The following is a 61,022-nucleotide window of genomic DNA, read 5'->3' as shown; positions in this document are numbered from 1 at the left end:
AATGACATCAAAATCTGCATGGATACAAATTTATTTAATCTTTTTAATCCATATAATTTTTTTGCCCAATCCAGTATCAATAACAATTGGTACCAAATTATACAGAATATATGAGTGGAATTATTTTTGTAGTGAAGCAATCTGCAGAGAAGTATGGAACAATTCAGTCTAAAATGGAGAATACGCAATGATTTGAAGAAAAAGCTCCTTTACTATTCCCACAGAGCCTTTTGTCTTGCCAAATCAATATTTTGACCAGTCAAAATTTAATTTAGCGGACCATATTGAGACCTGAAAGCATCTTAGCTTGGTAAAAGAGTGGTTCATATCCACAGTGTTTCCACTCTTCCCGAAATTCTGGAAATTTCAGGAAATTTTGACTTTTCCAGGAAATGAAAAAATTCCAGGAAATTTAGGGAAATTGAAAAATTACAATTAAACAACAGTTAGGAATGTTCCACAGTTAAAATAAAATCTATGTCATTTCACTAAATTTTGCAGAGTTACTTTGGCACCTAATTATTCCAAAAGTTATCATGGCCTAATGTGCTTTATATTTTGCTATCAAGATTAGTAGTTCACCCATTTGCAAGGTCTCGAGAAATAAACAGTAAAATAATTTTGCTTTTTTAAACATCTATTACTCAGTCATAATCAATCTAAATTTCAAAAAAAAATTACAATATATTTCAAATTACATACTTAAAGAATCCTGTTCATATTGCTATTCCTTAAATTTTAAAAATAAGATGTGAAAGGCAACAGAAACATCTATTAAAAATGAAATTTATATAACAAAATTAGAGAAGTACAACAAATGCTGCACAAATAAAACCCATGTCATTTTCACCAAATTTTGCATGGTGGTATAGAAAGGTATACTTAAAAATTGTGAATACTAAAAATTGAGGGTTCATGTGCACGTTTTCAAAATATCAGCACTATTGTTGGAATATATGTGCTTTCAAAACACAATAAACTCATCAAAAGGCTTATATCTTCATAAAGAAACAAAGGATATTTAAGAAGTTTGTAAAAACCCTTCCCCAGACCTGCATGAAAAATACAAATGTTGTAGAAATTGTGTGAACAGCAAAATAAGAAGTGAAAGGCGCACTTATTATTGTAATAATTTCGCCACCGCTAAGCGTGATATGAAAGCAACTTGGAAAATAGTCAACAATGTCTTAAACAAAAGAGAAACAAAACAGAACAGTATATGAGAAGTTGAAGTTAATGTGGATAATATTTCAGACAGACTCGATATAGCTAATACCTCTAACAATTTTTTTGCACATATTGGACAAACTGTGGAAGATAAACTCAGTACTACGTGCACAGAAACTGAAAATGATACGCATATTAATATTTCACAGTGGTTAAAAGGAAATTATAGATCCTCTGTATTTATCCAACCTGTTGCTACTAATGATGTTATATCAATTATAGATAAGTTAGATCCAAATAAGAGTCCAAGCTGCGACAATATTCATCCAAAAGTTCTTTAGAAATCAGGCTATGCAATTGTTCAACCTTTTTGCAATATTATCAATCTTGCCATTGAGAAGGGCGTCTTTCCTGACTCATTAAAGATTGCCAAGGTGATACCCATTTTTAAGAAAGGAAACAGATTACTTTTAACTAATTATCGTCCAATATCAGTTTTTAGCAAAATATTAAAAAAATAGTTTACAATAATTTGATATCTTTTATTGAACAAAATGACATTTTATATCATTGACAATATAGTTTTAAGCAAGGTTATAGTACTTTCCATGCACTTATTGATTTTACTGAAAAAAATGCTCAATCTTTTGAAAGGAAGAAATTTTTAACTGGTATATTTTTAGACCTTTCTAAGGCATTTGATTGTATTGACCACAGTATTTTAATTAAAAAAATGTATTTTTACGGTATATGGGGTATTACTTTAGAATTATTTACAGATTACCTAAATAATCAAACCGTTTGTAAATATTGATAATTTTAATTCTTCTTCCTTAGACATATTACTGGGTGTTCCTTAAGGATCAGTACTAGGACCCTTATTGTTTCTTTTATAGGTAAATGACTTGCCAAACGTTAGCAATATTTTATCTTTTATCTTATTTGCTGACGATTCAAGCCTTTTTCTTGCCAGTAATGACCCTTCAAACGTAGGATTTTTAATCAATTCTGAACTAAGAAAAGTGCATTCCTGGTTTCTTGCTAATAAATTATTGATAAATCTTGAAAAAACGAATTATATAATTTTTAAAACAAAAAACAGGAAAATTAACGAAGACTTGATTAAATTGCATATCAATAACAAAGAAATAAGGAAACTTCATTAAAATTTCTTGGTGTTAAGATTGATAATAACCTTACGTGGAAAGATCATATTAATGAAATATCATATAAAATGTCATGTGCTGTTGGTGTTATGAGTAAACTAAAGTTCACATTGCCACCTTTTATTCTCACTAATTTATATAATACAATGATCTTGCCTTATATAACCTATTGCAATATAATATGGGGAAGCACCGCATCTTATTTATTACAAAAAATATTTTTGATACAAAAACGTGCAATAAGAATAATCACCAATTCAACATTTCTTGCCCATACAGACCCATTGTTTCGAAAGCTTACAATTTTGAATATATATGATTTACATCGCTATTTTGTTGCTTGTTTTATGTATTCTTATTCTAAAAGGACTTTACCTGATATTTTTAATTATATTTTCACCCTTCATAGTAGTATAAAATATGTATTCAACAAGAAATATCAATGACTTTTATCTGCCAAAATATACATTTAATTTTTCTAGAACTGTTATTGGATACGAAGGACCTGTCATCTGGAATGATTTGCCATCTGAAATTAAAACTTGCCCCTCACTTTTGACTTTTAAACGTAAATATAAATCATATCTTGCCAATTCACCATCAGTTTTCAAATAAAATGGAGCCTTGTGTGTTTTTTTTTCTTTTTATTTCTTTTTATTTTTTTTTAAATGTTTTTCTTTTGTTTGTTTATGTTGATTTTATAACTATTTAATCACCATTAATTTGTTTTATTTTAACCAATGCGCGGAACCAAGGGGGATCGGCCTCGAGAGGTCTTTGGCCTTTGCCAATTCCCTACATCCACCGCATGTTGGTTCTACTCTTTCTATTTGTAATTATATTGATTTGTTTATATATTGATTGTTTCTTATTGTTCATATAATATTGTATGCTGTATATAATTTTTTTAATGGATGTGAATAAAATGAATTGAATTATTTTCAGCTGAATGATTCTTAAAGTAACATATTATGATATGCTGGTAGAGTGCAGATGCTTGGAAAAATCAGCTGATTACTCACCTGTTCACTTATTGTGACATCAATGCACATGGGTAGAACATGCGCAGATAGGGATCCGCACAAACATACTTGGGAACGTCCTTAAAAATAGCAATTTTCAATATTTATGTTATACTTTTTGTTTGCCAAATACTAAGTTCTAAATTTTCTGCTCGCGCATGTATTTTAATAATTTTGTTCCTATTGAAAGAATGGCGTGAATAAAGTGTTAAATTCATTGATTTTGGTCAACTAGACCAAATTTAGGATATCTGTACTATTGTATTTTTTTGTTATTTTATATCAAACTTAAAAATTCCAGGAAATATCTTTGAATTTCGGCAAATTTGAATTTCAGCAAATTTGAATTTCAGTTTCAGGAAATTTGTTTTGGATCTGAGGAAACACTGCATATCCAATCAGGGCCAACCTTACTCCAGATGGTTAAGGGTACAAAACTTTTGGCTGATCTACACACATCTACTTTTTTCCTTTATTATACATCTTACCCACTTCTGCATTATTAATTATGATTTTTCTGGAAAAATCTTATGGGGAAGTACATCCTGATGATGAGTTGAGGTTCATAAAGTCAGAGTGATTTGAAAAAATATTTGCAAAAAGACTCGTAACAGAATGAGAGAGTGAAAGTTTAATTTGTGACTTCATATGCAAGCAGCTCCCTCATGCGGAGCATGATGAAAGGAAATGAGATATAACAAATTCAAAATATGAGGCCTACATTGTTGTTAGAATCAGTTATGTTGATTATCATAGAAATATCAATGGCATATATATATATATATAAGATAAAAATTAGAGTATGTAACCAAAAGACCAAAAAAACGAGTCTAAAAAATTTTGAATTTCCCTGTAGAATAAGAAAAGAATTAAGACTCTAACTTTAAATCAACCAGAGAGCTGTCACCACATGCTGTCATAAACTTGGAAAGAAAACTGTCATAATCACTGAATACAATATTGGGATTTTGTTAGGGACCTGAAACGTTGTCTAGATTAGTATCACCACATCTAATAAAGAAAGCTGAAGTAAGGAATTTATGTGACAAATTGTCAAGAAATTGACAGTTTGGTTTAAAAAAAAGTGGTCAAATGACAAAAACTGAAAGATGGGCATATGAATATATGGCTTTTGATTTAATAAGGTTTTTTTCATAGAGGGTTGCTTTCTGTTATACCAACAACCTCTTCAGGCCTACTATATCTTGCCTATCATCTTAGCATGGAGCATAACCCTGTCTCTCTAGTTTCTTGGTAGCCCTGGCACACCTCCATTTCAATAGCTTAGTCTTTTGAAATTTGCATTGAGACCGACAGGTAAAGGCTGGTTGACTCTTCTCTGTGAAAAACCATATGTCTTCTCTGTTGGTGAAGCAGTCATCATAGTCCACAGTACCTTCCCATTCACAGACACCGGTATCTGGACGGGGCTTACAGAAGGAATATAGGGTCTCACAATCCTCACCACCATAGGTAGTGGAAGGGATAGGATTATAGAAACACCCTTGAGGACTCCATAGTCCGGACTCCTCACCCAATTCAGCCTCAAGACCACCAAAGTACTTGGTAGTACCAGCTCCCTGGATCTAGGTAAAATGAAAATAGGATTTGTTAAATGTTGAAGTATTTCTGGTATTATGATTGAAGATGGGGCACCCTGAACTCCATATAAAATGCACTTTTTTCACAATATGGTAAGTAATTGACTCAGATTTTATCTATACAGAGATATAAAGTGTTTATATTTAAAGATTTCTTCACACGCTTGTGTGTACATATATGTCTAGCACCTTTGTAAGTGCTTTACAGAAAATACTTGGTTTGGGGTTTCACAAAGAATTAAGTGTGACTAAGAGCCATCCTTAAATGCAGATGCGCACACATGCTATCACAGTACCACACCTCCTCTAAAGCCCCTTTTACACCTACAAGGATGCAATATGGATCATCCAGGATTGTCATCTGGGATCATCCATGTACAGTCTGGGATTACCATGTACATAATGCCTATACTCATCCCGTGCCATCCTTGATGTTTCGGCATATCTGGGAGAAAAATTGAACATGTTCAATTTTTCTTCCGCAGTGTAGGGATAGATAATCATTCATGTTCATCCTTGTAGCCACTTTGCACATCATTGTAACTACCAAATGCATCCAGGAGGCTCCTTTAAAGAAACTGGAGGTCCTTATTGATGCCAGCTATATCTGAGATCCAAATACTTCCATTGTTTATGTACTTGAATAATAGTCAGTGTTCATGGCTATGTATTCATACACTTTGGACATTACAATCTTGGTCAATGCTCTAGAAATATCCCAGTAGATAATGTAAATAGCCACAGTGATTGTACATGTAAGGACCCAGTACCACATCAAGCAGATCGATCCCTAGAGCTACCTTGACTATCCTTGTAGACACTGCACTTTTCTGTACATTTACATGTAAATACCCAGTTAAATCTGTTTTCACTTCTGCAATGCTAGAAAAAACATCAATGCGGTACCCCGGATCACCAGGGACTGCAGAGATCCATGGTGATCCGTGTTGCATCATTGAAGGTGTAATAGGAGCTTTAACATGACTTGATCCATGCGGTAAGGTTTTTTTTTTATAACTCATTCAACTGGAATTTAAATGCAACTTCTAAGTCATACTTATATCTTTGTGAAAAACCCCTTGGTGTGAAAAAGGGTACTTAACTGGATCAGACTACCATCAAACTTTTATCAATTATCCTATAACCTTCGGCCCTATCTACGAATCTGCAACTGAAATGAACTCTAAACTTGTACTGAAATAATTATATGAGCAGTTTTATTGCATAAAAGAGCAAAATTGGATAGATGTTCTTACCGTACAGAAATCACATTGGTCCTTATATCTATTCTTGAATCCCCTTCGCTGATCTACTGTTAAGTTATCAAATTTCATGGCAATACCATCACATGAGCTAATAACTAACAGTTCATCTATGACCTTTCCTAAAACAAAACAAAGAATAGAATCAGAGTAATAGGTCATCTTAAGTCTATACTGTTTTACATGACTGGAGTTCCAATGGGTAGCAAATTTATTCAAGCAGCCGTTCATTTTTAAAGAAGAACAAAAAGTATGGGAGGAAGTACCTTTATTTATGCACATTCTTTACCGCACATATAACCAGACCAAGATGCAGCGAAAAGCAATTATCACAATAGCATATTTCCCTTTATATATATATACATATATATATATATATATATGATGTATAGGTACAGAGTCATGCAGGAATCTTTTGTCTACATATTTGCAAGGAATGTTGAGCAAATAGCATGCCAGGACATAGTTTCTGCTGGTGGCTTTGAACCTTGTCCAAAGGAATTTTGTTTGCTGTTACTCCATCTCATTTTTAAACTTGATTTTACAGTGTTTCAAATTCTGTATTACAGAGAAAGCTTAAATCAAAAGTAGTTCATAAAGAACACTTTAAGGCTAATCTAGAACAGATTTAAATTAATATCCATATAAAGTACAAGAAACATTAATTTGTGTCCCTTCATTTTCTGTTCTTAAAGTTCATTGTAATTGTCATTTCATGGATTTCCACCTATCATTGTTGTTAATAATGATAAATATGTGAACAAAAATGCAATGCAAGCCAAAAGACGAGGGAAACCATGGATATTTCTGTAAAATAAGGGTGCGTTTATTCGACACTTTTTTACCCTAGAATCATGATTCAAATCACGATTCTGCAGAATCACGATTGCGTTTAGTCGAAAGTGGAAATAAACGTCTTTCAAATCACAAACATAAAACACAGAAAAAGGGGCGTTTGGAAAGACGTTTCTGTAGAATCACGAACGAAAAAGGGTCGTATAAACGATATCGTGATTGGAATCATGATTCTATGACGTCATTGTGTCGTGCCTCTTCCGGGTTTGACTCAAAGGCGCGCGCTGTGTTTCGTGCAGGTTAATTTACGTGTAGCAGTATTGCCAGTGTACTGTACTAGTACCAGTATATGCCAGTTGTCACGTGCATTTAGGAATTATCATTCTGTGTATTGTACCCCCGGGCTTGTACTGTAGCGTCATTTGTATATTACATTGTGTTCATCAATCATATCTTCAAGTTCCAAAGGCACAAATTGGACTGAGGCGACGAACTCAGGGCTCTGCTTGTGCTTTGGCCTGAAGCAAAAGCATCCCTTACCGGGATTCACAGAAATAAGACGATACGAATCCCTTTCAGCGGCGCTTGCGAGGGAGGGATTTCTACGGAGATGTGGCATCGCCTGTCAAGACAAAATTAACAGAATTCATGCCCAGTACTACGGCTACCGAACACCATTTTTGATGAACCAGCAAGATTTAATACAAGTAAACAAAAACAATACGAGGTACAATACACGGAATTCTGGAAGTAAAAGATTTCATGACGAAAAACTTCCATATGAGATCACTATACCCTGGTTTCCCTTCTCATCAATTCTCTTCTCCAAATACGACAAACCCTAACATGCCCCAAGCAAGCAATTTAAGTTTCAAAACACCTGTTTCTTGACGTCGGTCCGAAGATAACGCAAGAGCCCGGCATATACAGTCACAGTAGGGGGCCACACACGACGGGATGCATGCGCAGCGCTGAGCTCGGTTTCTGCAAATTATGCCGTCATTTTTATTCGCGTACTTTCCTTATTTCGAGGTCGATTTTCTTCGTTCGAAATTGAAAATGGACTAGTATTGGATGTCTGTATGTAATATGCCTTTGAAAACGTGATTAATATCGAATACAATAATTTCATTCCGAAGATCCTTCTACAGGCAGACAAGTCTTACGTAATAGCACAGCTGTTGTTTATCATTTCGTCCTTGGCTCAACGCTCGTTTGGCTGGCCCGTGGTGGTGGAATTGAGACAAGGGGATTACCTGGCCAAGATGGGTTTATCGGGGTTGGAAATGTTGTTTGAGAGTTTCCAAACGCAAAACGGGGTATCAGACCGCAGTTTGCAGTCTGAAGTGAGGTCGACAATCAAACGGGAAATTTTCGTAATGTATTTTTCGGAAGCCGAGTAAACTTTGCACAAACGATCGCGCGTTAGCTCGGGCGGCAGCAAAAATCTAGCAGCCGACTTGAAGTTAGAAACACGCGCGAAAATGTTGACCTATACTTCCTGGGTCAAACTGTGCACTGTGATGCGCACTGGATCGGCCCGAATTCAGGGAGAAACAGCGTTAGAAAGATGGTCGTATAAACGCTGATTCTGTCGGATCGTGATTCATGTTGCTGTTTTGAATCATGATTCAAATCGTGATTCAAATCATGATTCTGGGTTGAGGTCGCATAAACGCAGCCTTAGGAAGGTATTCAGGTGAAGACAGAATACAATGTGCATCTGTGTGTGAAACCACAACATATTCCAATTTCCATGTGTCAGATTGCATTGAATCCAATTTCAATGTTTATGTGATGGATGAGAAGTTCATGAAATTGAAAAACTACAATTGTCTCCAGCCTACTGATATTCCACAGTATATGATTTATTCCTGTCTGGTTCTTTTATGTGTTGTTTAGGTAGGACCAGTAGAGCATGTGTGCGAGTTCATAACAAGCACATTTCAGATATCTAGCTGAGATGTGCATCAACATTATGCATTCAATCACGAAACACTAGATAAGGCATGGAGCTAATAGCTCCATGGATAAGGATTGCAATCCATAGTTAAATTACATCAAAATATCACATGTTGAATTTAGACTCAAATTGCTAAATTTTTAATGTAATTTTTGCTAAAGGCTTAAGGGAACAGATTTTCCATACATTTCTTATTGATTATAGTCTAATGCAATGCCAATGATAATATCCCAACCCCTGCCCCTTGCCCCCTAAAATTGAAGGGTAAAGGGTGATTCATATATTTTGTTTTCTCACACATGAGATTAAATCAGATTATGAGTAAATGTTCAGAGTCAAGGCAAAACCAAATGAGATAACAATGGATTTGACCTCAAAGGCATTATTACCTCCTATGACATATATCTCCTTGAGATCCAGTTGAGGTATGGCACATTCAAAGGTTGGAGAGTAAAAGAAGATATCATCATCATCCTTGGCAAATGTTGACTCCTTAAACGAAGCAAGAACCCTTGCCTGGTAGCGAGCAAACACACTGTAAGCATGCACCACTATCTCATTCTCAGTGTTCACGTAGTCACGGGATGTGACTTTCACCTTCAGGACTAGTTAGTTGAGAGACAATAAAAATGAAAGGATTTGAATCAAATTATGTATTGAGAGCTGAGATCTTGTTAAGTCACTTCAAGTTTCTGGCTTAAAGAAATTGACCAAGACATTTTTGAACCCTCTATATATAAATAATTGTCAAGGAAATAATATTAATCATAACTCTGAATCTTAACTCTCCCCATTTACAGAAAATTGGGAATTCTTAAATTGGAATATAGTACAATAAAGTTGGCCCATGCTCAAAACAAATTTACTATTTGAATCCATACTTAAAGCCATTCACTTTTCTTCTCACTTTGTTGAGGGGATTAATAATTCTAATAAGGCTTGTTTTTGTAATGTTTACCTAGTCAAATCTTTTTAGAAAAGAAGTTGTTTCTTGTTGATTAAGTATTTTGTAAAATAATGAACTTACCTTTAGTCCATTTCTATTTGGTGTTGTTAGTAAATATACTGATACTGATATACAAAGATCCGATTATAACATTTGTATTTCACAATTTACTTCAGGTAAATTGATGATGACTTTTCTATTCTCAAGATCTGAAATCTGAAATTTCATTCTTCGCAATTCAATTGAACTACATCGTAGATGAATAAGTTACCAATTAAGCAATTTAAAGTTTTTCAATCTCCATACCTTTTAGTCACTTGCCCATTTTTTCTGAAGTTTTACTACAATGCTTCCAATGTGTTCCTGCTTCTGGTACAGGGTGTATATACAAAAGAAGTTTCATGATATCATCTTTTGAAAAAAAAAAATCATTTCTTATTTATTCATTAATTCATGCATTGATTTATTATTCTTCTTATAATTTTTTTTATTATTATTTTTTTGGGGGAGGGGGTTGAATACTCACCCGTGTCATCATCACAGAAGCATTGTTGAGGATGCATTATCAGGCAGTTTGAGCTACACTTGACACTTGAAGCCATAGACGGTGTCAAGTAACAACCTATGATAACAGTGACAAGTAGAAGTTCTACCATTTTCATCGCCATGGTGCTATGCATATTGTGGGTAAGAAGAGAGAAAAACATGTTATACTCTGTGCTTTATTCCCCCCAAATATTTCAAAGCGGCATGCATCATTGTCAAGTTTCTGGATAATTGTTATTGAGCCCTGCACGTTTTGAGTTAATGATCTCACTCTGGCACCTGATAGACCCTAAGGGTGTAGAGAAATGCTCTTCAAAACTGTTGCAATGTAATCATTCTGGTAAAGCGAGAGAGAAAAAAAAAACATCAAAGTGTATTTATAAAATGTAATGGGATTGAGTTTTGGGGGGATCTAAGGACTTACAGCACAGGTGTTCTGAAAATAAGATGTCCAACAAATATCCAATTTAAACGAAATAGTTTTTAAGACATGAGATGAATGTCATACTTACAGATGATCACAGCTAAAAAGAAAACCTGTAAAGGCATTTTCCAAAGCTCTAAATCCAACTATGGTATGAAACTATTTGTTACTTTGCAAACTCATGAGTAAGTCAAAAGTATACATTCCTCACATAGTAGTCCAAGAAATGCAAATATGATTCAACCTTTTTTTAATGTTTGAATGATTTACTCTGTAAGCAGTTCACTCCTGCTGAAAATACCCCAGATTTAACATTTTTTATCTCATTTGTGGACTTTGGTCTTTAAAGTCTTGAACTTTGAGATTTATATTTGATAACAACCCTTGATTTGATCGTTATGTCAATCATTTGACAACTTTGTATTAACTTAATTCAATGTGGTTACCTTTGAGATTTGATCATCAAAAAATTTTCAGCTGATCTGAATGCATACAATGAAATGATATCGGGATTTAAGAAATTCAAATATTAAGCAAATTTGCATTTCTTATATTAGAAAATAATATATAGTCTTATATCATCGTTTTTTTTATGAACTCTTAGTTTAATATCTGAAGGAACCCCTTTTACATATTTATGATTACAAATCAAGGCAGTGTTAATTCATTAGAAAGACAAGAATTAATGTGTAACAAGAATGTATATTGTGAAATACAGTCAAGAATGCCAGAAGCATCCACTTGTGATTTTTGTAGATCCAATGGCAATATACCAAGTGTTCCGCATAATATATCAAACATTTAGATATGAAAAGAGGTACCTCGAGAATTTAAAAAAATTGTTCCAATTATTTATTCAGTCAATAGATAATGAACGTAAACATATAATGTTATAATTATAAAGTATAATGCATTACAGGGTTCTGTTTTGTGAGACTTACAAACCCTTGAAAAGCCTAGAATCAGGACATGTCTCCCCTTCATATCTTCCCAACAATTTCAAAGTACTGAACGTAGATGGGTTATTAATTAATGATAGTAAAATTATATGCAACATTTATATTGCGCTTAATACAATGTTTTTAAGCGCTGCATGCTGTTACTTTGGCTTAAAGGGGAAGTTCACCCCGACAAAAAGTTTATTGTAAAAATAGCAGAAAAAATAATAAAAAATACTGCCGAAGGTTTGAGAAAACTTCGTCAAATAATTAAAAAGTAATTAGAATTTCAATTATATGATTTGTGACGTCATATGCAAGCAGCATTTCTACATAGCCAATGGTAAAATATCAATGAAATGTCGTTTTCTCTGAATATTGAAAATGGTTTTCACTGTACCTATTGTATATCAATAGACAAACCATTTCACACCCGATCATGAATAGAAAACAAAATTAAGTCTTCTGGAACCATACAAAACTTGACATTCATGCATTTTATATTACATAACACATGGGGCAGCTGCTCATTTATGACGTCACAAATCCAAAACTTTGAACTCTAATAACTTTCTTACTCTTTAACGGATTTTCCTCAAACCTTCACCAATATTTTTTACTATTTTTTCTGCTATTTTTAAAACAAAGTTTTCTTCAGGGTGAACTTCCCCTTTAAGCTAGGCTATTCAAGGAATTTTTTCCTGCTGGGTTCCCATTTATTACACCTGAGTGGCAAATGTATGACACAAGTGCTGTGGTGGGATTCAATCCCCGGACCTTGTGGTTCAAAGTTTGGAGAAATCCACTGAGTCACAACGACTCTAAAAGAGAATAATTAGTCTTACATTGTCTAAATAGATCTTCAACATCAACATGATACTATTTTTTTACCAAAATTCATTCAACAAAAATATCTGAGATAATGAAAATATGATCTTCGAACTCACCTAAAATGTGTTAACACTGAAGTGATACCAGGCTTCTTAACTCTCCCAGATGAAAGAGGGAAATAGCTTCTACCCACACATCTCCGAAGGCATTTACCAAAGGGGTAAACCTTAACAATCTTTCTACATTCTATGATTTCATTGTGTAAGGATAATTGCTGAGTTAGTTGAATAAGATTTCAGAGGTTTATTCATTGTTAGATGATAGAATAGAGCTGGCTTTCATCTTTCATGGTATGGAAAATGACAGACTTACTAATGTTAATTTGTCTGCCTCTTCAAGGTTGAGCTATCTTATTCAGTAGTTGTGTGCCTGGCTGAATTCTAAAGTTGTATTTTTTTACTTGTTTTCATGCTTGACAAAGTTACTGTTGACTTTGAACAATTAACTCTAAAAGGTGTTTTTTTTTTACTTTTTATCTGTTTCGTGCTTGACAAATTTACTGTATATTTTGAACAATTAAACTAAGATTGGCAGTCTACTTGGTTATTTACATGTAAAAACCACCGCTATTTCACTATAAACATGTTGATATGAACATTCATTTATTGCAAAATATGTAGATAATGTAACTGAATCATTACATAGATTCTTTCTCACTGGAGAGTGATGGTTGGAAGATATTTTAATGGGGATAGATGAAAGCAAAGCTCATTTTAGAATGATGTATGTGATTACACAAATGGATACAGGTGGCCAGGCATCTGATCCCTATCAACTTTAAAAAAATAAGTGTGAATGGTCCAGTTGTCTTTGATTTTGAAGGCCAGTGACTGTCTAAACTATGAATTATTTGAAACAAACACTGGTCTGGGTTTATTGTCTCACCTGCATAGCAGAGTGAGACTATAGGCGCCGCTTTTCCGACGGCGGCGGCGTCAACATCAAATCTTAACCTGAGGTTAAGTTTTTGAAATGACATAACTTAAAAAGTATATGGACCTAGTTCATTAAACTTGGACATAAGATTAATCAAGTATCACCACACATCCTGCCTGAGTTTCATGTCACATGACCAAGGTCAATGGTCATTTAGGGTCAATGAACTTTGGACGATTTGGGGATATCTGTTTAATTACAATAAAAACTTTAAAAGTTTTTGGATCTCATTCATGAAACTTGGACATAAGAGTAATCAAGTATCACTGAACATCCTGTGCACATTTTAGGTCACATGACCAAGGTCAAAGGTCAATGAACTTAGGCCATAATGGGGGTATCTATTGAATTACCATCATAACTTTGCAAGTTTATTGATCTGACTTTTGAAACTTGGACATAAGACTAATCAAGTATCACTGAATATCCTGTGCAAGTTTCAGGTCACATGATCAAGGTCAAAGGTCATGTGAGGTCAATGAACTTTGGCCACATCGGGGGGTATTTGTTGAATTTCCATCCTATCTCTGTAAGCTTATGTATTGGTCTAGTTCATAAAACGTGGAAATAAGAGTAACCAAGTATCACTGAACATCTTGTGTGAGTTATAGTAGTTTTCAAAGTCAGCACTGCTGCTACGTTGAATCGTGTGATGCAGGTGAGACGGCCAGAGGCATTCCACTTGTCTAGTGATTATTAAAGACATTTCTGTAACTCTAAAATCTTCATAGCCCTAAACTTTTCTTGCCTTTTTTTTAGCTCTAGTTTTTCAAAATCCTATGAAAAACAGTATAAAAAATTTCATTTGGATTATCGCTTTTTCTCATCTATCTATATTTGTTTTTCTCTTTTCTATTCTTGATTTATTTAGTTCACTATCCTTTCTCCTTCTAATTGTTTTAACACTCTATTCCCCCCCCCCCCTTTCTCTCTGTCTTTGGTTTAAGTGAGTGATGCTAAGATGGGTTTTGCAGTTGCGTTCCATTGAACTGAGTAATTTCATAAGGATTTTGAAAATTTGTGTATCACTTGCAAGTAATCAATTAGCTAGTTTCCTGACAAACAATGCTTTACCTCACTGAGTATGCCAGTATCATCAATGAGTCCATGGTAACTAATCTCATAATTGCTTTTCAGAGAAATATCCATGGTAACTTATACGTTGTTTTTTTTTCATGAAAATTAATTTTGAAAGATATAAGGGTTTATTAGTTAGAAAAATAATTCTGGAAAAAGGGTGGATTACATGTACTATGACTCATAATCATAAAGTAATTATGTCAGCTGATGGGCTACTAGAGAGTTTTTGCATTTACTTCGGAGCCGTTCTCGACAAAATACCAATTCCTTTAAAAAGCCAGTCAAATCGCTATGAAGAGCTGAGAGGCTTTTGTCGAAAGTTGGTGGATCGGGATAGCAGATCATCAAAAGACTTCACCAGTTGGACAATTGTTAGTAATTATGTCATTGTCTGGAGTCAAGACACTACGCTGCTGTCCCTGGTCCCCCAACTTTCGCAAAAGCCTGTCAGCTCTCCATTGTAATTTGATTTGCATTTTTAAAGGAATTGGTATGTTGTAGAGAGCAGCTACATAGTAAATGTGAAAACTTTATAATATAAGAAAGCTGACCCTAAGAGAGGGAGAGAGAGAGAGTCTTGTTTATAGTAATGCTTCATGGAAGTCACAATGGGACTAAACACTTTATGGTGAAATGTGATTGGTCAGTAGTCACCATAAAATAGCATGGTCCCATGATATAAAAAGAATGTCATTGTAAGCAATGATTGGACAGAAGTTAATGGAGATTACTATGGTTACCTGATGCTAAACAATTCCTGATTGGTCGATGTTACAAGGGATTACTATGGTCATATAAAGTTTATGAATTATTTTGAGCTGAGATTTGGGTATCTAGATGATTCCATCCATCCGATTGTTTTTCAATATTAGATAAAATTTAAACATTAAACCCCCTTCCATTCTCCCTTCTCCCCCCCCCCTCTCTCTCTCTCTCTATCTGTCTTCTCTTTATCCTATACAGTTATTCTATTAGTCCTATTTTTTTCTTGTCAAGGTATCAAAAAACAATGACCCCTCTCCATCCTCCCCTTCTTCCTCTCTCTCTCTCTCCTTCTTCCCCCCTCTCTCTCTCTCTTTGCTATCTTCTTCTCTTTCTCCTAGACATTTCTTCTATTAGTGCTTTATTTTTAACCATATTTAATCACCATTTTTTTTCTTCACATGGTATCACTGAACCCCCACCTCTTTCTCCCTCATCCCCTCTCTACACCCCCCCCCCTCTCTTTCTGTTTGCAATTTCTTTAGGTTTTCATACACATACTATCTTTCTCTTCCATTATCTGTCATTCATTCATTCTCGTTTCCACTCCTCCCACCCCCCCCCTCCCTCTCTCTTGCTCTCACCATCTCCCTTCTCGTTTGATCTATCTTTTGATCTACCTTTCTTTATCAATCCTTCCCTTTTAATGTCACTTAAACATATTTTACTCAAACATTTTATTTCCATATTATAAAGTTTATTTATGGAGAATATTTAATCACAAATTCAATCCCAATAGCATGACATACAAAGGATCACACAGCTGCCGAATGGTGAAGAAAAACACATAATTGTAAATACACAAGTTAAGATACCATAAAAAGTTCACTATGTAGCCACAGCTTTAAGCTGAATCTTGCTCAGCTTTTTCCCCCTAATCCTCCATTTTTTTAATAGACACAATAATAGGAAAAGAAAAAAAGAAATCTTCAAAAAACTCATGCATGAAGCAGACCGTAGATGTGTCTTTTGTTAAGATGCCTAAATGAATCATATTCATGGCAATAAATTATTCAACACTTAAAAAGAGGAACATAAATAATAAATAAGACACTTTTATATGTGAGCAGAAAGACAAATAGAATGTTCATAAAAGCAAGTTTAGTGAGAGGCTACAGATTAGTCTAAACTATTAATCTTTTAAATTATACATACCTCAAACTTGCTATTGTTAAACTAAAAGCCATGGATGGGTACTAGATCATTTTCAATTAACATCACATTTTTAAATAACTTATGAATCAATCTGTTAATAAATGTCAATTTTATTGACAAATATCAATGAATTAAATATGTAATTATGATGTAGCAAGTATAATAACCAATATATCATTGGTTTCTCTACAATAATTTTGGGAGAATTTTCTATTCCTCTATTATTGCAGCATTTAATGAGGTAAAAAAACAAAATATACAAATCAAAAACTCAAAAGACCCTGTTTTGCAGCACTTTTTTGTCCAACAGTGTGTATAATTTTTTACTTTTCCTGAAATTAGATATTATTTGTGTAAGTTAAGTTTGGAGAATTAATACTGATTTAATTAATGTAAATAAACTATTACTCATAATTCTAAACCATTGCCAATATGATGAATACTTTTGAGAATTCAGAGGTAGAAAGTATACTATCAAGAAAAAAATGAATTTATGCCTCTCATGTTTTGATCAGAAAGTCATGAACTCATCATTTTATACAAATACACCCTTTTATTCCCTGTGATAAAGCCTTGGAGACCTTAAATGTAATGAAATAAAATGAAATTGTTTTAAAATTAAATCTTAGAAATATATATTTGATCCCTGAAAAAGGCATGAGAAATAATTAATATATTTGAATATCTCTGCTTTCGCATATTTATATTGCAATTGCTAGAACAATGTTTTTAAATGTAATGAATACATTGTTTTTATCTTCCCCATGCATTTCATACATGCATAACTAATTTTGAGAAAAGAATCCCAAAGAATTGTATTCCTTGAACCAGACAAGAATTGTAAAGAGATGGAATCTATTCTATTTCCCACAAACTTGGTAATTTTTTTGAATACTGTATAAAACATTAATAAAAATCTTATCAGTACTTAGTCAAAAAGGGCTGATAGTGCTGCCATGATCTCGGGTGATTCAGTCGGAGGAACTTCATCAATGGTATTAGGATCAATAGTACGCACACTCTCCCTGACACTATTACAGGGTGGCATCTTCCTTGTGGCTTTTTTGCACTTGTACTTGAGTTTCCTGGGTTTGAGATCCTTGCATTGTTCTGGACATGTCCAGGCAGCCAGACCCATCTCAGAAAACTTCATCAGTTGCCAGTTGTACTCTCTCTGACGGAAGCATTCCTCATAGGCTTCTTCACCTTCCCATCCACAAATACCATTCTTTTGATGGACGCAATAGGCATGTTTGGTCTCGCAGTCTTCGCTGCCGTAAGTGACAGAAGCAAGAGGGTTGAAAAAGCACTGATTTTTGCTCCATAGACCTGAGCTCATTTCATCAATGATCTCATCTCCTCCATAGTAACGTTGGATTGTTGAGCCATACACCTGATAAAGAAAGAATATAATAAATTTATTATAATGATGTTTAAAAAAAGATATGAAACTAAATTTGTAGTTGAGGTTAAGCAAAATGTATTTTTATTTAATTGATATCCATAACTATTTTTTCAAAGACTATTGTGCACTTTCTGCTCAATTGCACCAAATCTAGCAATTCAGAACATTTTGTAGAATCTTTCATCTATTTTTTGTTATTTCACATTAAAAGTAATAAGCTTCACTGAATGAACATTAATTATATTTTGACAGAGTAAATGTTTTTTTTGGGGGGGATGCCTTCTCTCTCTCTCTCTCTCTTTCTATCTCCCTTAATTTTTCAACTTTCTTCCTCTTTCCCTGTAAACTGATCAGAATATTGAAATCATATTGTTCCCATACCTTGCAGCTTGAGCATTGTGTCTGATAGAAACCTCTGACTCCTCTTCTTTGTGATGGGGTAAGGTTAGACCACCTCTCAACGATTCCACATGTTGTAACTTCCATCTTCTCTCCTCTCAGCTTAGCTGTAAATAAATTCATTTGAAAATAGTTTAGACACATTTCATGGTTCAGAAATAAAGCCAATATTTTGAAGGATTTGATTTATAGTTACATTGAATACATTGGAATTATATAAATGTCCATTGTTTCTTTTATTCTACAAAGGTAAATTACATCTATTTTGTTTACAAGATATTGATTTTTCAATGTTATTTTGGTTCTAACTCCGCAAAATCAAAACTTCTGTACTTCAATTAAATAGAAAATGGTGATATGATACAATCCAACTTACCACTTATAAGGTATCTGATGCCCATCTCAAGTCTGTTAATGCTACAAACATTCTTAGGTGAGTAGAGAAATATGGTTGCTCCATCCTTTCCAAAACTATCTTGTCCTTTGAAGACATTCTCCACTTTGACCTTATACTGGACATCATATGCTTCTGATGAATAAAGTACTGGTTGGGAGTTGATGTCCACATATTGCCATGATATGGTTCTCACCTTGTATACTGTTACAAGAGAAAAAAAATATATATATTATTTTGTTAAACACGAGATAAATACTCATGTCTGAAGAAAAAAGGGTGAAGAGGAGAAATTTTCACTAGGTAAAACATACACAACAAAATTTTCACTACAAAGCCTTGATAAAGTATTAATTTGTATATTTTAAGAACTACCTAGATTTAAAGATTATTCTGTTTAGATTTATTGTTTTCCAAACCAGGATGGTGATTTTATATTCTCTTCATGCTATAGAGTTGTCATCTATGAATTTTTGAAATAATTTAATTCCTTTTCTTCAAATAAAAAATTGATAAAAGCCAGCATAACATATGTACTTAGCTAATGTAAGGAATGATATTTAATACACAAAACAATAAATATGTTTGCACTTATTTAAGTGTTATTTAATACACAAAACAATAAATATGGTTGCATTTATTTAAGTGATATTTAATACACAAAACAATCTATATGTTTGCATTTATTTGTTGCTGTTGGTTTGCTCCAATTCAATTTGAAATGTAAAATGAGACACGTTGTACTCACCAAAATCTGCATCACAGAACTTTTGTTGAGGATGTGTAATAGGACAAGAGGCACAGCTAGCATCAGACACCTTTACAAAGGTTGCTACTTCTAACAACATGATGAAAGCACAAAAAAATGATGCTGAAGATAATAAATAACCCATGGTTTTAGAATTGATGAAAATAAACCAAATCCAAAATAGGAAAATTTTGAAGTTATTGCTGAAGTTAACTTGAAGAAAGAATTGCTTATGTCCAAGTAATGTATTGCAGATAGCCTATTGTTGAGAAGTTTGGTCACTGAGTTTGGCTGGTCAGTATCAAGTCCTCTGGTCTCTCAATCTCACTTTAGTGCTGATGTGTTATCTGGTTGGCTGCTGAGAGCTAACTGTTGACCAACGGTAGCTCAGCTATCCTATTTATGCACACCTCCCAGACACACATTCACGCCTCTTTTGCTCTTCTAGTCAATGAACGTACTCCCCTGTCAGAGCTGATACCTCAGGGTCTACACCACCTCACCTGTTGCCAAAGTCTCTTCTGCTGACACTTCCTCCAGAGGGAGGGGTGGTAATTGATGGATATAAATTGTGTGGGTTGCTATAGTTTAGACTAAAACAAGTGCTTCACACTGCCACTGTGCACTCTCATAGTCTTTCTGGTTATGCTTATACAGACTTGGCAGAGCATCATCTCTTTGATTTCTTTTTCATTACAACAGAGTTTTAATGGTTTCCTCGAAATTGATTTCATGATTTAAATCAAATTTCTATTGACAACACATTTACATTTATTTGAATTAAACATCATACTATTCATGTCAGAAGAGAAAAATGAAACTGTGATTAAAATATTAAGGTTTACTTTTGTAGACTACTGCACACCAGCATACCATTGGTCCAAGGGGGGTCTGTCTACTTTCGGTAAGTCACTATTTTGCGTGTTTGTATTCTTCCTGTCACCAAGTCAACTTGCTTTTAGCAAGAAAAATAATTTGACCGGATCAAGAAGTAGGGTCTGTGATTAGCTTTTAAGGAATGCAAGGATTATTTTAGTTCAAATATGTCTGAGTCTATATTTTTATTATTTTTTTCTTCACAGGCCAGCTATGTCTGAAACTTGACCTAGAGTTGGGTCAGTGTTATTGTTGTAAACTTACACTTGTCATCATGTTTACTCCTAGCCTGAAACTATGAATAGTCACAAGCTACCAGTCACTTTCTATCATCAGCAGCATGCAAACTTGAGTCACAATTTTACGTGTGTTTAAACTTTAAAATTTCATTCACAAGAACCTGATAATTGGCTGAGAAGAAGCTCATGTTCATTGACTCAGAACTTATTTTAATTTTTTTTTCATCCAGGTTCCAGAAAATATTTGATATTCAAAATGCTTGCAGTATATTTTTTTGTGAATTTCAATTCACAGAAATATACTTACATATGCTAATATATATATATATATAATAAGCTTATATAGTTAAATGAGATACCCCTGTTTTGTTGTCAGAAAATTGTTTAAGCCTCGGAAGCAAAGATCCTGCCACTATTCCTGTTTTTTAATGTAAAATCCTTATTTTGCACATCTTTCCTTCTTTCCCTGTTTATAGGTCTATACAATTTGTTTTCTCTGCTCTCTTTCTACCCATTTTCTTGTTCACAGTTATTATAATTTATGGGGATTACCAATCTTCATATCCAAGTTTAACCCATAATAATTTCCATAAGTAAAGGCTAGAATTCCAGCTCATTAAGAGCACCTGTGCAGGTAGACAATCCCTTGATGAGATCAGTTGATGATCTTCTTACTCATCTCTTGATATAAAAGTTACTGTACAAACCACAATAGAAAGAAATTTCATCCAACCATCAGAGGTAATAAATCAAAAACACCACAGTGACAAATTCATAATCATGTGAGGATCATCTTCTTTTTTTTTTCTTTTTTTTTTTTTGCTGTGTGAGGGTGTTTTCACAGACATCTTTTTTTTCAGTGTTGATTACAACAAAGTTGGCTGTATTATTGGGGTAGGAGAGAGAAACAGGCAGACAAACATATAGACAGACATACTAGATGAAAACAGATAGTTTGGATTGGCTCTGAATCAGAATGTTTATAGTAAAACATGATCAGGATGTCACACTGTTCCTTTTGTTTCCAACCACTCATGTTGTGTATATCACAGGATCTTATGACCTTCCTGTCTCAACCTTACCCATTAAACTTCTATTATTGAACACTATTTCTAAACTAGAGTGTTCAGACAGCTCTCAGCTTGGCACCATTTTTTTTAATGCATTGGATGATGTCCACTCAAAATCATTTCATAAAAAAAATAACATGTAGGCCTACAATTCCAAGAATTTGATATTATCATGAATTGAATAAATTATTTTAGCAGACATTAAATCATGGAAAAACAGGAAGAAAAAAAATACACTTTCCATTTCTAGAAAGTGTTCATAGTCACTCTTCTATCCACCATTGTTATTGAGCAGATGTGATTGGACAATGCTATAGCATAAACTCCGCCTCTCAGCATTAGTATGACACTCCCACCTTCACAGAAACTACATCCTACTCACTCTACTGTTTCTATATTTGAAATTTCTCTGTCTTGTTCTCTCCCTCGCTCTCTCACCACGGACCTACAAATGCTCACAGTGCAGCCTTTCTCTCTTTCTCCCTTTTCTTCTTTTTTCTTGTAGTACTTTCATTTCATATCTGTTTAGTTATCCCCTTTCTGCAACTCTTGTCTTCTGTCACTTCAATTTCCCCCCCCCCCCCCTTGTCTCACTCTTGCTTTCTTTTTCTGAAATGCATACTCTGACATTTCCATTTCATTTCCCTTTCCTTTCAAAAGCCGATTTCAATTTTAGAAGGACCTCAAGCAAGATGAAGTTTATTGTCTTTTGGTTTTTTGGTTGTCAGTAACAAGACATGTAAACACACATCTAAGATAATGTGATGTTTTTCCCTCAATATGACAAAGAAAAATAATAAGCAAACAAGTTATAATATATTTAATCTTTGCTAACAACAATTTGTAAATAAGGCTAGTTGGACACCATGTATATTTATTTGTCTGACAATAAAAAGGAATATGCAGGGAATGCAGAAGCTGATTACCAAAATATTGATTAAAAATCATGAGTAGAATTCTAGATCATCTCGCAAAACTTTTCTTAATCTCTATAATTTATCAATTGTGTTAAATATTCTTTCCAATGCCAGCATTTTATATCAGCTTTAACTAGATAAAAAATATTTCACTTGTTCAAATATTTTTAGATGAAAAAAGACTCGCTTAGTCCACTGTAGTATTTTAGAACTCATTGGTGTAATGATTTTTTTTTCAGTTTGACCATTGGCATACAGACCAGGGAAGGAGCAAAAAGACAGACTTCTTACCCCATCCTATTCACTCTGGTTAACATTTTAAAAAAGAAAGAAGAGGGGCATAGGAATGCTTGCCCCCCCCCCCCATCTCTTTCTCCTGCTCCCAACCTCTGTATCCATTTTCATAAAAAAAAAAACATGTGGAGCTGTTTTACTTAGTTTTTTCCTCTCCATATGCCCTTCTCTATGTCACTTTTTATATCCTATTTACATGTTTTTCTGATACTTTTTACTTTTCAATTTTCATTATGTTCATTTCATTTCTTAAATTTTATAAACACAATTTTTTGCTAGTTTTAATACATTTGAATGTAAATTAGAACAAACTATTTTTTGTGAACCCCTCCCTGATGAAATTTATTTTCTTATTTCTTTATATATTTGTATGGGGGTTTGCGGTCCCCCCCCCCTTATTTGTCTCTCACACTTTCTACACACTAAAAAAAGAGGTTCAAATTTGCGCCTTTAAAAGTTCAGACCTGGGGCCTGTCTTACAAAGAGTTGCGGTTGGTCTGATCAATCGCAACTATGGAAAGCAAGCAAAGTCAACATAAAATACATGTTTGTTAAAAAAAATTCCAGATAATTATATCCATAAATTAATTGATTTCTTGTCGATTTGGTGTGCTCTACTGTATCATACAAAGGACATTTTGCAAGTTTCCTCTGGAAAAAAATTATAGTTACAATTGATTGGATCAATCATAATTCTTTGTAAGATGGGGGCCCAGATGTCACACTGGGAGCACCTTGCACCTCTTTGAAGGGGGTTGAATCTTTCTTGCACCCCCTATGTCTTAGTGTGTTTTTCTTTTTTATTATCTTGCCTTTCTTAATACATTCCTACCTCCCTCTTGTTTTCACTAGTCTTCACACTTCTCTCTCTTTTTCTTTCTTTCTACCTACCAATCTCCACCTCTCACTCTCTTTTATTTTACCATTATATCTTCCTATTTCTCTGAAATTTCATATATGTTTATCTGCACATTATTAACAAATATGATATTGTCACAAACTGTTTAAAACAATGCCTTGCACATTGAATTGATTTCATTTTAAAACAAAAATGTAAGTTTAATCACCAAGTTCAGTTAAGGTTTCATAAATGAAACCAACATATTACATCCAGCTGCCAGATGGTGAAGTCTTAATGATTACATAAATAGAATACAATGAAAGAAACATTTGAAATAATCATGTTGAATATTCATTTGATTAAGAATAACCAATATCTACATCAGAATCCAGTTGGAAACTTTAAATAAGAGTGAAAGACAAAGTATCGATACTGAATATTGACTCTATAACATGGCTTCACTATGACATACTTTACAAATATATCTGATTAATTGACATCATGTTGCTTTTGTCAAGCAATTATTAAGTGAAATGTTAGATGTTATAGTATTAGTGCTGTATACAGTTTCCGTCCATTTAATCTTAATTTCAAAATGATTCCGTCCTTCATCTATTGTAGTGCTGAACATTCAAATAATATAGTAATACAAGTGTATATTGTTGTGTTGGTACAGAAACGCCCTTATGAAATGCACTTATGTGTGAAAGTGTGGTGTTAGGGTGTTCTTGCACCAACACAACGATATGATGTTCAATATTTTGTCTCGTATGTATCTTTTAGTTTCTTTCTATCTCCCTCTTGAGTAAGATGTGATACAGAAAGGAGTTGTATTATTTTGTATGTATATAGAAAGTAGGAAGTGTGGTATTATGAATATACATTAAATTAATCATGATTAATAGTTTACAAAGTAGATAATTGTAAATCAAAATATTGGATGAAAATACTCATCAGTTTACCTATATCAACATCTTTTAAGTTAATTGTATATATTTTTAAGAGTAAAAGGAGAGAATATATAAATGCTTTACATTCATATTTTTTTATTCTGTACATACAAACATTTGTCATCATTTAGTTTCAGATAATATATCTTTTGAATGCATGGTAGTCAAACCCACATGTCATTCTATAATTTCACAAACCACTAGAATCCATTTTATGTTGTTGTTTTTTGTTTTTTAATCCATGCTTGTCTGTGTACATAGAAGGGAAATTTTGTAAAAAAAATATATATAAGTATATATATATATATCCCTTACACAATGTTAATGTATAAACGACAACTTTTTTTTAATGCAAATATCTAGAGTGATGACATTGAATAACAGTTTATTATACAGACATTAAGTAATGCTGCTTTTGGTAGTCCATTATATCTTGATTATGCACTCCAAAACCATTTTCAGAATGAGATTAGACTAATCCATGGAAAACTTTGATATGTGATTCAGTCCAGAAATATGACACCTGTCTAATCTTCATGAAGCATAGCTGAGAGAACACCTGAAACTGTTGAAGATCTTGATGCAGGAACTTCTTGGATCACATTGGGATTAACAGTCACTGGATTTTCTTGCAGTGAATTCGGTTGGACCGTAGTGCGCTCTTCAGGCATTTCAGGAACTACTGTGCGGACGGCATTAGGAGTAAACTCTCTGACAGTATCCCCAGAGTTGCAGGGAGGCATCTTCCTTGTGGCTTTCTTGCACTTAAATCTGAGTTTCCTGGTTGTAAGGTTCTTGCACTGCTCAGGACAAGTCCAGGCAGCAAGTCCAATCTGACCAAACTTCATCAGTTGCCAGTTGTACTCTCTTTCTTGGAAGCATTTATCGTAGGCATTACCTCCTTCCCAGGTGCATACCCCATTCTCTTGACGCATGCAGTAGGCATACTTAGTCTCACAGTCTTCACTTCCATGAGTCAGAGAAGCAATAGGGTTGAAGAAGCAACGCTGGCGACTCCAAAGACCAGAGCTCATTGGATCCATTGCATCCTTGCCGAAGAGACGCTGAATTGATGTTCCATATACCTGAACAAACAAGAAAATAAGGGAACGACAAGTTAATGCAAGTACATGGACACCCCTTTCCCCAAAATTCAGAATGATTCCTCCAAAAGATTCATATAATGAAGGTGTTTGAACTTATATTGTATCCCTTCTTAGTCTAAGACATACCAGAATCTAAAGTATATCATTAACATTTTTTTCTGTGCCTCAATGCCTTTATTTAGAATGACTAGATGATGATTTGAACCCACAATGATAAAAAGAATTTCAGGAATATTGTTTTATTCAAAGTAGAATGTAGTAGTATGGTATTTTTTTTATTCAAACAAGAACACTGGCAAAACAGTCCAAAGACTGAAAAATCCAGTGTACAGTATATATAAACAAAGGCAAATTACAATATTATAAAGATTAAATATAAGCAAAAAATTACAACCAACCGATAATCATATTACACAATCATAAAAGATATTTTTTTAAATATATAACAAAATATATTCAAAAAATGGAAAAAAATAAAAAGTAACATATTGATCAGTGAAGCATGTACAAACGTCAAAAGCATTGTTGTTGTGAAAAGAATTAGAAAACAAGCCAACTTTGAAATTCCATTGGTTTAAAAATACTCATCCAATTTTGCAAATCTAACATATCTGCAAAAGTCAATGTTCAGCAAGATTTCATTCGTTTTCAGGCAGGTCTTTTTTTAGTGTATACTACTCATTTTCTCAACTACATTAAATATTGATAGGTTATTAATCCTACCTTGCATCCTGAACATTGTGACTGGTAGAAACCTCTCACTCCTCTCCTCTGTGATGGGGAAAGTTTGGTCCACTTCTCAACAATACCACAGGTTGTCACCTCCATCTTGTCTCCTTTCATATTCCCTGAAACAATTTTAAATAGATCAAATGATCATCATTCATTTATATCAAACTTTAAAGTAGTTATAAGTTTTAAGTCAGAAAAGTCCATGTGTTTTCAGGCTATGCCTTGACTTGATATATGTTTACTCTATATTATAGTAAGTAGTCAAGCAAACATTTATTCAAAAGGAGATTAAACTGAAAATATCATAATGCATTAATAGTTTAATAAAGCTAAATGTTCAATATTTTTAATATGATTTATGTTAAATTCTTTAATGAAAAATGAGCTATTGAAATAATTATTTTCAAAATTAACATTATGAATGATCATAAATACATAAGTACTGTGTGTGCTGCATTTCAAAACATACGTCTGCATCTGTTCAAAATTCAATCATTCAAATTCAAAATTAAGCTCTTTCATTGAGGAAATGTTTTCAGATTTCAAATTGGCATTATTTTTTTAAGTGAAATCCATATTTTGAACTTACCACTAATTAGGTATCTGATGCCCATCTCTAGTTTGTCAATGTTGCAAACATTCTTAGGTGAGTAGATGAAAACAGTTTGACCTTCTTTTCCTATCTGATCTTCTCCTTTGAAAACATTCTCAACCTTGACTTTATACTGAACATCATAGGCTTGTGATGCATAGAGTACAGCTTCCTTATTACTGTTCACATACTGCATTGATATCGTTCTCACCTTGAATACTGGAGATAAAGACATGGGAAGAAAATTTCATCATTCAATAGAATTTTTATACCAAAGTGAATATATTTTGTATCTTGACATAGATATTTCTCTCAATAATGATATTAATAATAATGACAATTATAATGATGTTCAGCTTTTGTACAACACTTTATGAATCTGAATGCCCTCTCAAATTTGTTATTGTTGATGCTAGCAGTTATTCTTTTGAATTTAAATATTCTTTTTCTTAACTAAGATAAACCAAATATAATGGGATTATGAAACTCTTAGAATTCTCAGATAGAAAATAATATAAAAGTGAAAAGTACAATAACAGACAACAAAATGTAATATTTAGAAAGAAATTTGACAATTGAGGTATGATTAGTTTATTGTAAGGTAAGAGTAATAAACTTACCAAATGTTGATTGGCAGAACTTTTGTTGTGGATGGGTGATGGGGCAAGATGCACAACTTGCTGAAACCAAGGAGATATTTATTAGCCCCAAGAGCACAATGATAAAGCACACATAAATCCTTGGTGAAGCCAAAACAGCCATAATTTATTCAAAAGTTTTAAAATAAGACAAGTCCAAGTTTTGTAGAAGTGACTTTCTTGAAATAGCTGTGAGATGCTGATGTCAATTTGATCTGGAATCCGCTGGCAAAACTCCTATATAGCCCCTTGAAAAAAAGTTAGATGACTAATGTTACTTGTGAATGAGTTTCACTGTTGAGCTGAAAGCTGGTTGGCTGCCCCTGGCAAACTGTTGACCAACTGCAGACATTTTCCTCTATTTATTCATATTTTCCCCGTCACTGGGTTTGCTGTTCAACCAATAATGCATCCTCCCTGTCTGTGTCTATGCCATAAATTGTTTTACCCGGTTAGATTACACATGGACTAGATGACATTTACATACTTCCTGCAGAGGGAGGAAAGTCAGTTCAGTGAACTTGTAATGTGTGGGTTACATTCTGTGCAGACAGATTCCATGGTCAAGGAGTAATACTACATCACTATCTCTCCACCAAATCTGTCTCCAGATTGTTTAGGATTGCCAAAAATTCATCTTGGGCATCACAGGAATTCCTGAAAATAAACCGCCTTTGATCCAATTACAGGCAGTGTAGGAAGAGGGTATAAAATTGTAATTAATGATTATGATCAGCATTATAACTTATTATGCTGTGTATTCTTCACATGGACATAACATCTGTGTGTGTGTGTGTGCAAGTGGAAGTCTGCATTGCAAGACTAAGATGTTCTGAAAGTCATGAAAGGGTTTGCCCGACAACAAACGGATATGGTTCTGGTAGTATTTGCACCTTTCCTGTGACAGCGATTGACACTGCTTTTAACAAGAAAAACAATTCTAACCAAAAAAAAAAACAAACCAACATAGTTGGAATGTCAATGTCTAGTTTCATCTCTGATCTTTCATCAATTAGGTCTTGATGGAGTGGGGTAAGGGTGCTGGGGGGGTAAGGAGCTGGAGGATATATATGTTTAATAGGAGATGCTCAAAGCCTTGTAAAGATCTTGCATATTGGTTGGACCAAGATATTGTAAATGTAACATTAGTAACATTTTACCTGGTAGAACAATAGTGAGATAAGATGGGCTCATGGTGTTATTTATCATGATTAGAAGACAGCAAAATAGACAATTTAACTTGGGAAACCTTTTGTAAATAACTTTGCTATATGTCTGGAACATATCTAAAAGATATCAGTTATAGACTGTTGTATTTTCAAGGAATTGACAGGAAATATTCCCCGGCCTCACAGTTGTCTAGACACCTTGTAAAGAACAGTTTACTATCCAGTGTTTACCAATTTGCCAAAACATGCTATACCTGCCTTGGTAGTCTATATGTGTTCTCCAAATACTTTTTGGATGCTTTCCAACAGTATGGAAATTGGCCAGCAGAATTTAATTTCGATACTGTGGTTACTTTCTTACGCAGTTCCTTCTTAATTGTAACCCAAGGAAGAAGCTTGAAGTATAGTTTAAAGTATGATGAAATATTCCCCAAGGTTGATTGATCATAACCAATCTTTTATTTTAAGTAAACTAAGCAAATCTTATCAATTCTATATGATTTTTGATCATATTTTGATAAATCTCAAATTTAGAGGACTGTGATTTGTATAGCAAAATTCCTCTGATATATTCAAATATAAAATTAGAATTATAAGACAAATAATAAGGTTTGCTTTTTACAATTTGAAGAATATGTAATGATTTGTTGAGTCCGTAGGCTTTGAATTACTTTGAAAGCCATGGAATGTGATCTGAGAGTATGTACAATTAAATTTTTAGGATAAAATCAGAAACAAGAATATTAAAAAAATAGAAATGCACTACTTGATAAAGATCAGTGAGCTTGGCCTAGGAACAGCCAATCTCAAACCAGATGAGAGCCCATGATTAAGATCTTTGCTGCATTTTTTTCTCAGTGCCTCATGTTTTTATTTTGATAATTTTCATTTTAACAATCAACAAAAACATTGATTAAAGTAAACTTTTTGAACAAAATGTATATAAAAAAAAAGCTTTATTCTAGGGTGAAAGTTTTTTTTTAAGAGCTCATGTTTAAACAATATGAATTGTCATAGAAATGCCTAGTATAATTATTTTTATGGTTGGTGCATAAATAAGTTGTGGTCATAAACATGCCCTGTTGATTTCATTTTTGATGATGATAGCAAGGCTGCAGGAAGGTAAAACACCAACCCTAATCAGGATAAACCATGCTTTGTATTTTATTAGCAAAGATCTGTCCAAATTGTCTCCATGTCTGAAATAACCTCTCATTACCTCAAAAGATTGTCATTCTTGTCTTGGATTACTTACAGCAAGAAAGGAATGTAAATTCAATTCAACATTTTTATAACCATTACTGGACTTTTTATAGCATTGAACTTTGTTGAGATAGCTCTAGTGTCTTTAGGGTCTGACCTTACCCTCTGCCATGGTCATAGGTTAATTGGAATTTATGGTATCTACCTGTGTTCGTGGAGGGGGAGTGCATCCATGGTTGCTAGGGCAACTGGTGTTCTGTTTGGATGCTATACTGAAGTACTTGGTACTGTAAAATCAGTCTGAAAGTGATGCAGCTATGAGGTCATCAAGTTAAATAAACAACACCCCAACCTGAAGCAACCTATAGTTTTCCAAGTAATAATCTTTTGATCATTGGAGGATTGTGATCATTTCTTACCTGTGACAGCAATAATTCATACAGTAAATATATCATTGCACGGACATCTATTTTATATTGAGAATCTATAATTTCCTCAAATATCCCTAAACCTCGACATGTTGCCTGATTTCATACATTTGTTTGCTGATGGGGTATCCTTATCTATTTTTAGTGCCATTTCTGTATAGAAATATCCTGTGTCCACTTTCTGTTCTTTGAAAGCTAAAAGAACAAAAGTTCTTTTGGTTTTTGTGTCCTGTGATTTTCCTTTCTTACCAAGTGATGGAGATGGCTTTACTCCAAGAGCCTGATTTGACACAGATGTTAGTGAAAGGTTAAGGAGCCCTGACCATAAAGCAGGAAGGTTTAATAGACATGTTCAGTTTTGAGCATGTATGTGTTGCCAGATAATGTTATCCAAGTGAGTGACCACCCCCCCCCCCCTCCTAAGGAAAATGACAGAAAGATAGAACGAATGTGGAAGGTCTTTTCTCTTGATTATGGTCATGATAACTCCTTCATATGTTTTACCAAAAGAAATAAACAAGTAAAGAGGCTTCTTGTGTGTGTTTATATTAAAAACCACTAATTGCAATTTGTTTAAGTAATACATTATTTGGTGAGACCTAAATATTCCCATCTATTTTCTTTGACACTTATAAGACTTTTTTGCATGATTGATACCTTATATAAATCCAATTGCAAGAGATTTTGAATTATTTTATGAAGCTTTTATTCCAGGATTGATAAATTAACATATTTTAGACCTCAGTTTCTCGGTGAGTGATTTACTGGAAAGGTAGCTGACTTTGAGGATTAATTGATGATTAATGTGAGGAATATGTGCAATCATTGACCAGCTTAACCTCTAGACAAGAGAGATAAATAAAATGTTTGCTAACATCTTCAAAATCCACATTCCACCTTCAGCTTCAGGGAGCACTAAAATGAAATAAGAAGTCACGTAGTCAGATTGGGATTTCATCTGCTCAAAAGAGTAAAGCTCTGTGTATATAGCACTTCTTGTCTGTCAAGGAGAAAATGATTAATAGACAGAAGTGAAAAGAGGTTATGATAACATTAACATTAAAGTGCTATTGTGATTAAATGAATAATTGTAAATGTAAGCCATTTAATAGGTCATTAGGAAATAAGCCTTTTGGCTTTCTTGGGCTATCCTGTCATGGTATTCTTAAAATTCATTGTAATCACCTGTGATATTCGTGACGAATAAAATCAATCAATCAATCATTGATCTGTAATCAGTCATTATGTATTCTTTCATAAACTGGTGAATAACATTCATTACAATCTTGTTAATCTTAATAGATCTTGCCATGAAACTTATTTTTAATAAAAAAAGAAGGTGTGTTAGTATATTCATGTAGAAAATGATTGGCTTATTTCTAGGACTTAGGAAAGATGTTATTTAGGTCTGTCTAACATAATTCTTGAAAAGCAAATTTGTTTGTGAGGCCACATAGTAAAAGATGTTTACAAAAACTGTTGCTAAATACACAATCAATCCATTCATAATCTGTCTGTTTTTCATGCAGAGAAGAAAAATGAAATTTTTGGATACAATCTTGTTACTCGCTAGGTCAGGTCATACATTCTTGGCATTGTTGTTGAACTTTTATTAAAACTTCCAAACATTGTCTTTAAAAAGTGCATGGCCGTAAAACGAACCTGCTACTTCCCTTCACTTTTATTGTTGCTTTGGGATTATAAATGCTGCCAGTTACCAACTCGGAAAATATTCTTTTCAATAATTGCATCTTGAACTGAAGATCACACATATTTGCAACAAAGAAAGAAGAAATAAGATACATGTATAATCAGTAAGACTTCAGACTTTTGAAGTGAAAGAGAATGCATAGAAATATTTTGCATTCCTAAAATTCCAATAGATTTTACATAAGTTTGATTAGGCATTATTATCATATGAAACTAATCACAATAAAACTCATTGCTGATAAATAGCATTCCTATCAAAGATGAAATAGGTAAGATTAAGAAGATTCTATGATTTTTTTTGTCCAAAGATTAGGACATAAAATCACAAATTTTATGGAAATGAATTACTTATCCCGATTGCTATTCTTACTTTCTCTCTGTAATGAACAAACATCTAGTTAGAACATTTTGTTTTCAAATACCAGTCAAAACTAAGGGAGAAAAAAGTTTTGCTCAATATAGTTAGCAAAAGGAAGTTGAATGAATGGCCATTGGTACAACTATTGATGAAGTATTTTTGACCTTGAAAGTGTTTATTTCTTTACCATGAAACCAAAAGAGTGGGAAAGGGGGTGTCTGATCTGTCTGATTGTTAGTCATGAATGTATGCCGGTGGCTTTCTCTCCGGTCACCTAACTCTGATCAACTGCACCACAGGAAGCCAGTAAGAATCGACCAGTTCCTGACCTCTCCTCTTGATTTTAGACTGGTCTAGAAATACTGGACAACTGCCCAAGATGCTTTTAGATATCAGATGCGATTAATAAACCACAGATATGATAAGATGAATGGTGGACAGAAATCAAATTATTTGTTTTTGGATATTTATTGTCTACTTTCCCTTGTTTTTTTTCCTGCTGATTGACGCATAGTGGTCTAAAAGTACTTCACAGCATACACTCTCCCTGAGGACGTATGCGTGTGAAGGTAGGATAGTGATACGTGCGTTGGTTAATTTTGTTGGATTGATTAGGGAGTAATACGTGGGCTTTGTCTGGGTGGGTCATTGAGGGTTTTCCTTTTACCTTACAGCCAAATATAATACAAGCTTCTTCAAGATTAATAGTGAGCTGTTTTCCAGGAATGTGTTTTTCCAACACATTAAAAAGTAATATTTTAGAGAAATAAATGAGTTTCATTTGGTAAATGATAATGTAGTCTATTGATATTTTAACATGCAAGACTAAAAGAGCCATTTGTAATTGACAGTTAAATAGTAGTCAGTGCCGAAATAAGACACACACACAGTGCAAAAGAAGACAATAACACATCTCCATCTACTCATCAGATATGATTTTTTTATCTTATGAAGTTGTGTTTTTGCTTTATTCTATTTTATAACAAATGTGATGAATCATTATATAGAAAGTCAAGTTTTTTATCTTTGGATTCATTTTTATTGAGTAATGTTTATTTCTTAAGTCTAGGTTTATTTCTATTATCAATTTGCTTGGTTACCAAAAGTTAAGAATACAAGAATTCTCCCAAAATTAGCTGAATTAATCAAATGAACAAAGGATGTTGGTGAGAATTATTTATGTGTGATTTGTAGGTGATTTTATATATACCCGGTCATAAAAAAATACCTGGGTTCTAGTTTTTTTTTGCCAGTGAAAACAAAGTACCAGCAATATCCCAGAAAGAAATATCTTCTCTTAAAAAATTACATGATTTTTTTTACAACTTTTACATTTCTCAAAAATGCAGGAGTTCACATCCTTGGAAAAGCAAATTAATTGTACAGGAATAGGTCTTATTGCTAGCTCCTAATCTCTATCTGGTCCAGGTGGAGGTGAATGCTAAAATATCTTGTGTATTTATAAAACTGAACAAGTTCTTGTGATTTATATAGGGTTTTTTTATTGGGGTAGGTGTGAAAGCACCTAATGTGACAGAGAATGTAGTTCCTTTTGCTGATAAGATAACATACTATAAATTACCAGCCCAGAGGAAGTGGGTCTCACCAATTAAGTCTTGATAAAATGAAAACAAGACACAAATATGAACAATTTATAAACATTGTGGTCAATGTTATGATCATGTTGTCCTGAAGAATGTTTAATTTTGTTCTTTGGTGCCCATGTTATCTTCAGACATTGACATTTGATATGAGATGTATAACTTGTTATAATGATAACAATTAGGACAAATTGTTTATTTGAAGAAAAAAAATGGTTTATCAATATCAGCTTTACTTGTCCAGGATATGGAATCAAATAACTGTAATTATTTTAACTGATTGAACTATTTTTAATCAGTTATTTAAAAAACTTTTTTACAAAGCCATACTACTGTGCATCTGATATGCAATAGCCCATTTGTTTACAGGTGACTAAGAAAAAGAGCTTGCATTTTCTCTTCTTTTTTTTCCTCAGTCATCTGACGTCACAAATATGTAGCCAACTAGTTACACCAGCCTTGAAAGTAATAGGAATAAAATTGCCTAGTTTTTAACTGTTCTTCAGGTCTTTTTTTAATTCTTACTCCACATTTCATAGGTAATGCAGAGGGACCGGAACGAAGACTGAATTATTGAATATCAAACCATATTTGTAGTCAGGCTGGTTTTGGTTTTGTGACGTCACAGCCATACTAGCCGATTTAGATTAGGACGTCTGTAATTCATAAGGCCCAGAGTAACTATTTGGGTGTAAATCTTGCTATTTCCGCCAGAGATTTTCTTAGATTTGGGAAGCAGGTGCCAGGTTCATTGTAGGTTCATGTGCATGTCTAAAGATTCGGGGGACAGGGATTAGGAATGGCCTAGAAATTCTATTTTGAAATTCTAGTTCCTTCTTTCTGGAGTACTGGAGACTAATATTGCAAAAATAAAGGATTTTAATTTGTCTATAAGTAATCCAATAGAACCAGTTTCTTTGCAATCTCAGATCCATCTATCTATCATGTATTCCATTTATCAAAGCATATGCATATTAGAAATTAGAGCAGTAAATGCACATTACTTTAGGAATTATTTGAAACCAAAAAAGGCCTCTTAGCCTATAAGCTTTGGTTCAAAAGAGATTCCATTCTGAGCTGTAGGCCTAAATGAAAATATAGGTGTGTAAACTTTTTGGTTTGAGGGACTGTTAAATATTTTATAAATCTATTCTAATCCTCCAGTAACGTGTGACTGAAATTATATTTGATACTGAATTGAAATGTGAACATAGCCATTGTACATGTTGTAGGGTTCCTGAATTCAAGCAGTTCTTTCATTTTATATACACATAAAATCATGAAAGGTTTCAATAAGAGAATAACGCAATTGTCAAAAACTTAAGTTGGATTGACCTAATAATTATTAAATTTTGTTGCCATCAATCAAGTTGACCTGTGAAGAATAAGTATGACACACTAAGCACTATGTTTTCTTACAGGAATTTTGTCAGAAGGGAGAAGAAATTCCCTGATTGGTTCGTTGCCTGAATACAATATATTCCTTGCTATTCTGTGCTCCTGGTATGCCAATAGAAAGAAAGAATGTCTGCTGTAATTAAACATGGCACCACAACTGGAATAAGAGTATCATATAACGTGTGAAATGATTATAATTAAAATAATTTTTTTCAGAAATGAATTTAAATAGTATCCACAGGCCATCAGGACTGAGGTCAAGTTGAAAATATTTCTCCCTTGCCAAGGAGGTTGAACCTTAAGTTCAGACGGGACACAACCAGTGAAAACACAAGTTTAACACAATAAACAATTCCAGTTTTGAAAAAAAAAGTTCTATAAAGACCGATTATTTGATGTATCAACCAACATCACCAACGGAAAGCTGACCAATAACAGTATCTTAGATTTGATGTAGGAACTACCCAGTTCAATTCTACAGAGTGCTAAATTATCAAACATGTTAGCAGTTGAAGTACCATTTCATGTAATGAATTTCTATCTCATTGACCCTTCACTTTTTTAAGCAATACCCTCACTGCTTTACAATTATCATTTAGTTTTAGAATTTGTCCAGACCGTGCGCTTTTAACAAAAATCCTCACTGCTTTAAACTAAGTTTCATATTCCAAATACATCTTGACCGTAAGTATGAGAAGGAAATTAGAAAGCAATGGTGTGAACTCAGTATTAGAGGGAAGGGGGTCAAGTAAAATAATCTAGTAATGAACATATAAAAAGACCACCTGGAACTTTAAAAATTTGGTAATGAACAGAAACTGTCAGATTTGTGAACAGGGGCCATTTTTCAGTTGTTTAGGATATTTTGAAAAACAGCAGGCATACTCAATCAGATCTTATGTCAGATTGAAAATTGCCAATGGATAATGAGAGGGCATCGAGAAATATGATCCTCCTCAGTAATCGTGAACTTTTTGTGACCTTTTTGAAGATTTTTTAAACAAAATATATTTTTATATAATGGAACTATTTGGAACATATTGTTGAGTTTGTAATTACGTCAGAGTTCTTTACAGTAATAGAAGTCACTTCCAATCTTCCTACATCTTACATCAATTTGTATTGTCTTGCTTCTGCTGCTTCTTGTCCTCAGTATTTTAGTGGACAACAGCAACCTGTTAAGTTGAATAACATTACCATATTTTGTACAAGTAATTTTATTAGAACAATATCAAAGAAAGTAGTAGGAAATAATGTTACATCCATTGCTACAATTTGCTAATTTTTATGTGTCCTAAACTAATTTGCTTTATGACACAATAAGTTTTGATTGCATTTGTGTGCTTTGATTCAGTAGATAAAATGATGTTTATTATGATAGAACCTTTGTATATCTTTCCATTTTATGAATGAAATAAAATGAAAAAGCATTTAACTGAAGAATTGAGTAATGCATCTTCATTCATCATTGTTTTAAGAAATGAGTGTAAGGTGTTTGTTGGTAAACCTTGATCTCGAGCTTGATAAAAAGCACTGATATGCCATTGGCAGTTCACAATGGAGGAAGACGTAAGGAAGAGCACAGCGTATTCCCAAAATAAAATAAGATGCTTTACATCTTACATCCCCTTATACCAGGGCTTTGTCAGGTTTGTAATTTTAAATGTAGGAGTAGCTCTACTCCTTGGTGTCTTTTGGGAGAGGAGATTTTTAATAGCCTTTTTATAGCCTTGCCCATCAAGCAGTAGATGGCAGGTTCGAATCCCACTGGTTCCAATTTTTTTCTGACTTATGATTTTCATTACAGATAGAGCATGCGATCTTAGGGTGTGTTTATGCACCACTTTTTTACCCTAGAATCATGATCTGAATCATGATTCTGCAGAATCATGATTGCGTTTAGTCAAAAGTGAAAATAAACGGCTTTCAAATCACAAACATGAAACACGGAAAAAGGGGCGTTTGGAAAGACGTTTCTGTAGAATCACGAACGTAAAAGGTCGTATAAACGCAATCGTGATGATTCTATGACCTCACTGTGTCGGGCTACTTTCTGTTTGACTCTTACCAAGCTCAAGACGCTCTATATGCTCACTGTATGTACATGGTTATGTACTATGCATGCATTTCTTGTCATGTTCAATTTCTGTGTTGGTCATCGCATCGTACGTCCACTACTTTTCACTTTTTTGGTCATGTCTTCAACTACAAGTTCTAGTAAATGAATTAACTGGACAGACAATGATCCCAGTTGTTGTTGAGTAAACAGTATCAATATTAAATTGGATCTACGCTGAAATTCACTTCCGAACACCATTTTGGATAAACCAACAAGATGAATAGAAGCATATGACCCTATTATAGAAGTAAACAAAATGAGTTATAGACTGAATTCTAGAAGCAAAAGATTTTTCGAAAGCCAAAACACGTGCGAAAAACTTCCTCTGTCAAACTGCGCACTAGTGATGTGCACTGGATTGGCCCGAATCTGAGGAGAAACAGCATTGGAATGAAGGTCATGTAAACGCAGATTCTGTGATATTGTGATTCATGTGTGTGTTTTGAATATGATTCAAATCATGATTCTGGCTTGAGGTCACATAAACACAGCCTTAAACACATAGGAGTAATGCCGAAAATCTGTTTACAAATTACAAACCTTTTCATATCAATTGTAAGCAGTTTGATTACTTTCCGACAACTGAGTGGATTTTTAATAAGCATATGATATGAAGGAATTCTATTTGTCAATTAATTCCTTGTGATGTACAAATTCAGCATAAAACATGATTCTACTGGAAAAGAATACAGTGTGGGTATATGGTGTTTAACAAAGGAACAAGCTCCATCCCAGTGGATCAAAGGGTGGAACCAATGAAAACTCCCTGCGCTCAATGAAAGTAAGGTGCCCAGAGCAAATCAAGCCCAATTCTCAGTAGGTGTTAATATCATTGTTAGTTCTTGTACCCACAACCTAAAGGTATTCATTTCATCAAACCAGCAGGAACACCAGAACAATTTCAGGTTTGTTCTGGGTTTTTACCTGTGAATTCAACCTGGGATGTGACGAAAGCATCCTGTCTCTTATCTACCTACTAGCCCTCAATAATTAGTCAAGATTTTCTCAACTGACAGGATAAATAAGATTGATATTCAAAGATGATACTATTCTCCTGCTGAGGTATTCTGTAAATAATTCTTCTCTTCAATGAATTTCCTTTGTCAAGTTGCAGCAGTGACGTGAATACAGTTTGGATAACTGCTGGAAAAGAAATCTTACACCAAAAAAATATGAAGGAAATCTTATCTCAGCATACATCAAGTCAGTGCCATGTGATAGTATATTACATGAGGGGGTTCATTTGTTACAATATTTTTTCATTAATTTACATCCATGAATTAAAACCCTATTGAAAAGGAAATTTTCAAACATTAAATCATTACACGTTACTTTTTTTTACTTTTAAAACATATCATATAAGTATATAATGACACTTCATAGTTATCTGCTTACACATTATTTAATTTCATATCAGACATTGAAAAACAGAATGAATCATTCAATGCAAAAGCTCATCAATAATATAAATCCCACCCATTTGATATGTGTCATTTATTGAAAACCCTGCTAAAGCAATTATACAGTGGTTACAGCCCACACTCTCTACGGTGGTGTGGTTGGGACCACTCAACCAGCAGGCAAGGTCTAAATGAAAGTCACCCCCTAGACAGGTCTATGGACTAGTGACGTAAAATCATTATTATCATAAATTTGGTTGAGGTTTTAATGGTTTGGAAGTAAATTAGTGTGATATAATAGCCAAGAGAGTGAATGTGTTTTTGTCTCACAGCAAAAAGTAAAATCACACTTTGTTTTCATTGGAAAAAATGAAAATGAAAGAAAATGTATTATGAAAATATTTTGTAGACAGCATTATTTCTAGCAGCTTTTTTTTGTATCGTAATGATGCAAATTTCCTTTATTATTTTGTCTTTGTGTGATATTTGCAAATATTCTTCAGTGATGTTATGTTTGAAATAATTCACTTCACTTGCATTTTTAACTTAAAGAGGTAGTTCACCACATAAAAAAGTTCGTTTGGAAAATAGCAGATTTTTTTTAAAGCAGTGGTGGAGGTTTGAGGAAAATCCATTAAAGATTAAGAAAGTTATCAGAAATTTAAGTTTTGGATTTGTAATGTCACATATGACTCACAAATCACATGATTAAGATTCTAAAAATAACTTTTTTTATTCTTTGATAGATTTTTCTTTTTGTCAGGATGAACTTCCCCTTTAAGACAGAATAACTCCAAGATAAAAAAGATGCTAATGAATATTATTCTTTAAAGACAGACACCTTTGAGACAATACCTTGGCTCCAGATGATTTACATGTCAAGGTTTAAGTTCTTATATTGGCTGTGATGTATAATAGTAAAACAATTCCAGTGGAAAACAGTAGAGCCTTGTATAAGGAAATCAGTTGGATGAGAAAGGAATTTATTAATTAGACTACGGTCAAGCTCACTCATAAAATCTTCATTATTTCCTGTAAAGGAAATTCAAATCACTATTAATTCACTTAATAATAAGTCATTTAATATGTCATTTATGTCTCAAATGAATTGAGATGTCTAGTGTAAATTGTTTTGGGAGAAAAACCTGGCATCACAGACTCATATTATTCAAGTAGGAGTTTTAAAATGTGTGAAAAAAATTGCACCTATAGAGTGAAACAAATGTTTAATGGAATAATAAAAGGGCTACTTCCTTTCGAATACAAAATCTAGAGATCTCTTATCGCAATCAATGGACTGTATGAATCAGATAAAACAGACATCGAGAACTGGGTTCATCTCGTAATTTTTTTTAGGTTATTCTGTGTTAAGATTCAAAACCATTTGAAGAGCGATATCACGTATCCAACATCCACATAAGACAAACAGGAAGGGTATATCCCACCTGATATAAAGGAAATACATTCAGGAAGCCACTTCTCACCTCTTCAACACAATTCAACAAATTGTATGCAGAAATACAGTTTATAAACTTATCCCCATAGCGAGGCATTATCCTGAAGTAAACCTGAAAGAAGAACGTGACAGGAAAACTTCTTTGCTAAGGACAAGAAGGACTTAATATTCCCTCATTTCTCACAGTCATGACCTTCTTGTTTTTAAACCACCTTAAGTAACCAATTAAATAATATCATAAAGGAAGAAAGGACTTTTCTATTCTGACAGAATGTCAGCACTTCTATGAAAAAATTACAAGTCAAGGTTGTGTTTTATTATCATTAATTGATAAAAAAAAGATTATCCTGCACATTTCTTTATCATTCTGTCCTTTTGGTTTGATTTTTCATCTTCACTTTTTTCTATCTAATTTTATTTTTTCATCCAGCCTTTTTCTTTTCCCTTTCATTTATGTTAAATGGGATATACTGATATATAAATTGCTTATGCTCACCATACTTTATAAATAAGTATTTAGTTTTAATGATGATAGACTCGTCATTATTTTTTACCGTGTGATGGACAACCATGATGCTGGAGATTACTTTACCTGCAATATGTACTGTATATATTTTTTACTGTAGTCAGGTTTATCACATTTGTCGCATTCATTTCTAAGAACTACAAGTTAATTTGATTTTCACTGTGTTCATTCTACCCATCTTGCAGAAGTGTAGATACTGTAACTCTCATCAATCATCTTTTCTGATTTTCAGTTTCAATGAAAAATTATAGAAATAGATGTAAAGGTGTGTGAGGTGGCATGTAGGTCAGCGTCCACTCCCAGACATGATGAAAGGATGGTCTGGGTCAGGGTGAGTCCTAGGGGACTGACAGTCAATTAGAAAAGATGATATAATTGCTACCTGATAGTTAAGGACCTTCCTCCATAGAAGATTATGCTGGATAATCAGTCCACCATGTCAAACTATATCTTTAGGTGTTGTGTATGTCATATGATAGTTGTGATTTTTTTTTTTACTCACATACACGTATAATTTATTAGGAATTGAGGAAAATATGAGGGGAATTATTGGTTTTCAACCAGTATAATTTTAATTACCATAGATTAAAAAACAACAGATGAAATATTTTCAAACACATTGTTGATTATATGATTACTGATGTGCATATTCTATATTTACTTTTATCAATGAATAGTCTTCTGCCCCACATGATTTCCAGCACATGTTTACATTTTTTTCTTATCAATTTTTAACACTTAAGTAAATATGCTGCTTTACTTTCCATAATTAAAGATAATACTACTAATATTGAAAAGAATGTATTGTTACATTTGCCCTTTTATTTTTAAGATTATGGAAAATTTAAATGATTTGAAGAACCTTATGATGGGTCCCATCTTGAATCCTAACAAAAGGGCATATAAGATTAGTCAACTACACTCCATCAAATGTAGCTTGTGTTATAGGGGAGACAGCCAATTATTAGAAATCTTTCTTTGAAAGTGAGAGATATATTCTCATGGGATGTGAATAGGATGATGAGGTTCAGAGATTAAAAAGGGAGGAAAGGAAAGACATTGTCACCCATTCAGTATTGTGACTCCTGCATATCAAGAGAGAATATGAATATTAATACACTGTAGGTCTATATATTTAATTTGACAACAGTTTCTTTCCCCATATAAGTTATGGATAGATCTGGTAGGTCCATGGATAGATTAAAGAAATCTGTAGCAGATATATATTTGTTTTGTTTACAATGACACTTTCTGATACATAATGGCATATTGTCATGTAATTAACCATCATGCCAGAGGTAATGGGTGGTTGCTTTTGTGCTTTTTAGGAGGGGCATATTTGACATTTGAAGTGTAAAAACTAAATATTTAATCTACCTTCTAAGTTTTATATGCCAAACATTTCAAATGAATTTTACCTCGTTTTTGACAATTCTATTTGTTAAAACATGATGTGGATGAGTTCATATTCCTGTTTCCAGCCATATTGCATTGATTGAAATAAACAATTGGCAATGTGGGTTGCTCTTGCTGTGGAGAATATCCTCTTGGGTATAAGAGGGAAGGAGACACTTAGGTGAGAAGGGGGAATTTTTACTTGGTGCCAGGAGTTTTGGATCATTGACTAGTACTATCTATGAATGACTAGTACTTTCTATGAATTTGATTTTCTTGGTTATGGAATGATATGATTGACAAACAAATACTTTTTGACAATGCCACTTCCATTTTGACACAGACAAGTTTCTGCATTTTATTTTTACAGATTATTTCTTTATCTCTCACATGGGTTTTTCCTTATTTAATTCAGTGTGTACTTTTTCCAAGTGGCACTGATCACAGTTTTTACTATTAGTTGTTATTGATTTATATTTTTTTCACATTATTAGGTAATACTTTAGTGTTGATCATTTACTTTTGAGAGAATACCTATTACAGATACATAAATTATAAAAAGATTTGGTATTAAATATTTTTTATTCAACATTTTGATGCTAGAAGGTGCAAAATCAACTTTATCTCATTTTGTTTATTTTCATAACCTCTTACTTTTTTGTTGTATGTTTCATTAAAAAAATGAACTTCCATTATTGCAGTTGTCAGTCTTTCCAATGCTTGGAACGGCATTCCCCTTTGAAATATTTAAAATTAATGAAACCTCTAAAGGAAGAAATTCCAACACGTGAATGGACACGATCCAAAAATTAATTCTGAAAGTGTGAAAGTTTTTTAATCATTGTCAGTGTGTGGTATGATTGAAACCTTTTGCTTGTGAGTTTAGTCAGAATATTTTTGGCTTGAGATGATTTCTCCAATCAGAAATGAAGAGAAAAATAAAAGATAGATAGGAGGAAGCAGGTGGGACCAAGCGCTGAGAGAAAGGGGAAGGAAGGAATGAGTATTGGTCACAAAGGGGTGGGATGAACACAAATAATAAAACAATAAAACAGACTAAGGAAGGAGATTGTTAAGAAGTCTATAGTGATGGCCCTTTATTTCTTAAAATAACCCCCCTTTTTGTCTTGTGTTTTGTGGTTATTCCTTGCATCAATTTCTCAGGGAAAATCTTTGATATTTGTCTGTACTTTTAATCTATTGATAATAATTAAAGGATGCAGACAACCAAATGGAAAGTTATATAAAAGGGTTTCAAGGCCTGAGCAGCAGCTTTGAAATGCACTTGACAAATAATTATGGTATTTTTACAGTGTTACTTTGAATCATTAGTTTGTGATTGGAATTGAATGTGGCAGATAAAGGTTGGGCTGCATACTAACCACATCTATTCCCTATTAGATATCTAACAGCTATTACATATTTATCTTATAAGTGTTACCACGTTGTCTTGAAATTATAGTGGTTAAAACATTTTGCAGTTACAGAGAATTGAATTCTGTGAATGTGGTGAGACAAATGATAATTTGATCAATATTGTTTGATTATTCACTGAGGTGAAATGTTCATCTTGTCACATCAAATTCAAAAGCTTTCAGAATATTCAAAAAAATCTGCAGTGAAAATGGGACAAATTTGCTTTGATGTATTAAAATTGTTATCTTTACAATTTAGCATCAATATAAATTGAAATATATTTCTAAAATAGGAATTTTTATTTTCATCTATGATATTTATATAATAAGGGTCTCTCAGTTTGTAAGACGGTCAAACACTTTTCATTCTTGGCATCAGTGTCTTGAATTATAACGAATTCATGTAGCTCTATAGATTGTATGGGGATCTTGTGGTAAGGGGTAAAGACTGCATTGAATTTAAAGATGATGACAAAAGAACTGGTCATTAACTATTACAGGAGGAGATGATTTGTCTTGGGAGACGGAAGGAAACACTCACAAAAGTCTTTGATATGAAAGGATATTTACCCTTTGATGATCAGGATGAATGAACTAGGCAAAAAAGAAAAACATAATCCACAGAGGTCTCAAAATTTACTTTTAGTAAGTCTGTAATGTCTGTAATTTTTTTATTCATTTTTCATATTTCTTTTCTAGAATTTGTTAATTTTCACCATTTCAGCTTGGCTTTCATTCTCGCATAATATAAATTTCCTTATTATCATTCACTTTGTTTGATTTTCATAATCCACTTCTTTATTTTCTTATGATTTCTTACTAATGATAGATGGAAATATATGAATGGGAGAACTCTGTGTATAAAATTGTGAATTTTAATGTTTCTATGTATGACATAACATTTTTTTTTATTATGTTATTTGTCAATTTTTTGGCATAAAAGTATATAGTATTATATTATGAGAGGACTCTGTTGAAGGTAGATACAAAAAGTAAATAAATTCAAAGCTAAATCATGTTAGTCAGGAAGAATACAGTGATTTTATATTGGTTATAAACTATAACTTCAATGTTCATTTAAACATTGTGTTTTATAAATCTAATTTGCACATATAGCTTTGATACAGAGATTCCAAATGTGGACTTTATTCATTCATTTCATTCTGGATTTAACTCTTTACTGCGGTTTGATAGCAAAGTAAGAACAGGGTTTTGTTGCAAGGGAGGATAGATAAGGAAGTGGCTCCCAGACATAGGGTAATTATTACAGAGAGGATGAGTTTCTTATGTTCTACAGCAAGGAACAATTCATTTGGGAGGTAAATATAAATTGATTCAAAATGTCAATTTTTCAGACTGAAATCAGTCACAACTGTGCTGAACATTCAGCCTGAGAGGGTTTATTTCTAAGATTTTTCACTTATACTTTGTTTAATCCAAGCTGATTGTTTCTTGCTTCAGTGTCTGACTATTCATGTTTGCTCTATTAATGGCAGTTTGTGAGAAATAGGATTTCTTATTTTTTAAAAGGAATCATATATTATTAAATTTAAAGAATAAATATAGTTTAGTTGATATTATAATTTGATGTTTGTATTCTGGTTTTAATACAGTTTCACATTAATGCCTTTATGAGGTATATCTATTTGCTTGGTACATGCATGGCATAAGATATTAAATTGTAAATAAAGGAGACAATTATTAGCTCTTCCAAGTCTTGATACCTAATGTAATTATAAAAGTTTGGTTTTGTATTATGTTTACGTGGTCATAAATTTAAAGTACCTCACTGAATAAAATTCAAAAGTAGCGTAATTTTCATGTACATGTATTGTTTATAAGACTAGTTATCAGTAAGCCATTAGTAATATATAAGAAAAAAAAGGCAGAGGAAAAACAAGATATCTCCCTAGAAAATTGATTTATCAGAGGGTATGGAAGCAGCTTTGTTACTTAACTAATTGGATTGTTGAATACTTTCAACAACACATATATGTTATCTGCCAAAAAAAGTGGCATGAAAGCAAGTTATAGGAAGTAGTAAGCAAAATCATAGGTCCATGGTAAAATCTATAGGTTGGCAAAGCTGTCCTGTCCATTCTTGTTTTCTTCCTGATTTTATTTTCCAGATGGTCATTTTCTGTTTTCTCTGTTTTTCTAAGGAGTTTTATAGCAAGTATCCTTTCCATTGTGGAAGCCTGTCATATTGAAATCAATAGTCTAGACAATCATAGTATCTCATCATTTTCCAGAAAATTTTTACTCATCACATCTCATCACCCGATTTAACCAGGGGAATTTAGACAGTACTGAATATTACCAATGAGGGCAGTCTTCATGTTGTCAGGATGCAGGAAGTAAGTCCAAAACTTTCTGAAAATAGGATCAAGTCTCCATTGCTCATCATCAAAACTCCATTATACAATCTATATTTCCAATTTTATTGATTACTCAATAATCAGAAAGGTTGAGGCATGATGACATAATTTACTTCTCAACTTTTATAGAGATCTATTGCTGCTTTTACTTTGATATACATGTTAGAGGATTTTCACAGAATTCTGAAGGTTTCACATCCCATACGTATCTTTTCATCCCTTGCGTATTTCTCTTAATTGTCAGGCAATGCCACTGAATCAATTGGCAATTTCCATGATTATATAACCCAACTACATTTTGGCAAAAATGTGTGATGTTTATTTCCATCATTTGTCCACTGATGATTAGGAAATTACTTTCATTTATATATAGATGAAGTAATCAAGTCTGGACAGTAGAGATTAAGTAAATATCCTTGAGCAGTTTTTATTTCATGGTGGGGGTGGTAAATGCAATCATGGCAGTTTTTCACATCTCTTGCTTCTATCCTTATATGAGGAAAGGTTAGTGTACCAATCGTTAACTTCCAGCATTATATAACCTGTGTAAAAAAAAAGATAAATATTCACTGGCTTTCTTGCATTGTCCATTGAAGGTTGAAAAATTACTTAGAATTGCTTCAGGTATGTTGGAATGACCACTCATAAGGATTTGACTGTCTAATTGATTGCGGTGAAGTCTCTTGACGTAGATAGGAGTCCTTCTGTGTCTGATTATTGGTGAAGGATCAAGGAAAGCTGGGGTTTATTACTTGCATGTAGTTTGTTTAAGTTTTCAACCTTACCCTTTCATTCAAAGTAATAACGTCCACTCCTTGATCTATTTTTGTAAAATTACATCACTGTAATAAAAAATGATTTATAATGAAATATTTGAGAAAGAAATTTCTCTTTTCATTAGTCTATTGTGGTAATACGTTTGTCCTTTAGTGTCATTCCCCATACAAAGGTATTGATTAGTAGGATATATTTGTTGCAACAAAAAAACTTGCTGTCTATTTGAAAACTATTCATATATTTATCACTGCAGCATAATTCATTCCCTTTGTGATCTCTAATTTTTTTCTTCTTTTTCTTTTTTAATATCTAGTTATGTGAATACAATCAACAAGTGTCAAATTTAAGTACATTGAGGCCAGTAACATCTTACAATTCATACATTTTGCTGGTCATGGTCATTGGCTTTGTTTGTTTTTAAAGTATAACTTTTAAATGTAGTACACTTGCAAACTAGATACTTTTCATCACACCTATTCCCACCGGATATGCTTTCTATATATTTTCTCTCTCTGTTTCTTCATGTTATTTGGGGGATATTTGGACCCCACGGAAGACCAGCATGACTGTGCCAGTCACGCTGAATGTGGGCTATCTACCGTATTTCATTGTATATAATTAATTGTGCTTTTAATACGGAAATAAATACTACTACTACTACTATTGAATATCTCTCGTCTCCTCTTCCAGTGAAAACATATTTTCATAAACCTTTTACATTTATCATTGCATCTTGACAGTTTCATTTATCTCTTGGTTATTTTCAATATCGATATACTTATATATATATATATATATATATATATATATATACCTATATATATACTTATATATATATAAATATATATATTAATTTTATTTCATTATTTCCTTTCATTCTAAGGATAGTCCTGTAAACAGAGTTGCTTTTCAAAGGGAGGTTTAAGATCTTATCAATAGTTGATTCTTTTTATTAATTTCTTGGTTAATTTGTTACAGAACATAGTTTTATCTGGAAGTTAGAATGAAGTTGTGTCTGCATTACTATGAGCAAGGAATATGTACAAAAATCTTTTTTTTTCTTTACTTGCTGTCTTTATTTTCATCTTCTGTTAATAGAGGGCAGCGTACCTATAATCAGAAATGGGAAGGTTGATGTATGAAAATGATTTTAAGTGTAACCATTTGAGTCAGAGTATAGATTTCCATAACCAACAATGAATAACACAGATATCAGGCATTTTGTAAAATAAGACACTTGCATCTCAATACAGTCATAAAAAATTAAAAAAGATAGGAATTGAAAACCTTGGAGTTGGGCTAACCGTGTATATGCCTCTTTTTTCCAATTTCTTTTTCACCCACAGTAGGGTGTTTTATTCAATAAACCTTCATGTACATTTGCTTTCAGTCAATATGGCTCCAGTTTACATTTGTTTTCACAGTCAGAAATGTACAGAAATAATCAGATAGTGAGTGTTCAATACTAGTACATCAATAAATGATAATATACAGTATTGTTATAAAATAAATCAGTTACAGTACCAAAAACATAATTATAATTTATGTAGAGAACAAGAGATAAAGATGCAAAATTGTATCTAGCAAACCGATGAAAAGTCTTTTTGACATTAGTCAAAAAGAGTAATAAAATTTAACCAACATTTTTCAAAAGATACTTGCTTCATGTTTTCACATACAAAAAATAATTATTTAACTCGTTGAGAATTTTCCGTGGCATAAGACGAATTACAGCTAATTTGATATTATATATCATCCATTTTATCCAAATAATAAGTGTATTTAAGGCTCTATTATACTTAATGGGAGTAATTCCAAAAAGAACATTTTCCATGGTTAATTTTAATACTAATTTGCATCTTTCAAACAGTCTCTTTTCAAAGTATTCCCATACTTTCCTAACTAAGTGGCATTCAAAGAACAAATGTTCAATAATTTCAACATGGAAGGTACACAAAGTACAAGTACTATTTGATTTAGATTGGATTTCGCACAAATACAAATTTGTTGGAATGATATGTAATGGTATATGCCTCATTTAGTGAGAATGTTTGACCATATATCCTTTGTGAACCACCCTAGATTTCATTAATGCTCTAAGGAAGGAAAAGTTGAGTATGCCCTCTGTTGGCGAGATCATTACAATAATGATGATTTACTTGGCTTTTTCGAGCATACACCTGTAATTTATCTTTCCATGGGCAATGCATTTTAGACAAGCATGTGCAAAAATATCATGTGACTTATTTGTTAACATTAATTAATGTATACCAAATATTCATATATGTATCGTATATGAATGCTTTTCCAGATTTCTTCACACTTAATGACTGAAAATATGGTAATTCTTATTTCAGAGGTGATAAATTGTTTTTGCGGATGAAATATCTGATGAACATTCCTAGACCCTAACCCTCTCAGTAGATAAAGATATCTTTAGATGGGTTTTTTTTATAGGATTTTATCAAGAGCTGTGATTTATCATAGGACTGAATAAGTATGAATTACTACTATGTGCCCTTTAGCTCTAGACCTAGTTTTTAATTGTCAAGAGTGATCATATCATTAACAAAAATGATGTCTTTATTAATTGATTTTAGCAAATAAATTTGAATTGTGTTATTTAACAAAAAAGTTAGTGTTAGGGTTCTTCCCTTCCTTTTCCATTCTTGATTGTAATTTACTTTGTACTTAAAGGTCAAGTCCACCCCAGAAAAATTCTGACTTGAATAGATAGAGAAAAATCAAACTAGCAGAGTGCTGAAAATTTCAACAAAATTGGATGTAAAATAAGAAAGTTATGACATTTTTAAATTTTGCTTATTTTTCACAAAACAGTGATATGCATAACTAGGTGAGTCAGTTGATGATATCCATCACTCACTATTTCTTTTTTTTTATTGTTTGAATTATACAATATTTCTTTTTTTATAGATTTGACACTTCCCTGATTTGACAATAAGGACCAACTTGACTGAAACATGTAGTATTAAACAATGCTAATTCCGCATGTTCAGGGAGGAATTAATCGTATCATTTGACAATAAGGAGAAAAATTGAATATTTCACATTTCATGCAATAAAATACAAAAGAAATAGTGAGTGGATGGCGGTATCAGTCTCCTCATTTGCATACCAGCCAGGATTTGCATATATATCTGTTTTGTGAAATTAAGTGAAACTTTAATAAAATGTCATCACTTTTTTAATTTACATTATGAAATTTTCAGTGTTATGCTTGTTGGATATTTCTGTTTTTATTTGAATCAACTTTTGGTTGGGGTGGACTTGTCCTTAAATGAGAATTCAACCTATCCCTTATAAAAACAAATTCTTCAAGAGTTGTCCCTTAAATTTTCACAGTATACTTATTATTAAATCATGAATTTGAAATTTACACAGTGAAAATCATCTTGAATTTTAAACCTTTAATTGTAAATTCTTATAAGTCGTTCATTATCAAGGTTGGCTTTTTCTTTCAGTGTTCGTGTTTAGTTAACAGTTTCCCTCGTTGAATTGAATTCTTTTACTCTTGTGTTTCTATCTATCTGCTTACATCATAATATGTGTTTCATTTGTCTCTTATTGTATTTCTCTTTTATCATCCCCTATTTAATTTTTATTTCACTCCTTTTCCTTTATCTATTCTTTTCATGATTTCACTCCCACATTTTGTTTATCTCCACTATACCCTTTTCTCGTAATCTTTTTCTTTCTCCATTTTTTTTCTCCTCTCTATCTTTCACTTTCTCTATCTCTTTCTCTTTCTCTCTTTATATCCCTATTTATCTCTCTCATACAAATTACATTTTAAAAAAATATGCCTTAGTCAGTCTATAAATTGAGTCAACAGATTTAACAACCACTTAGATGTTTATTCAACCATTTATTTACAAAATATATATAAACACTGTGCAAAAATTGGCACTTTCATATTTACACTGTTTACATCTGTACAACAATTAGGTAAAGAAAATAATATTTAGTACATATTTACACATTTCCATTTGAAAAAAAAGCAAAAATAATGCAGAAGAAAAGGCAGGAAATGTTAATGATGGTCTCTTTTCTATAGAAATGTAGAACCTTTTACTCATTCTATATGAATACAAGTGAGGAGAAAGGGAAGGCACATTTTTTACATTAATTCAAAGGTTTGTCAAACATGTCTACAAACACTGAATGACATTAAAAAGCTACATCATATAATAATAGCAGTTGAAGCTGATGACCTGGTTATTTGTTCTTTAATTGCGTATGTTTTGAGTTCATAAACATCGAGTCAATCATTGAGTACAATAAGAAATTTAAAATGGCTATGGGAGTAAGATATATATTTGACGGATTCTTAAAAATGAAATAGATGGTAATTTGACATTACTAAGATTGTTGAGACTTTATATTATTTTGTTGCAATGGATCAAACTAAAAAAAAAGATCAAGTAGAGTTTATTTTCATATTTAAATACCCTTTAAAATAAATTGAAACACATATGTAGCTTAGCTTACATTGTTGATAATAGATGATTTATGCCATGGTCACATTTGTTCTACGGCAGCCGTACGGCTAGTCGAAAACAGCCGTTCTATCAATTTTGATTCAAACCACCTATATGTAGTTGGACAAAAAAAAGTTAAAACGGCTGTTTTCGACTTGCCGTACGGCCGCCGTAGAACAAATGTGACCATGGCATTACTGCTTATAAAAAACATAAACCAACTTAAATGCATGATACACTTGGGTTTTAAAGGATTTAATATTAGATTTCTGATGTGAATATAAGCTTACAAAATAGCTTGCCTGATTTTGTTAAAGATCTATATTTTTGAAATACAATCTAGGTATATGCTCAAGCTACATAACATGGATATAATATGCCAAAGAATATACTTTATATTTCAGTTTCAATACTGGAATGCTCAAAATATTTGTGGATAGCTTACATACATATCATTTGGTCTCAATATTTTTATTACAGGTTCAAGTTCATACCTATATGGGTAAAGTAATAATATCAAAAATTACATAATATGAGAAAGGCTACATTTATTTCCAGATCTCTATCATGAATACTGTTTATTTTTAGATGCCATTTTTTATTGGAATCACACATGACAAGGGGGTTACAATTCTACTATGGATTCTTCTTACAATGGTTTCATATTGTAAATGATATATTCAATTTATCATTTCATATCTGAATATTGATCACACACTTAACAGCACAATTACACTTTTATTAAGAATTTTTAACAAAGGCCAGGACATCAAATACTGGGAAAATAAAATTCAATTGCATAACCCGGCCTCTCAACTCGGCTCTTAATTTTCTTAAAATAAATTCTTCTCCTGTGCATGTCATTACTGCTTCATCCTCAATTTAGCAAGTACAATATCACAATAAAGATAAACTAGGTGTTATAAGTCCGGTATAATATTATTTTACTCTGTTTTGCTGTGATAATGCACGATTTCTGTAACATCCTTTGAAACCAAAAGAATTGAACCATCCACAGCTTCCATTACCCAGTCTGATACATCTAGAATGTTTGGCTTCACATTGGTCACCTCCATAGCCAATCCCTGCAACATCCCACATACATGAAGTAGGACTCCGCTGCTTACAGTGCCCGTTGAAACAAAGATTGATCTGAAATTGAAATAAAAAACATCAATTGAGATTAGAATTTTTTTTACAAAATCAATTTTTATTAAATGACAATCAATGAAAGAAGATATAGCAATAATAGAAATGAATATATATTGATCAAATAATATTCAAGTATGAAGGTTTAACTTCTTCCAGTACCATAAATACTTCATCCAAATACTTATTACTTGTGTTATAACTAAGCTATATCTATCATCATACCCAATTTCTCACCGATCCTTGTAATTTTTATTCATGTATCCCCTTTTTCATTGAAATTCGAATAATATCCTGTGGATCTTTCATTCTCTCTTCAAAGTCCATGTCTGGTTCCTGTAAGTCAGGCGTTTTAACCCACATCTACAATTCCATGAATTCTATTGACCACACCCACGTCTTACCTCACATGTATTGCAGTATTGTCTGTATAGATATCTAACACCCTGTTTCTGCATTTTGGTAAGATCCGAGTATTCAATCACCCAATCACATGTTCCAATGTTATACAATCCTGTCTCATCATGGTTACCTGAGATGAAATGAAGAGGAAAATATGTTTACTATAGATGTTTAGAAATGTACAAAAGATTTGTGCTTTTCATTCTTTATTTCAAGTTATTAATTTAGATTTATGAAGTAGATATATTTACTGTATGGATATTAAATATCATAAGAAAATACAGGCATAAAGATGTAATAAATGACTACCCATTGTCTACCTGTTGCATGATAATATTGTACTGGATGATAGAATAAAAGGAATGTTTTGGATGTGAATGAATAAAAGGCAAAGGTTATGACATGGGGCCCATTGCAGAAAAGGTTACGATCAAACGCAGCTCAAAAAATCTTGTTCATCTTGATTTTCAGCCAATGAAGCACCCGTATTGGAGACTTGCGCTTGATATTTTGAATTGCGTTTAAATGCAACTCTTTCTGCAACAGGCCCCTGATCATGTTATCTCTTTTTTTTAAGAAATGGCTGCCATTTCAATGATGATTATTTCATTTTCAGTCAGTATAACAGTCTCATTATTTTAAAGTACATCAGTCTCCAGTTAATGGTTATTGTTAGATATTATTACAATTGATATTTCTATGAGATTTCTTCTGAACTTCTAGACTTAAGAGACTTTAGCCCTGTAATATATATTATATAATCTATTGTATAATTTAGCATAGCTATAAGTCTATCGTAACTCATATACAAAATGTTACATTTAGAAGTAAATATTAACAATTTTTTTATTTCTTTTATTAACAACCCCATCATGCCCATGGTACAGCAGTAAAGCTTAAAACCAGTAGAAACATAATAGGTTCCACAAAAATCATGATAATTATCATGATCATATCTTACTTGAAAAGAAAATCCAGCTGCAAAAGTGTCAACTAGTTATGAAATGAATGACCTATTCTGTAAACTCATGAGCTTACAGTAAGTTGAAAAAAATCCCAATATAAATTGATGCTAACTTTTCAACTGCAGAGGTTAATGTGAATACAAAGAAAATGATTTGTAATTCAATTCAAGTAACCCAACACTTGGCTAAATTCAGTTATGAAGTAAGGGCTTTTTAGAGAATTGCTGAATTTGGAATAGTTAAGTTACTAGAGCAATGCTGCCATTTGACAAAGGTCATGGCTTTATTGCTGTAAACAAGGTGACACCCCTAGTAGTTCATGGATGACATTCACCTACCTGTGAAGACATAGACATGTCCTTTCCTTAGTCTTTTCAAGCCACATTCCTTATCTCTTCTCATCATGGTAACCTCAACATGTCTCTGTAGTCCCATCACACCTTCACCTTTATATATCCTCTCTACCTTCACAATATAAGCCGTCGTTCCTTCATCGATATCCACTGGTGCAACATCCATTGACGCCCTTCCATGGTTTTGATTGGAGTGTACTAGCTTTCCAATGATTCGACCACGAACAACTGGAATGGAGTAAGTTGGAAGAGACAAAAAGACATCATTTTGGGAACTTATACCATGGTCACATTTGTTCTACGGCGGCCGTACGGCGAGTCGATAACAGCCGTTTTATCAAGTTTGATTCAAACCACCTATATGTAGTTGGAAAAAAAATGTTAAAACGGCTGTTTTCGACTCGCCGTACGGCCGCCGTAGAACAAATGTGACCATGACATAAATGAACCATTTAATTCTTTTAAGTTTGTTTGGGTTCGGGTATGATGTCGTGTTGGCATCAGTTGCACAATGTTACATACATGATATCGGAACTAAAATTTTACCTATTTTCAATCTCAGAGCCATTAAATAATTGCTTTAAAATTTTGGCAAAAGATTATCATCATAATTAGGAATGTCACTGGGACTGAGAGAATTGCATCTTGCAACCCATAGGCTAATATGTATCAACTGTATTAGGATGTGGAGCCCATTGATGATCAACAAAAGATTGCTAATTGATTGGTTTGTGCTTCTCCAAAACAAGCTAATGGTGGTGTCACACCTTGGCGTTTTAGATAGCGTATGCCCAACGTATCAAAATTTATCTAAAACGTTGGCATAAGCTGAACTTTGATTTTTTTTCAACTCTGGGCGTATACTTAGCGTATTCATAATGAGTTGGACGTATACATAACGTATTAGTAACTTATATCGAACGCTTCGTTAACTTATAAGTAACGTATTCCAACGAATGCTTAGCGTACACAACTTATGCCCTACGATAGCCTAACTTATGCATAGCACGCGGCAGCGTATCGCTGACGAACACGTGTCGTAGCCTATAAAAAGGCTGCCGCTCGACTATTCAAATCATAACCGCACGATACATCATCGTATCAACACCACCGCCATGCCGAAGAATATATACCAATTCCTATAAACGTTGTCAATACGCCATTATACGGTAGCTGTAAGTTATAAACACGTTCAGTAAGTTTTGTGGTCGTCCGGAGCACGTCTTCATACATCAATATACGTTGGAGTTAAGTTACACATACGTTCAAAGCACGTTACTCATAGGTTAGAAGTAAGTTTTAGGGTATGCTGGACATTATCTCGACGTACATCGACTAATGAGTAACTTACGAGTAACGTGTATCAACGATCGCGTAACTTGCCTACAACTTATTTTTTTTTGACGACCTCGCCGTATGACAACGTATACCAGCGTGTTTTAGCGTACTCTTAACGTATGCAAAACTTACCCGTAACGTATTCGACATACGCCAGCATATTCGCCAAATTCCTCATACGTCGGGCATACGCTGTCTAAAACGCCAAGGTGTGACAGCGCCATAAGCTGTTGTTTATTGTGTTAATTTGTGATCACACAAAAAAGGGAATATTAATTCCTTTTCTATTTTGATTTTTAAACTTTCTACCATGTCTAGTTTTTATGCAGGTTTCACTGTGTTAAGCTACATTTACATGTATATAAATTATGGAACACATTTGTTATTTTTCTTCCTTTTTTTAAATGTAAGATTTGAAGACAAGGAGGATTTTGATGTGATCTTTTGACATGGTGTCCAAGTCTTGATTTTTATTGAACACAATTTCTTCTGGAATACCACATCAGAAATATAATATTAATATCTATATTATGCCCTCTAGCTTGAATTTGATTTATTATACATGGATATAAATAGATCAAGTAGGTTAACACTTCCTTATAGCACATTGATATGATGGTTCAAGCCGGTTGTTTGGGGCTAATTTGTCCTTTTCCAGATCTTAAAGGTCACAAGTTGAAGGATTAGAGACATCAGGAAGGGGGTCCCATGTTCAAGGCAAAGACAAGATGATGAGATAATAGGGAGAATGAAAGAGAAAAAAAGAGGGAAAGCAAGAGAAAATGAGAGATGGAGCTTGTGAAAGGATGATCATGATTAGAAATCTGATGTGCACTTGATTTTTATATTTTCATCACTTGGATCCGTGAATGACTTCCTCAGGGTTTTAAAGTGACTAGATGGAAGATATGACATGCCTTCTATATTGGACTCATTCACATAGAGATTTTAATCTCTGTGTTATAGATAACTGTCTGCAACCACTGTTGAATTTGACTGTAAATTCTACCAACTTTATTATATCAACCATGCATCTTATCTTGGTATTAATCAACATATGAAGCTGCCTATTTTTTTTTATTGTGAGCAAGATTTAAATCATTTTAGAATTTTCTTTTCTGGAGTAAATCATCAATTTCATACCAACTTCCTCCTTTCACTGGTTATTCATATCAATGTATTATAAATAGTTCATGATGCTAAACAGCTAACTTACAGTGATTGTGAAATAGAGCACAGATGTTCACTTTCCTGTCTTAAACCATGACCGTTTTAATCCCTATACTTCATGGCATTTGATCATGGATGTGAAGGGTGTTTTTATGGGGGCTATCATGTACCCCATTCAAGGGCTTAGCATTGATGGATGATTCTAGAGCCAAAAATACTTGCACTTTATCCCTTAAGATTAAGTGAGGAGATAAGGAAAATGTTAAGAAACTGCATGATCCTGATACAACTAAATCTTCAAATACTTTCCTTCTTGTGACTGCTAATCCAATATCCCCCTTCCTCAATGAAGTGTTTTTTAATCATCATATTTCATTATCTCTCATAGTCATATCATAGACAGGAACAAGAGACAGATCTTAAGAGATTCTAACAAAGTCAGCATGGAAATAGGATTTAAAGAAACATTTGTGATCATGATTAGGACAATGGAGATGTAAGACAGGAAATATAAGAGACAGAATCAATTTATATTTTATCAGTTTACATAATTTTCTTGATTAATCTCAATAGGTGTGTTTCCCTTCCACTAATATTCATCTACTCTCTTTGAATTGCAGTTTTAAAACTACCTTTTCTTGTCCGATTTTTTTTTTTATCCCCAAATAGATAATAACTAAAAAGTTATTGATTTCATGTATTGCAGGAGCAGACCTACACAATATTTGTAAGATATAAAATTGATGCATCTCTGAATGAAATTGCTGGAACAAAATAAATAGGCCTATTAATAGCAATGACATAGGTTTATCTCAAGGCACTGTTGTTCATTCATTGTAAAGCATCTGGAAATACTCTTCATTGTACTCTTAGAATTCTACGAGTCAATTCCATAGACATCTTATGAAAGGTATGTATATAAACATCAAATTTGATAGACCTGTGCTTGTTCTTGCATCTGAATAACATTCAAAAGACAGATCCATTAGGTACACACTCTTGGTACAGTGTGTACCTACCCAAAAGAGTGTGTACAGTGGTACACACTCTTTTGGGTAGTATTCATCATAAGATAAAATTACCTTGATCAGTTAAATAAATGAGAAGTATGATGTTTTCAGTTTTGTTTTTTTCATAATAAGTGAATATTAGGTATACCAGACCCCCTTTCACCATGGGTCCATATACCAGTCTATCAGTATCTAAAACATGTTCCTCTTCTATTAGAGATACATCCTGTTCTTACCCTTGCTGGACCAACCATCTGTCCTAGGCTCACAATTAGATCTAATTTTAGAGTTCCTGTCCACAGCCAAGGAACATGCCAACCAACCCACCCCTCCTCTTAGAAACAAAAATGATTATTAAAGCTTTGCTTCTGCTTTGATAGCATCTAGATTCTGTTATATTCTAATAGCTCAATAAACATACCAGATTATAAATAAGATTAATAAGAGTAGAATATACATATATATATATATAATATATATACAGTGCGTCCCAGAATAAACGAAACCGAGATTTAGCGATCATTTATCATAACTTAATCATAAATAGAATAGACAAATGACCTACCAATTTAAAGCTTAGAATCTCCTCTTTCATCTAATATTACTTAGGTTATTTCTTACTCACGCATGAGTGAGCAAAAATAATTTGAAGAAAGGATACCAAAAACTCATTTGGCGGGGGTTATCTGGGTTTCAAAAAGAAAACCACATTTCTGAAAAGTTCAATATCTGCTCTTTAATTTGGTACCAAAATAACAAAAAATGGTCAAGAAATAAAAAAGTTCTGGTCATTTGAAATAAGGCTTGTATTTCCATAATTTCATGAGATAAACGTGTTTTCACCGGTTTCCCACAGAAGCTTTCGCATGGTGAACAAAAGATTTAATGCATGGCTGATCGTCAACAAAACAGAGTGTCGAGAGAGTTTGAAAGCCATCCTGGAGAACCTCTTCATTTTATGAAATTATTGAAATTCAAGCCTTATTTCAAATGACCAGAACTTTGTTATTTCGGGACCATTTCCAGTAATTTAGGTATCAAATTAAAGAGGAGATATTGAACTTTTCAAAAATGTGGTTTTCTTTTTGAAACCCAGATACCCCCCGCCAAATGAGTTTTTGATATCCTTTCTTCAAATTACATTTGCTCACTCATGCGTGAATGAGAAATAATCTAAGTAATATCAGATGAAAGAGGAGATTCTAAGCTTTAAATTGGTAGGCCATTTGTCTATTTTATTTATGATTAAGTAATGATAAATGATCGCTAAATCTCGGTTTCGTTTTTTCTGGGACGCACTGTATATATATATATATATATATATATATATAAAGGAAGAGGGCCTTTGCACGTGTGTTGCAGCACGTCATGTTCTATGTAGGTGTCAAATGCGTCAATGCCTAGATTATTTTATGCCTATATGCATGAATATATATATAATATATATGTATATAATATATATGTATATGTATATATACATACATGTATATGTATATTCTAAATCTGGCAATGTATTTGATTTGAGATTACCCCAATTGTACAGAATTTGAGGTCTTTCTCAGTCTGAGTTTTCCAACATGTGCTGTCCTGTTGAGTCCTTTTAGCTTTTGTTAGTAGTATCATTATTTAAGTATACGTTTTGAATAATATTCATTCCCTCTGAGCCATATTATATTAAACATTTCTTTTTGTTCAATAGTATATGTTTAACTTTATATGAAGCATTTTGAATGTGAATTGTGAATCTTTCATATAATCATGTTCATGGCCTCCATGATATTTGGCAGAACTGCTGAAGTGCATCTTGCCAAACAATATTTTCATCTTAGTTCTACTGGGGCACAAAGACCAAGCAAGCTGTCCCATTTCATCCATGATTTTGGCATCTAGGTACCTGTAAAAAAATGACCTCTTCAAAACAACAGTGCATGCAATGACTAATCTATTCTTTGGGCAACTGACATTTGGAATCAAATTGTATCAGTAACGAGAGAGAGAAAAAAAGAAAGAAAGGGGGGCTGGGGTAATGGGATGAGTCATTGAGGGGTACCTTCAGGGGGTCACTTCCGGTAGTACATGCACCCCTCTCCTGACTGCTTGGCTCCTAGACAGGTTAATCTTGTCTATATCTCAGAGGTTTTTGCGTTGGCGGAGAACCATTTATTTCTAGTGGATGATTAAGTTTGTTTGGGTTGGGGTATGATGTTGTGTTGGCATCAGTTGCACAATGTTACATACATGATATCAGACTTTTACATTAAAACCAGCAAGATACTAGATGACCTAAATGTCAAATTCAATTTTAAAAGAAGCAGTCAATGATATTACAATAATGGTCACTCTAGTTTGGAAGATTTATGTTAAAAACTTTAGACAGGTTTTAAAGAAAATGCCCCCTGTTCATGAACATCTTTGGTAGACTAAGTTGATCATTCAAAATTTTGAATTTTTGCATTGTTCATAAATGATTTTGTTTATTTATTCCTTTATACTTCATGGCCTCTTTTCTGAATTCCAGTTTAACTTAGGCCATGGTCTAACTATGTGCTTGAATTGTTTACATCACATGATTCTTATGTCATATGTAGTATTTCCCCATGCTTTAATGACAGAAGATATTAATTCAGTTATTATTCCCAGACAGATATGAATGAATTAGCACCACATGTGCTGACGAATCTGAGATTAATGTTACAATAAGCTATCGATATTTAAACTACAACTTTGGACCAGAGTTTAAATTAAACGTAAACCAGAGTTCATGAACATCTTTGGTAGACTAAGTTGATCATTCAAAATTTTGAATTTTTGCATTGTTCATAAATGATTTTGTTTATTTACTCCTTTATACTTCATGGCCTCTTTTCTGAATTCCAGTTTAACTTAGGCCATGGTCTAACTATGTGCTTGAATTGTTTACATCGCATGATTCTTATGTCATAGGTAGT

General features: G+C 33.1%; 4 protein-coding genes across 7 annotated transcripts in view; all 4 read right to left on the bottom strand.

The window, feature by feature from the left end:
- Positions 1–3,542: 3,542 nt before the first annotated feature.
- On the bottom strand, positions 3,543–13,044 carry LOC121410437 (metalloproteinase inhibitor 1-like). Of its 3 annotated transcripts, none has more exons than XM_041602528.1 (5): positions 12,778–13,044; positions 10,449–10,594; positions 9,366–9,581; positions 6,213–6,340; positions 3,543–4,941 (listed from the first exon to the last, which is right to left on the bottom strand). In XM_041602528.1, exons 2-5 carry the CDS (start codon positions 10,588–10,590, stop codon positions 4,573–4,575), a joined length of 855 nt encoding a protein of 284 aa, XP_041458462.1. In that variant the 5' UTR covers positions 10,591–10,594; positions 12,778–13,044; the 3' UTR covers positions 3,543–4,572. The 3 variants fall into 3 exon arrangements, with proteins under 3 accessions (XP_041458462.1, XP_041458461.1, XP_041458463.1); XM_041602527.1 differs by lacking the exon at positions 12,778–13,044 and adding an exon at positions 11,339–11,362; XM_041602529.1 differs by lacking the exon at positions 12,778–13,044 and adding an exon at positions 10,981–11,139.
- Positions 13,045–16,401: 3,357 nt separating this feature from the next.
- Positions 16,402–19,989, bottom strand: LOC121410436 (metalloproteinase inhibitor 2-like). The gene is made up of 4 exons (XM_041602526.1): positions 19,601–19,989; positions 18,835–19,056; positions 18,441–18,565; positions 16,402–18,047 (listed from the first exon to the last, which is right to left on the bottom strand). The coding sequence occupies exons 1-4, from the start codon at positions 19,743–19,745 to the stop codon at positions 17,583–17,585; spliced, it is 957 nt and encodes a 318-aa protein (XP_041458460.1). The 5' UTR covers positions 19,746–19,989; the 3' UTR covers positions 16,402–17,582.
- A 4,589-nt stretch (positions 19,990–24,578) lies between these two features.
- LOC121410435 (metalloproteinase inhibitor 1-like) lies at positions 24,579–28,737 on the bottom strand. Its single transcript, XM_041602525.1, has 4 exons — positions 27,838–28,737; positions 27,215–27,436; positions 26,617–26,741; positions 24,579–25,872 (listed from the first exon to the last, which is right to left on the bottom strand). Exons 1-4 carry the CDS (start codon positions 27,977–27,979, stop codon positions 25,315–25,317), a joined length of 1,047 nt encoding a protein of 348 aa, XP_041458459.1. The 5' UTR covers positions 27,980–28,737; the 3' UTR covers positions 24,579–25,314.
- Positions 28,738–51,815: 23,078 nt separating this feature from the next.
- Positions 51,816–61,022, bottom strand: part of LOC121410434 (metalloproteinase inhibitor 3-like) — a 16,214-nt gene continuing 7,007 nt past the window's right edge. For both annotated transcript variants that reach the window (XM_041602524.1, XM_041602523.1), the window contains exons 2-4: positions 54,542–54,784; positions 53,241–53,368; positions 51,816–52,839 (exon numbers count right to left, since the gene is read on the bottom strand). In XM_041602524.1, the coding sequence (XP_041458458.1) occupies positions 52,627–52,839; positions 53,241–53,368; positions 54,542–54,784 (584 nt within the window). In that variant the 3' untranslated portion in view covers positions 51,816–52,626. The remainder of the gene's footprint in view (positions 52,840–53,240; positions 53,369–54,541; positions 54,785–61,022) is intronic.

The sequence above is a fragment of the Lytechinus variegatus genome, chromosome 3 (assembly GCF_018143015.1).
Source record: "Lytechinus variegatus isolate NC3 chromosome 3, Lvar_3.0, whole genome shotgun sequence".
Classification (NCBI taxonomy): Eukaryota; Metazoa; Echinodermata; class Echinoidea; order Temnopleuroida; family Toxopneustidae; genus Lytechinus; species Lytechinus variegatus.
This window is presented reverse-complemented; position numbering and strand designations above follow the sequence as displayed.

Coding starts and splice junctions, on each gene's coding strand:
- LOC121410435 (XM_041602525.1), bottom strand. CDS start 27,979: ATGGCTGTTTTGGCTTCACCAAGGATTTATGTGTGCTTTATCATTGTG. Junction 27,437..27,837: donor GTTCTGCCAATCAACATTTG/GTAAGTTTATTA, acceptor CTTTATCTCCAG/TATTCAAGGTGAGAACGATA. Junction 25,873..26,616: donor CACAATGTTCAGGATGCAAG/GTAGGATTAATA, acceptor TTGTTTGTTCAG/GTATATGGAACATCAATTCA.
- LOC121410437 (XM_041602527.1), bottom strand. Junction 9,582..10,448: donor CTTCTGTGATGATGACACGG/GTGAGTATTCAA, acceptor TCAACTAACTAG/TCCTGAAGGTGAAAGTCACA. Junction 4,942..6,212: donor ACCAATGTGATTTCTGTACG/GTAAGAACATCT, acceptor CATTTTACCTAG/ATCCAGGGAGCTGGTACTAC.
- LOC121410436 (XM_041602526.1), bottom strand. CDS start 19,745: ATGGGTTATTTATTATCTTCAGCATCATTTTTTTGTGCTTTCATCATG. Junction 18,566..18,834: donor CATCAGATACCTTATAAGTG/GTAAGTTGGATT, acceptor ATTTATTTACAG/CTAAGCTGAGAGGAGAGAAG. Junction 18,048..18,440: donor CACAATGCTCAAGCTGCAAG/GTATGGGAACAA, acceptor TTTCTTTATCAG/GTGTATGGCTCAACAATCCA.